Raw genomic sequence first — 72,089 nt, forward strand, 5'->3', positions numbered from 1 at the left:
GGCAGTAGACAGATTTAAAAAGAGAGAGAGGGGGGCACCTGGATGGCTCAGTCAGTTACGCATCCAACTTTGGCTCAGGTCATGACCTTGCAGTTCCTGAGTTCAAGCCCCGCATCAGGCTCTGTGCTGATAGCTCAGAGCCTCGAGCCTGCTTTGGATTGTATCTCCCTCTCTCTCCCCTTCCTCTGCTTGCACTCTGCCCTTCTCTCTCAAAAATAAATAAAAACATTTAAAGAGAGAAGGGGTGGGGGGAGTGAACCCATCCTTTTCTTTCCACAGTGAGGAAAAAACATATCTTTTTCTTCTTATAGATACTAAGTTTTCTGTTTTTATTTTCTTCTTCACCCAATAAGTCAACAGTATCATCTTTCTAACACTCTAACAGTCTGTACATGCTGCTGTAAAAGCAGTACATTGGCTTCTCCTGTTAACTTTCTGGCATGTTGGCCGGGGAAAGTAACACCTAATAATAACAGGACCAAAGTCTTGAGTCCCAATGTCTAGTCTGAGCTCTGCCTATCACTAACAAAATGATGACCAACTGAGGCCTGTTTTTTCACCCCAAACGCTTATCACAAAAGATTGTCAGGATGGTAAAAGAAAATAAGCCATATAAAATTTACAGAAACACTAGAAAATTCTTACTAGAAATTTCGTACTAACACTAGAAACTAAGTGTTAAATGAAACTGTGTTATTTCTTTCTCCATGTTTCATAGACACTAGGAATCATTTTAACAGATAATTTCTATCCTTCTCTTTTCCACTGCCTCCCCCAATTTTATAGAGATGTTTCACCAAAAAATAAAAACAAAAAACCTCTTTGTTCTCAGACAGCAGCAACTCACCATGGTTCAATGTTTGCAACTCTGTTTCTGACAGATTCTAAGCATGCAGAATACACTGATGGCTTCTTTCTTGCCAATCCAAAGTCCTCTTTAAAATTCTCCTCTTTCTTGACCTCTCTGTAGGGTTTGACACTGCTAAACCTGCTGTTATTCTTGAGATGTTTCATTCCTGTGGCTTCTATAATAGCGCTTCTTCCTTATATTTCCTACTATAGCTCAGGCTTCTCTTTCTTTTTTAACACCTCTTCTTATGCCTATCACCCAAGTCATGGGTTCTCTGTGGCTCGCTCAATCTCATCTCTTATCTATCTGACACAAATGGGTTCCTTTCCCCCTTTTGGGATTTTTAAAAAGATATGCACTATTTTTGCCTCCCCCCAACTTTATTGAGGTGTAATTAACAAATAAAATGGTTCATATGACAAGTGTACAATGAGATGACTTGATACACATTGCAAAATGGCTCCCACAATCAACTTAACACATCCATAACCTCACAATTACTTTGTTTTATTTTTGTGGTAAGAATGCTTAAGATTCAATCTCTTAAAAATTCCAAGTACACAATACAGTATTATTAACTAGTCACCATGCTATACTTTAGAACTTAAGAATTTATTCATCTTATAACTAAAAGTCTGTAGGCTTTGGTCTTCATCTCTCCATCCCGCCCACACACACCCCAAACCCTGACAAACAACATTCTATTCTTTGTTTCTATGAACTTACTTTGTTGTGGTGATGGTTATTGTTATGATACTATGCAGTGTTTGTTTATCTTTGTCCGGACAATTTTACTGAGCAAAATGCCTTTTAGGTTCATCCATGTTGTCTCAAATGACAAGACTTCCTTCATTTTTTAAGATAGATAGATAGATAGATAGATATGCATTTTTTTCACATATGACATATTTTTTCTATATTTTCTTTATCTTTTCACCCACTAACAGATACTTAGATTGTTCCCATCTCTTGGCTATTCTACAGCTCTTGGCTGCTGAGTGAACTTGGGAGTTCAGATTCCTATTTGAGACATTGGTTTCTCTTTCTTTGGATATATATCTGAAAACAGAAAAGCTGGATGATATGGTAGTTCTATTTTTAATTTTGAGGAACTTCCATAGTAGTTTTGCATGATGGCTGTACCAATTCAACATTTCTCCCAACAGTGTAAAAGGGTTCTGTTTTCTCCACATGCTTGCCAACATTCATTTGTTATCTCCCAAGTTTTTTATTTGTTTGGGTTTTTTAATTTTTTTAATTTAAATCTAAGTTAACATATAGTAGAATAATGATTTCAGGAATAGTATTTAGTGATTCATCACATTACATATAACAGCCAATGCTTATCTCAACAAGTGCCTTCCTTAATGCCCCATTTAGCTAGTCATCCTGATTAAGTGCGAATTGGTATCTCATCATAGTTTTGATTTGCATTTCCCGGATGTTCAGTAATGTTGAGCACCTTTTCATGTACTTGCTGGCCATTTGGACATCTTTGGAAAGATGTTTATTCAGGTTCTTTACCCACTTTTATGGATTTAATTTTTTTAAGTTTTACTTATTTTGAGAGACAGAGAGAACATGAGCAGGGAAGGGGCAGAGAGGGAAAGAGAGAGAATTCCAAGCAGGCGCCATGCCATCACCACAGAGCCCAATGTGGGGCTTGAATTCATGAACCATGATATCATGACCTGACCTGAAATCAAGAATTGGACGCTTAACTGACTGAGCCACCCAGATGCCCCTCCTTACCCACTTTTAGTTGAATTATTTATTTTTCAGTACTGAGTTGTATGTATTTCATATATATTTTTAGATATCACTCCCTCATCGTATATATGGTTTGCAAATAGGTTCTCCTACTCCAAAGGCCATCTTTCCATTTTGTTGACTTTTTACTTTGTTGTCATCCCACTTATTTTCTCTTATCACCTGTGCTTCTGATGTCATTTCCAAAAAGTCACTGTCAACACCAATATCAAGATTTTTCTATATATTTTCTCCTATAAGTTTTATAGCTTCAGGTACTATATTTAACTCTTTAATATATTTTGAGCTAATTTTTTCAGTGGCTTAAGGCAGGAGTCCAGTTTCATTCCTTTGCATACAGATATCCAATTTTCCCAATACCATTTATTGCAGATACTATCAATTCCCTGTGTTCTTTGCATCCCTGTCAAAGATCAGTTGACCATGTGTGCAGTTATTTCTGAGTGGTTGATTCTATTCTATTTGTCTATATGTACATTTCTATGCCAGTACCATACTAATTTTGATTCCTATTGCTTTGTAATATAGCTTGGAAAAAACAAAGTGTGATGCCTCCAGGTTTACTCTTCTTTCTCACGACTGCTTTGGCTATTCACATTACCTAACAGTCATCTCAAGTTCCTCTGCCTACTGGTCAGTCAACCGTAAGTGTTTTATAGACACCACAAACTCAGTATTCAAAAATTAAACTCGGGGCGCCTGGATGGCTCAGTCATTTAAGTATCTGACTTTGGCTCAAGTCATGATCTTATGGTTCATGAGTTCAAACCCTACATCGGGCTCTGGGCTGACAGCTCAGAGCCTGAGCCTGTCTTCAGATTCTGTGACTCCCTTTTTCTCTGTCTCTCCCCTATTCACACTATCTCTCAAAATTAAATAAACATTAAAAATTTAAAAAGATTAAACACATATTTTCCTGGTAACACTACTCATCAATCTTCTTTCAGACTAAATGTCTATGTTTTTTGTAGGGTTCTGTGAACATCTCATAAGCTTACATTCCATATCTTGATTTTGAATTTACCATTATTTCTAAAGCAAATATTCATTCACTGATCAATTTTTTAATGTTCTTTTAGATATTTTCTTCCTTGTTTTCTTTCCTGTCTTTTCCATGAGTCTGTACCATTTTGTCTATCCCAGCCTGTTTTCTTATTATATCATCTATTGTATCACTTTGTAAAATATGTTTTTAATTCATTTTCTTAAGGGTAAAAAAATCACTGAAACTTACTCCTGTTTCCTGTAGTTAAAAAAGAAAAAACTCAAATTATGCTCTTCTTCTTCCTCTTGAACGCTATGTCTATTTCCATTTGGGTTGCTGAAACTTTGAGTAGGCTCCATGTAGGAGGAAACTGTTACTCATTCTTGAATAAGAATTTATTCAGAGCTGGCATTTGCCCAAAACTGGTGTGGGTGGATTATCACTGACTCCCTTCATTGTTCACTGAAACTCATTGGGAGTTCTTCTCAGTTCTAAAGCAGAGACAATTTGAATTTCTGTTATATGCTGCAAAGGCAGTGTCCTATGGGGAATAAGGAATGTGTTCCCACCATGAATAGTTTTAGTATTAGACAGTCTCCTCTGGAAGTTTTTGTTTTCCCCTAATTTTGATTAAATTGCTTAGGCAAAAGGGTGGCCTTTCTTAGCCATTTTGGCCCAACTTCTATTCAAAAAATCTACGATGGCAAACCCAACTTCTTTTCTGATACTTCTCCTTGTGACATTAAGAACAATTCTGCCTGCTGAAGGATAAAGCTATTTTAGAGGGGTTCCCTAGGCCCTGCAGATCTGCTCATGCAGCCATAGTCAACCTTGGGCAAAACTCGGGTCCTGTAGATCTGGGGTCCTGTAGATCCACGAAGTTCTATTTATTTGGTGGCATTTAAATGTCACACTGTTTTTCAAAATTCCCTCCATCTGTAAAAACAGCTGGATACACAAATACAGACTTATATTGCTCTTTTCTGAGCATTCTCCAGGCTGTATGCCCATTCTCCAACCTGTGCACACTCTTACATAATGTAAGGGACTTCTATAAAGATGTTTAGTTCACTCTGTCTAACTTACTCTCTCCTCCAATAAACTGAGAGGTACAAGATATGTAAAAATGTGCTAAAATAGTAAAAGTGCCCTTGTGTACAGCAATTGCTACAATGGGCACTACACAATGAGAACTAGGCTGTCCCTATAAACAAACACAGCCAGCATCACTGAAAACAAATATGTGCAATCCATAGAATTTATCTACCTGATGAAAACCACAGAATGAAAAACTGTCATTTTTAATTCAATATCAGGTTACTTTCTAATGTTGATTTTAATAAAATCCCCAACAAGATCACAATCAACTAGAAACAAAATTATCTTGTTTCTCAGTGATTTTCCATGTTTTAAGAAATGTCTCACTCTTAATTATTGATAGCTCATGCATTAAAAGCTTTTTGTTTATATATTTCAAGATGGAAAATATGCAGGAATATTTCAGAAATAATAAGGTATGATTGCTGAGAGAGTGGGAGGGAACATGAATAAAAACACACTCAGAAACTTGTGTTAACAGATAGGGAGGAATTTAAGCATGACTATGGTTGCATGTAATCCATATAGTTAGTGGCTGGAAGTTGATGACATTCTAGATCAGAGAATCTCAAACTTGGTTGCAATACTAGAATTAAAATGAGCTTTAAAATCTACACCTGAGTTAGATATGCTAATTTATTGTTTCTGGAACATGGCAAAAGCTTTGGATTATTTTTTGATTTCCTCATGTTATTCTAATGTGCCACAGGGTTGAAAGCCACTCTTTTAGGAGGTATTAAAAGAAAGATGACTGAAAAAAATGGGGAAAAGAGATTGTGAGGAAGCTTTCAAATAAGCTCTGCAGAATACTAGAAAGTGAGTAGAAACTCAAAGAGATAACAGAAATCAGACAGCAGTGCAGGCTCAACTAACTGAGAAGGGGACTGGTTTTGTAGTTGTGTCCATCTATCCTATTTGAGTTTCCCAAAAGGCTCACCTACAATCTTGGAACTCAAACGGTCTTCTATGATCTCGCCTGGGAACTTGTTAAAAACACAGAAACTCAGGCCCACCTCAGATCTCTGGAATCAGACTTTGCATTTTAACAAGATCCCCAGGTATTTTGAGTCCAGATACAAAAATGATATATCTCACTGAGTTCCTCAAGTACCTTCTATCTTCTGAGAGAGTAAGACAAAAGGACAGGAATGTAGGGAATTCGGGGTGTTACCACAAGTGAATTGATCAACATTATGAACATGGGCTGTGTAGGTGCAGTAGTGCAGAAAGGAAAGGGCAGATGGTTAGAGAGAAGCTATCAGGATCAATGTGCCAGAGAGTTGAAATGGTTCAAGGTTAGTGAGGGCTGGAGGACTTGCACAGGTGTTCAGACTAACAGTAATGGGAGTTATTAAATCATTGGAACGTGGGAAGAGCTGGTTTCCACTTTAGGAGTCAGCTAAGGAAAACAGAGCTAAGAGACCAGATGGTTAGTCCTGACAAGTTCTTGGAGGACAGTGCACACTCAAGCTTGATAGTCTGGTAGCTTCAGTGTACAGCCCAACATTTTCCTTGGGTTTTAGAAATTTCATGTCTGTGGCAAGTACAAAAAAACATCTGGTACTTCCTGAAACATCTACTTCCTGAAAAGGAGGAAGTAGACTTCCATGGATGTGTGTGCATTCAAACATGTGAACATGTAGTATGTGTATATTGGACAGAAATAGTCAAAAGGAGGCTATGGGGAGGGGTGCCTGCATGGCTCAGTTGGTTAAGCGTCCGACTTCGGCTCAGGTCAGATCTCACAGGTCATGGATTCAAGCCCCGCATCAGGCTCTATGCTGACAGCTCAGAGCCTGGAGCCTGTTTCAGATTCTGTGTCTCCCTCTCTCTCTCTGCCCCTCCCCCATTCATGTTCTGTCTCTCTCTGTCTCAAAAATAAATAAACTATAAAAAAATTTTTAAAAAAAGGAGGCTATGGGGCAGAAGCAAATCTTTCATAGGCTAAAACTCTGTTTATATGGAAGCTAGCAATCTTAGCACATAGGTTTAAGGTACAGTCAGGTTTTTCTGGATCCACGTAATCTCAGTCACTGATGAGCCAAGGATTACTTCATGGCTCTTATCCCCAAAGCAGGGCTTTTTCACATGATTCATGAGATCATGATCTGAGTTGAAATCAAAAGTAGGATGCTTTGGGGCACCTGGTGGCTCAGTCCTCTGACTCTGGATTTCTGTTCAGGGTCATGATCTCATGGTGTGTGAGTTTGAGTCCCAAACCAGGTTGCTGCTGTCATCACAGAGACAACTTTGGATCCTCTGTCTCCTCTCTCTTTTTGCCCCTCCCCTGCTCACATTCTTTCTCTCACAAGTGAATAAACATTTGAAAAAAACCAGACACCTAACCGACTGAGCCACCCAGGTGCCCCCCCCCCTTTTTTAATATTTATTTTCAGAGAGAGAGAGAGAGAGAGAACTTACTGGAATTTAAGTAAAAACTTAAAAATAGATAAATAAATTACTAACTAAAAAAATATAAAAACACAGAAGGAAATAATCAAATATACAGACACACAGAGACATATATATTCATGCATGTGAAGATTGACAAGGAAAGAAAATCTGATTTACAGTCCTGCCTTGAATTTCTGAATGCTTCTCTTACTATGATAATGACCTATATATTTTTGAGGTTCTGTATCTAAATTCATCAAAACAATAGCCTTGTTCTTTATGATTACAAACAAAAGGGGGGGGGGGACTCATGATAGGCCAAGGGTGGTTTTCTTAGAAGGGGCAATTAGGTTTGGCTTATAATTGTAGTTGTTGGATCATTTTAACAACTCAATTGCAATACAATCCATGTACCATACAGTTCACCAGTTTAAAATGGCCCAACTCAATGGTTTTCAATATATTCAGAGAATTATGCAAACATCGCTACAATTTTAGAACATTTCTATAATTCCAAAAAGAAACCCCATGCCAATTAACACCCACTTCCCTTTTTTCAAACTCCACACCTACCCCTAAGCAATCTTTAATCTACTTTCTATCTTCACAGATTTGCCTATGCTGAACATTTCATATAAATAACATCATGTTATATGTGGTTTTTTCTTACCAGTTTCTTTCCCTTAGCATGTGCTTTCAAGGTTCATCAGTTTTTGTGTTCAAATTATATTCCACTATATGAACACATCACATTTGGTTTACCTCTGCCTCAACTGATGGACATTTGAGGTGTTTCCATTTGAGGGATATTATGAAGAGTGTTGGTATGAAAATTTATATACAAATTTTTGTTTAAGTATGTATTTTCAGTTCTCTTGGGTACATACCTAGGAGTGCAATTTCTAGGTCACATGGAAACTCTTTAACTTTTGAAAACTGCCAAACTCTTTTCCACAGCGACTGTACCGTTATTCTAGACTCTTGTAGCTTATTAAATGTAGTAATTAGAACTATCTTCTCCCATTCTAAGGGCTGTCATTCTCACTTCCTTGATGGTGTCCTTTGAGGCATATAGATTTTAATTTTTACAAATGCCCACTTCATTTTCTCACTGTCATTTGTACTTTGGTGTCATATTCAAGAAGCCACATCTGAACTCGGGGTCACAAAGATTTATTCTTATGTTTCATTGAAATTATTTTATAGTGTTAGCTCTTAAATTTAGTTCTATAATCCATTTTTAATTAATTTTTGCACATAGTATGTGGTAGAGATCAAAATTCATTCCCTCACATGTGGGTAATTCAGTTATCTTAGAACCATATCATGCTAATGGAAGTCAAAAGAAAGCTAGAGTAGCTATACTTATATCAGACAAACTGGACTTTAAAGTAAAGGTAGTAACAGGGGATGAAGAAGGGCATTATATAATAATTACAGGGTCCATCCATCAGGAAGAGCCAACAATTATAAATCTCTATGCACCAAATATGGGAGCACCTAAATATATAAAACAATTAATCACAACCAGAAACAATCCTATGGATAAGAATGTGCTAATAGCAGGGACCTTTAATATTCCACTTACAGCAATGGATAGATCAACTACACAGAAAATCACTAAAGAAACAATGGACTTGAATGACACATTGGACCAGATGGATTTGACAGAGATATTTAGAATTCTACATCCAGAAGCTATGGAATTCACTTCCTACTAAACTGCACATGGCACATTCTCCAAGATAGGTCACATACTGGGACATAAAGCAGCCCTCAATAAATATAAAGGGATTGAGATCATACCATGCACACTTTCAGATCACAGTGCTATGAAACTTGAAATCAATCACAGGAAGAAATCTGGAAAACCTCCAAAAACATGGAGGTTAAAGAACACCCTATGAAAGAAGAAATGGGCAAATCATGTAATTAGACAAGAAATTAAAAAATATATGGAAACAAATGAAAATGAAAATACAACAATTCAAACTCTACGGGAGGCAGCAAAGGCAGTCCTAAGAGGAAAGTACACTGCACATCAGGATTATTTCAAGAAATTAGAAAACATGTAAGTGCAAAATCTAATGGTGCACATAAAGGAACAAGAGGCAGAGCAACAAGAGCACCCCAAACCCAGCAGAAGAAGAGAAATAATAAAAATCAAGGCAGAAATAAACAATATAGAATCCAAAAAACCAGTTGAACAGATCAATGAAACCAAGAATTGGTTTTTTGAAAAAATAAACAAAATTGACAAACCTCTAGCCAGGCTTCTCAAAAAGAAAGAGAGAGCACCCAGATAGACAAAATCATGAATGAAAATGGACTTATTACAACCAACCCCTCAGAAATACAAGCAATTATCAGGGAATACTATGAAAAATTACATGCCAACAAATTGGACAACTAAGAAGAAATAGAAAAATTCCTAAACACACACTCACTACCAAAATTCACAAAGAAAGAAAAAGAAAATCTGAACAGACCCATAACTAGTGAAGAAATTGAATCAGTTATCAAAAATCTCCCAATACATAAGAGCCCTGGACCAGATGGGTTCTCTGGGAAATTTTACCAAACACTTAAAACAGAATTAATACCCATTCATCTCAAGCTATTCCAAAAAATAGAAATCAAAGGAAAACTTCTGGACTGATTTTATGAAACCAGCATCACTTTGTTTCCCAAAACAGTCAGAGACCCAGCAAAAAAGGAAAACTACAGACGAATATCCTTGATGAATACGGATGTAAAAATCCTCAACAAGATACTTGCAAATCTAATTCAACAGCATATAAAAAGAATTATGCACCAAGATCAAGTGACATTCATTCCTGGGTTACAGGGCTGGTTCAATATTTGCAAATGAACCAATGTGATACATCACATTAACAAAAGAAAAGAACCATATAATCCTGTCGATAGATGAATAAAAAGCACTTGACAAAATACAGCATCCCTTCTTAATAAAAACTGTTGAGAAAGGACAGAAGGAACTTACCGAAACATCATAAAAGCCATCTATGAGAAGCCCTCAGTTAACATCATCCTCAATGAGGAAAAACTAAGAGCTTTCCTCCTGAGATCAGGAACACGACAGGGATGTCCACTCTCACCACTGTTGTTTAACATAGTGCTGGAAGTCCTAGCATCAGCCATCAGACAAAAGGAAATAAAAGGCATCAGAACTGGCAAAGAAGAAGTCAAACTTTCACTTTTTGCAGCGACATGATGCTCTACATAGAAAACCCAACAGACTCCACCAGAAGCCTACTAGAACTGATCCATGAATTCAGCAAAGTTGCAGGGTACAAAATCAACGTACAGAAATTGGTTGCATTTTTAAACACCAATAATGAAGCAATGCAAAGAGAAATCAAGAAACTGATGCCATTCACAATTGCACAAAAACCACAAAATACCTAGGAATAAGCCTAACCAAAGATATAAGAGATCTGTATGATGAAAACTATAGAAAACTTATGAAAGAAACTGAAGAAGACACAAAGAAATGAAGAACTATTTCATGCACATGGATCAGAAGAATAAATATTGTTAAAATATCAATACTACCCAAAGCAATGTACACATTCAATGCAATCCCAATCAAAATTGCACCAGCATTCTTCTCAAAACTAGAACAAACTATCCTAAAATTTGTATGGAGCCACAAAAGACCCTGAATAGCCAAAGTAATATTGAAGAAGAAAACCAAAATGGGATGCATCACAATACTAGACTTTAGCCTTGACTACAAAGCTGTCATCATTGAGACAGTGTGGTATTGGCACAAAAACAGACACATAGACCAATGGAATAGAAGAGACAACTCAGAATTGGACCCACAAATTAAGGCCAACTAATCTTGACAAAGCAGGAAAGAGTATCCAATGGAAAAAAGACAGCCTCTTTAACAGATGGTGCTGGGAGAACTGGACAGCAACATGCAGAAGAATGAAACTAGGTCATTTTCTCACACCATACACAAAAATAAACTAAAAATGAATAAGGGACCTGAATGTAAGACAGGAAACCATCAAAGCCCTAGAGCAGAAAGCAGGAAATAACCTCCTAGACCTCAACCGCTGCAATTTCTTACCTGACACATCCCCCAAGGCAAGGGAATCAAGCGCAAAAATGAACTACTGGGACCTCATCAAGATAAAACTGTTTCCTTCTTCACGGCAAAGGAAACAATCCATAAAACTTATAGGCAACCGACGGAATGGGAAAAGATAGTTATAAATGACATAAGATAAAGGGCTAGTATCCAAAGTCTATAAGGAACTCACCAGAATGTATAACAAGCTCCACATCCAAAAAACAAATAATCCAGTAAAGAAATGGGCAGAAGACATGAACAGACACTTCTCCAAGGAGGACATCCAGATGGCCAACAGACACATGAAACAATGCTCAGCATCCCTCCTCATCAGGGAAATACAAATCAAAACCACACTGAGATACCACCTCACGCCAGTCAGAGTGGCTAAAATGAACAAATCAGGAGATTTTAGATGCTGGCGAGGATGTGGAGAAACAGGCACCCTCCTACACTCTTGGTGGGAATCTAAACTGGCTCAGCCCCTCTAGAAAACAGTGTGGAGGTTCCTCAAAAAATTAACAATAGAACTTCCCTATGACACAGCAATAGCACCGCTAGGAATTTACCCAAGGGATACAGGGGTGCTGATGCATAGGGGCACATGGACCCCAATGTTCATTGCAACACTCTCAACAATAGCCAAAATATTGAAAGGGCCTAAGTGTCCATCAACGGATGAATGGGTCAAGAAGATGCAGTTTATCTATACAATGGAATACTACATGGCAATGAGTAACAATGAAATCTGGCCGTGTGTAGCAACATGGATGGAACTTGAGAGTGTTGAGCGAAGTAAGTCAGACAGAGAAGGACAGATGCCACATGTTTGCACGTATAGGTGGATTAGAAGGAACTTAATGGAGGATCATGGGGGAGAAGAAGGGGAAAAATAGTTGGGGAGAGGAAGGGAGGCAAACCATGAGAGACTCTTGAATGCTCAGAACACACTGAGGGCTGATGGGGGTATGTGGGTAGGGGAAGGGAGGTGATGGCATGGAGGAGGGCACTTGTTGGGATGAGCACTGGGTGTCATATGGAAACCAACTTGACAATAAACTATTTAAGAAAATTAAATAAACAAACTCCACAAATTATACTCTCAATGTTCTGAAGGCCAGAAATCTAAAATAGGTGTTAGCTGGGTCACACCCTAGAGGTGCCAGAAAAAAATCAGTTTTTTAGCTGTACTGGCTTCTGGTAGCTGTAGGCATTGCCTCACAGGTCTGACAGGCAATTCTGTATGTTTCACTTACCATCATATGATAAGTTAATGGGCATCACTCCAATCACGCCCCTTGTGGTCACAGTGTACCTTCTTCTTTTTGTATCAAGTCTTCTTCTGCCTCACTCTTATAAGAACAATTACCACTTGTGCCTGGGTGGGTCAGTCGGTTAAGCAGCTGACTTCAGCTCAGGTCATGCTCTCAAGGTTCACAAGTTCCAGCCCTGCATTAGACTCTGTGCGGAAAGCCCAGAGCTTAGAGCCTGCTTCAGATTCTGTGTCACCTTCTCTCTCTTCTCCCCTCCCACACTCACACTCTCTCTCTCAAAAATAAAAATAAATTAAAAAAAAAAAGAACAATTGTCATTGAATTTTTAAGCCAACGTGGGTAGTTCAAGTCCAGGATGATCTCATCTCAACATCCTTACCATAATTACACATGGAAAGACCTCTTTTCCAAAGTTAATATTCAGAGATTCCAAGGATTAGGAAGAGGATATAACACTTGAGGGGAGCACAATTTAGTCCACCACAAGGAATATGGCCATCTTAACAATATTGCCTTCTAATCCATGAACACAATCATCTTGACATTTATTTAGGTCTTCTTTAATTTCTTTGAATAGTTTTATAGTTTTTAGTGCATAAAATTGCACTTTTGTGCAATTTATTCCCATTTGATGTTTGATGCTTTGAAAACTGGAATTATTTTATCTTGAGGTTGTTCATTTTTATACAATATCTATAAATACAAGTAATTTTGTAGATTGATCTTGTGCCTTAAAATGTTGCTGAACTCGCTTTCGCTGTAATATCTTTTCAGTAAATTCTACAGTATTTTCTACAGATAAGATTGTGTTGCCTGCAAACTGTGTCATCTACGAGACTAAAAATCAATTGTTTTATTTCTTTGATTCTAATATGGTTGCCTTTTACTATTTGTCTTGCCCTAGCTAACCTTAAGTACAATGTTGAATAAAAATGGGAAGAGCAGCTATCTTTGTTGTATTCCTGACCTTATAAATATTTGGTCTTTTTCACTGCTATAATATTCACTATAATATTAACTATGGATTTTTCAAAGATATACCCTATCAGGTTGGGAAGTTCCCTTCTATCCCTAGTTTCTTAAAGTTTTTGTTTGTTTTGTTTTGTTTTTTAATGAAACAGTGACTTTTTTCAAATGCTTTTTCTATATCTCTTATGATGATCATGTGATTTTTGTCTAGTATTGACAATGGTATGCTATATTGGTTGATTTTGGATGTTAACCCAATTTGTATTCCTGTGATATTATATAGTATAAATTGGTTATATTGTACAATCCTTTTTATATGTGACCAGGTTATATTATATAATTATTATATAATCCTTTTGATTATGTTGTATAATCTTTTATATGTGACTACATTCAGTTTGCTGGTATTTTGTTAAAACTGTATGCATCCATACAGCCACTGTTTGTATGTGTTCTTTCTAAAGAGCATTAATTACTTTGTCTCATACTTTTCATAAAGTCCTTTTAAAGAATTACCCTATTTGTAATTATTCATATAAATTTGCTTGAGATTTCTCAGCATTTCTCATGAACCTTAAGTGTAGAAGACATTTATCTCTTTCTCACTTCCAACTATGATTTAATCCATATCAGAAATCACATCATGACCATTCTTTTTCTTTATTCTTGTGCTGGTTCTTCAAATTTCATTACAACGGCCTTAAGATAAAAGTCTCCAACAAAGAAGTTCCTATCCCCTGGTATTTTGATACTGATTGCTGCTCTCAGAACTGAGTTCCATAGTTGATAGTGATTCTCAGCATGCATGAGGAAAACCAGAGCTAGCAGGATTGCTCCTTTCTCAACCCAGATCAGGGACCTTATAGCCTCTACAACTTAACACTGCACTGAGCTCACATACTTCTCTCCCTTATGAGCCATGCCTAGGGAATATACCGCATACCTCTTCATATAAAACTCATTGGATCAAGGACATAAACTCATATATAAAACATACAGATCATCTGCCATTACCTCTGTGACTTTAGGCAAGTCTGACTTCAATTTCCTGGAATTATTGTTAAATAAAAGTGTGCATGTATCTCAAGTGCCAAGCACTGTGCCAGACACTTAGTTACATGCAACAAATGCCACCCTATTGTTTTTCAAGGTGAGTGAGGATTCATGAAAAATATTTAGCAAAGTACTTAGAACATATGAAAGACTTGATAACTACCCAAAAGATTTTGATATTATTAAAGATATTAAATCTAAAATCTAGGGTTCAAATATTAACCTTATAACTTTGCTCTCTGTGTGAGGCTGACCAGGTCTCTGAGCTTTACTTTCTTCATATACAAATGGGGGATGTTAATGTCCATGTCCCAAGATTGTTGGGAAGACCAAATAAAAGTATGTTTAATGACAGCACTGTCATAAACTGTCACTTCCATACTGTAAATCCAGGTACCAATATTTTTATTGCCATAATTGATGCCATTGTACCTCCACAGAACCATTTAGTAAGTTTTCAATCAAAATCAACTGAATTTTAATATATTACTGAGTGGGTGTAGGATAATTGAGTTGTGTGAAAAATGTTCAGGTATCAATAATATCTGCTTTAATAGTAAAGTATTTGAAGGTCAAAATAATCTGTCATTGCAATAGCACCTAGGGGGAGAAAACATTTAGAAAGTTTCCAGGTGCTCTTGGATAATAATTTTATTATTATTATTTTTTAAATAGTCCCCACTCCTGGGATGGAGCCTACCACATGGCATGAACTCACAACCCTGAGATCAAGACCTGAGTCAAGACCAAGTGTCAGACGCGTAACTGACTGAGCCACCCAGGAGCCCTTGGACAGTAATTTCTAAACTCAGATTTTGTCTGGAGGAATCTATACAGCAGCTTAAAAAACAAATAAATGTATGGTGGAAGGCAAAGAGCCCCGACTGTTAGGGGAGAGGATAAAGACGGAGTAGATCAGGGTCAGATAAACAAAATCATTCTGGTTTCTATCCCTCTGCAAAATGAAACCTTCATTACGCTGTAGCAGGCAAAATGCCCAGCCTAACCCCTAACTAGCATCTTAACTTTTTCTGTAAACAGGAAATCCCAGGGAAGAGGTTCCGACCCATGGCTACCTAATAACTTCTCTATAGTAGAGCAGCAATGCTTTTCTGAAGCAACTTCTAAACAAATAACAAACACAGAATCAGCCCTGTGTGACCCCAAGCAAATCATTTAACCCCACTGAGCCTCATTTTTTCTATTAGCAAAATAATACTACCCCCTATCCACCTTTAAAGTGTTGTCAAGATAAAGGAGTTGATTCTCCAAAGCACAGGGAGTTCCTGAGATTAAACATGCTCTATGAACACAAAGTGCAATCACTTAATAATTTACAAGTTCTTGTGTTTCGGTTTTGATTTTGATACTGAGATCTGGAGTGCTTATTTTACAGAAGCTTTTTTTTTTTCCTATTCTATCTTTTCACTTATATAAGAAAGAGCTGCCTAAGTGAAAGGTCTTGCTACAACTTCAGAGTCAACAGCACACAAGATAGCATAGCTTGGAAAAACTCTCTGAAATATCTACCATAACTAGAAATTAAAAACTCTTTTTCATCCATTCAATAAAATCCATTGTTGAGCTTTGACTCTTTGCCAGAAAAAATGCACAGCCCTGAGAATTCGAAAGAGAATGACAGGTCATGCCTTAGGGACAGTCTGATTAGGAAAGAGATGCATAAACCAACAGTTAAAATTTAACATTGTTACAGCTGACTATTTTTAAGTTGTTATTGGAATGTGAGAGTGGAAGTGACTGATTGGTCCTTTGGTTTGTCTTGATTTAACTGATAAGAGTCACACGGACTAATTATAGCTGCTGGAGGATCCTTGAAGCGTTTAATGGCCAGCATCTGAGAAGTGGAAAAACTAAGAATACTAGCCCGGGAGTTAGAAGACTTAAGCCCCAGACCCATTTCCAGCATTATTTAGTACAGCGAGCCTTAATCTCATCACCTACAAACTGAATTGGTCTGCTAGATGATTGCTAAGGTTCCCTCCAGCTTCCACATCTATGAAACCATTCTAGTACTGTATTTCTTACAATTTATCTTTTCCTCCATCCCCTCCATCCTGTGTCTTTAAATTATTTGGAGAGAAATGTATTATTTATTTTCTTTTATTGTGGAAAACCAACACTATCATTAGGTCCTATGAGACGTTCACAGACCACTGTCTAGTAACTGAGATTTCAAACTGACCCTTTATAAAACCAGCAAAAACCTGCCCGCATTTATGCTTTCCTGCTTTCTGGAAGATGCCTCAGCCCTGCCAAGCATTTTTATAAGGTTACGAAACAGATTAGTGTACGTGGAATGACAGCGCCAACATTACAGTATGGAAATGAAGGCCCATAACAGAGTTTCCTGAAGGGAAATGGATGAACAAGTTGGCTAAACTGGCTACGTATGAAAAATTGATCAACACAGTACAAAATAATGAAGAGCCCTAGGATATTTCCACTCCTTCAGAAAAGAAAACTGATTATTTTTCATTTCAACATCGCGGTCGTTAACACTGACAATACTTAGGCCTCTATGACCCTGAAGAATTTTCCAAGTCAGGACTGCCTCACGAAACAGACCTCCCAGTGAAGTAGTTCAGACTTCCAGAAAAGGAATGGACAAGAAACAAACTGCCTGCTGGGCTGAGAACTGTCAAAACCTCACACACACAAAAATGGGTATTTTAAACAAGCCGTTATTTGAGGGTGGCAAGGGAAAGGGGGCATACTTGGGTTCCTCCCTACCCTGAACTTCAGCTCTGGATTTGGAGGGAGTTAAAGGCAGCTGTATTTAGAAGAATGGTTTAATCAAAGCCTATATTTCCACGAGCTCATGTCACTCTCTCTTTGCAGCCAGCTTAGCTTTCTAGCAAGCCGGGAACAGTCCTGGCACAGTCTATATGCTGCTCTTCCGAGGTCTCCTTTAAAGCCCACCTCCAGTGCCTGAGGAGGCTGGTAACCCCAAGCCCCAGACAACTTCACAAACCATCAGATAAGGGCACTCCACTCCCATGGGACTCTTTCCCTCTTACCACGGGATCACTGTGTTGCTTCTGATTTTCCTTTCAAAGGTTTTTAATTGACATTTCAAGTAACATCAGACTCAAACTTGGTTTGTCAGCATGGATGTGCTTTGCCTCTCCTTTTAAAAGAAAAGCTTAAAGCTCAGTAATTAAAATGCTGATTAACTTTTAAATACTGAAGTGTTTTATTCAGGGTTTGAGAGCTTCGTGCTTCAAGCTGTGATTCTTTATATGGGTCTGAGGGGTGTTTCTTCTTATTTTCAAATGTGGAGTCTTAAGAAAAAGGGCAAGTGAAGCTCAATTGAATGCACCAGGGATGTTAGGAACCCAAATGGATCCCAAGAAGGAGTGTTAGTTCTGTGGAGCATAAACCTTTGCAAATGCCAATGACTGGGAGAGATTGGAGCACTGACCTTCAGGGATGGTGAGGGGGAGAAGGGTATAAGGATGAGAGTAAAGCAGTAGGAAAGAGCCAAGTCACAAGAATGAGTTTGTTTTAATCCCAAGAGTAATCCAAAGACAGCCAATGTTTTTAAGAAGGGGTCCACTGTGATGTTTTTTTAAGAATATTTTAAAATTGTGAACCCATCAAGTTTATATGTGCATATGACAGCTAGCTCACTGAATGCTTATTATGTGCCAGATAATAATCTAAGGGCTTTACTTAGTACCCTGAGAGATGTTATGATTGCTAAACCCTCTTTATGGGAGCTGAGGACAGAAAGTTAAGTGACTTGCCCAGGGTAACACACCTTGGAAGTGGCAGAGCTGTGATTTGTACCCAAGCAGTCTGAAGGAAGCACTTGTGCTTTTTAGCCACTACGGTATATAATATTTTCTTATTTCAAAAAATTTTTAATGTTTATTTCTGAGAGAGAAAGACACAGAGTAAAAGCGGGGGAAGGACAGAGGGAAGAGAAGGAGACACAGAATCTGAAGCAGGCTCCAGAGTCTGAGCTGTCGGCACAGAGCCCAATGTGGGGCTCAAACTCACAAAACATGAGATCATTACCTGAGCCGAAGTCAGACGCTTAACCGACTGAGCCACCCAGGTGCTCCAACTATGGTATATAACATTAAAACAAGAACCAGGCACTCTGAAGTTACTGATAGTACTCCCACGGTGTGTTCAAAAGAATTCATATAGAATTTACTCTACTCTTTAGTCTTCTAGCTGGACATTAAGTATGATTAATTCTGGATCTCCCGCTATATTCTATTTTCCCAGTAAATAAGAGATTTCAGGTATTCAGGCTAAGTGTGCTCTGGTGCCTTACATGAATTTTCCTCAGGAACCACCTCAAGATATTGATGTGATAATAACAACAAGTAACATACATAAGGCCAAAAACCTTTTACCCTCAAGTCCCCTTTAGCTTTTCTGCTTTAATTGACACACAGATACTTCCCAAAGTCACTTCTTTCTTTTTAGCTGTTATATTCTTTCTTGGAGATGGAAGACATGTCTACCTGAATCCTTAAAGTCACAAGTCAGTCAGATCAAATTTCTTTCCTTCTCCCTCAATCCCACTTGCTACTCCACCTGAAGTCATCGAGTGACAATCTGGAGACCCCTTGCCTAGTGACTCCCACTTTTCTATGGGCAGGAGATCCTGGTCTTTCCTCCTCACTCCACTTAGATTCCATGACTCATCATCATAACCAGGCTCTTTTGTAAATACATGTAAGGCCCCCTCTTTCCGTCACTCTGGACTAGAAAGCCCCCAACTAAACTCAACCCTTTACTTTCTCAGCCCGATTCTTAAACAGAGAAGAGCTTCAGCACTCTAAATTTGTAATGACCAACTTCAACTGCACTTTCAATTCCACTTCTGCCCCTAGTGTCTGCCCTAACCCCATGTAAACTATTTAGAAAAATTTAAAGACACCTGAGCCCTACCCCAGACCAATTAAACCAACCTCTAGACTTTAGACAAGTTTAACGTGCCTTGAAGTGCTTGGATGACTCTAATGTGCAGCCAACGTTAAATATCACTCTAGGTCGCTGCTGCTGTTTCAGATTTCTATGAGACTCAAATAGAAGCCATTAGGTAAGAATTTCTTCACTTTTTTTTTACAGCAGATCCACAAAAGCCTACCAATTCTATCTCCATATTCTATCACAAATCTGTCTACATCTCACCATCTCCACTGCACTAACCCTGGTCCAAGCCACTATCATTCTATACCTGATTTCTGGAGCTTCTCATTGCTTTCCTAATTTTATTCCCCACAAGCCATTCTCCAACCAGCATCTATAGTATTTTTATTTTATTTTTTAGAAAGAGAGACAGAGCATGAACAGGGGAAGGGCAGAGGGAGAGGGAGACACAGAATCTGAAGCAGACTACAGGCTCCAAGCTGTCAGCACAGAGCCTGATGGGAGGCTCCAACCCACAAACTATGAGATCATGACCTGAGGCAAAGTCAGACGCTTAAAGACTGAGCCACCCAGGCGCCCCATATAGTAATTTTTTAATGTTAAAAACATTCTATGACTTCCCTAAGAATTAATCCAAGCTCTTTGCCAAGTCCTTCAATATCTATGTGATCTATCCTGTTTAACTACAAAATTTCATGGTCTCTTCTCTCCCAGTACAATTAAACACAAGCCTCCTTCATTCCACAAATTAGGAGCCTCTGCCAGCTGTTGCTTATGGGACAACCTCTAGCCTACCTTCATCCCCACCTGTACCTTTAACTTGACTAACTCCTACTCACATTCAGGCTTTCTATCTAAATCTCTCTTTCATGGAAAGAACTTCTCTGTTTCCCAGCAAAATTCGGTCCCCTCTTATTTTCCTTTCTCCTAACACTCCAAGTTTTCCTTCTGTATATGTCTCATTTTTTTAACTGAATATATTTCCAGTTTGTGTTTAGAAATTTAATGAATAGGAACTCTATGGGGTCAAGAATCACACCGAATAAGTTTCCACTACATATAAAATACCTAGCTTGGTGTTTGTCACACGATAGAAAAGCAGTATCTGCCTGCTAATCATGTACTATATTAAAATGAAAAAAATAATTTTAAATCACTTCGTTTGTTTTCTAAGAATCTTGGGAATTACTTCCTAACAATTTTTTAAAATTAATTATTCAATATGTCATTTCCAAAACCTTCTCCCATTCCATAGGTTGCCTTTTAGTTTTGTTGATTGTTTCCTTTGCTGTGCAGAAGCTTCTTATCTTGATGAGGTCCCAATAGTTCATTTTTGCCGTTTTCCCCTTGCCTCCAGAGACATGTGTGGTAAGAAGTTGCTGCAGCCAAGGTCAAAGCAGCTGCTGCCTGTTTTCTAGGATTTTGACGATTTCCTGTCTTAAACTTAGGCCTTTTATCCACTTTGAATTTATTTTGTGTATGGGTTAAGAAAGTGGTCTAGTTTCAGTCTTCTGTATGTCATCATCCAGTTTTTCCAACACCACTTGTTAAAGGGATATCTTTTTTCCATTGGACATTCTTTCCTGCTTTGCTGAAAATGAGTCGATCATATAGTTGTGGGCCTATTTCTGGATTCTCTTTTCTGCTCCATTGATCTATGTGTCTATTTTTGTGCCAGCACCACACTGCACTGACTCTTGATCTTGGCTTAGATCATGATCTAATGTTTCATGAGTTTGAGCTCCGTATTGGGCTCTGCATGGACAGTGAGGAGCCTGCTTGGGATACTCTCTCTCCCCCTGCTCTCTCTGCCCCTCCCTCCCTCTCTCAAAAATAAATAAACATTTTAAAAACACAATGATATATCCCCTCATACCTGTCAGAATAGCTAAAATGACCAACTCAGGGATCAGAGGTTGGTAAGGATGCAGAGACAAGGGAAACCCTCTTGCACTGTCGGTGGGAATGCCAACTGGTGCAGCCACTCTGGGAAACAGTATCAAGGCTCCTCAAAAAGTTAAAAACAGAACTACCCTACAATCCAGCAATTGCACTACTAGGTATTTATCCAAAGGATACAAAAGTACTGACTTGAAGGGCTACATGCACCCCAATATTTATAGCAAGTACTATCAACAATAATCAAATTATGGAAAAAGCCCAAATATTTTTCAAGTAATGTATGGATAAAGAAGATATGGAATGGAATAGAATGCTACTCAGCCATCAAAAACAATGAATTCTTACCATTTGCAACAACATGGATAGAACCAGAATGTATTATGCTAAGTGAAACAAGTCAGAGAAAGACAAATACCATATGATTTTACTCATGTGTTGAATTTAAGAAACAAAATTGATGACCACAGGGGTGTAGAAAAAAAAAGAGGGAGGGGCATCTGGGTGGCTCAGTGGGTTAAGTATCTGACTCTTGGTTTCAGCTCAGGTCATGATCTCAGGTTCATGAGTTGAAGCCCCAACTCAGGCTCTGAGCTAATAGTGCAGAGCCTGCTTGGGATTCTCTCTCTCTCCCTCTCTCTGCCCTTTCCCTGCTCATTCTGTCTCTCTCAAGATAAATAAATAAACAAAAAAATTTTTTTAAAGAGAGAGAGGCAAACCAGCTGAAGAGATTATTAACTATAGAGAATAAACTGAGAATTGTTGCAGCGGAGGTAGGTGGGGAGATGGGCCAAATGGGTAATGGGCATGAAGGAGGGCACTTGTGATGAGCACTGGGTTTTACATATAAGTGATGAATCACTAAATTCTACTCCTGAAACCAATACTACACTATATGTGAACTGACTTGAATTTAAATAAAATCTTGGAAAAATAAAATAAATCCGAAGCAGTAATTTCTTTTTGTAATACTGACATTGTCAAATAATACTAGAAGCACTTCAGATTTGAGTATACTACGTATCAGGTCCTATGTAGAGCATCCTTTCTCCCAGCAATTCATGCATAATCCTGAGGCCCAGATGATAATCTACTCAGCAATTACAAGACCTCCAGGATTAAACACACATCAATGTACATTTCCACCTAACATAAAAATTATCTTTCTCTGTTATTTCTTACTTTGTCACTTTGATGAAATTAAATAGTTAAGCACTAATTCAATTTTATTCATCAATTAAAAGGACCATCCTCAGAATACACAATTCCTTTTATTGAATGTATCTTTTGTTTTATTTACTCTTATCTGTGTATTTCATTCTATCTTATTTTGTTTGATTTTTCATTAATTTTAAAGCTGAATGTTGATATCATTATAGTCACTCTGCTTTTCAACTAGAAAAATGAAGACCATATATATAATCCTCTAAATCAGAAACCTGCACACTCTAGTCTACAGGCCAAATCTAGCCATGTTCTTTGCCCTTAAGACTAAAAATGGTCTTTACATTTTTAAAGGGTTATAAGTACAAAATAAAAAACAATATGTGACAGAGAACATATGTAGTTCACAAACTCCAAAATATTTATTCTCTGGACCTCATGGAAAAACACCTAATCCTGATTAAAAGAATGTTCTAGGTGTCCCCTATATTTTTTGCTATATCGTATTTTTATTATCACTTAATTGTAAATGTTTCTACTTCCTATTATAGTTTTATAATTTCATTTTGATCTATAAATTACTTAGAGGTACTTTTTCAATATCCTTATAAGTGTCATTTGGTGTTTTGTTGCACTATTGATGCTAACAATTTCTTTCGGCAAATATTTGATAGAATCCCAGACTTGCTTTATGGCTTACACATGGTCAACATTTTTACATCTTTACCTATGTGTGCTTGAAAAGAATCTTTATATTTTAAATGTTGGTTGTGTATTCTATTCACATCTATTAGCTCTAGTTATTTAATCAGTTTGCTCAAGTCATCTACATCCTTATTGACATTTTGTTGGTTTATCTAGTAACCACTAAAAAAGGTGAGCTAATATCTCCCATAACACTGGTAAGTTTATCAATTTGTCCTTGGACTTCTAATTACTTTTGCTTTATGTATCTTGAAACTATATTATCAATTGCATATAAGTTTAAAACTTCTCTACCTCTTGGTGACTTGACTCTGATTAATATAGATGGCATACTTATTATTAATAGCAATGCTTTTTGATGTCAAAATAATCTTTGATATTAGTATACTTATAGTAATACTCATCTAATTAGTATATTTCTGGTTCATCTTTTTATATTACTTTCAACCTTACCAAATCACTATAAATAGAAGTTAATTGAACTATTATAAGTGTATGTAGATCTTTCAACCGGGAAGGGTACTTATTTAAAATTATTTTGGTTACTGATATATTTGGATTCCTTTCTATCATCTTATTTCACACCCTGTTTTCCTACCGTTTCTGCTTGATTTTTATTTCAAACTTAGTTTTAACTCTCATTTGATTTTTTTTTCTGGCAGAAAGGAAATAATACACTCAAATTACCATAGAGATATTCAAATGTATATTTGACCAAATTCTATGGGTAATCAATTTATTTGCCATTCTCCCAAACAAAGACACCACAGTGCTTAAACAGCAATTATTTACTTTATATGACACAAATTATCAATTTAATTTGTCTTGCTTATATTCCTTCAAATTAGACAATCTTAATGTCATAAATGTTCATTCTTTGCTTAATCTAAAGGTTTGTCATGTCTTCCTGCTCAAGTATTCTTTTTTAATTAAGTAATTAATTAATAAATTTTTATTTATTTTGAGAGAGAACTAGAGAGCAAGAGGGGAAGAGCAGAGAAAGAGAAGGAAACAGAGAATCCCAAGTAGGCTCCACGCTATCAGCACAAAGTCTGATGCGAGGTTCTAACTCACAAACCACAAAATCATGACCTGAGCTGAAACCAAGAGTTGGGCGCTTAACCAACTGAGCCATGCAGGTGCCCCTCAAGTATTCTTCATATAGTCAATGCTCACTATTTGCAGATTCTGCATTTGTGAATTTGCCTACTTAATAAAATCCATAACCCCCAAAATTAGCCATTGTGGCACTTTTGTAGTCATTTGCATACATATGCATGCCAAGAGCAACAAAAAAATTTGAGTCATTTTATGCACACACTCCCAGATGAAGTTGAACAAGATGACACTACTTTCCTCATTTATCATTCTAAAACAAGTGTCCTTTGTGGTCTATTTAGTGCTATGTTTTGTTTTGTTTTGTTTTGTTTTTGGTGATTTCACTGTTGAAGTAGCCCCAAGCACAGTGCTGAGGTTCTGCCTAGTGTTCTTAAGTACAAAGAAGCTGTGGTGTCCCTTCCAAAGAAAATGTGTGTGCTAGATAAGCTTTGCTCAGGCATGAGTTATAGTGTCATCGGCCACGAGTTCAATATTAGTCAATCAACAATATATATTAAATAAGTTATCTTTAAATATAAACACTCATAAAACTTAAATACTGATTGGCTGTCAAAAACATCATCACCAGAGGTTCACAGAATCATGACTCTACTTTCACTAGGAGAAACAGTTCATTATTTGCTAATTCAGAGTTCACAGCAACTTAATAGAACATAGCTGCAGAACATTATAAGAATCAATTTATTATTATGACTTTCCTTCCCCTGGAACACATTCTTTAGAAATATCTTAATAAAGGTCTATTGGTTGTAAATACATTTAGTTTTCATTTAAGTATATCAATTTTATCTTTATTCTTGAAGGATAATTTTACTAAGTGTAGAATATCAAATCAATAATTACTTTTTTAAGCATATTGGTAATGTTTTTCCATTGTTTTCTGTCTTCCCTTATTACTACTAAGAAATCAGTTACAAGGCTAATCAATTGTTTCTTCATAAGTTATCTCTTTTTTTCCCCCTGATTACCCTTGGACATCTCTTTGTTTTGCTGTTCTGAAATCTGTTAAGCTTTTGATTGGTGCTTTTCATCGGTTCTGGAAAGTGTGCACTGATTTTTTTTTTCTCCTTTGAATATTGTATCTCCCCCCTTCTCCCTTTCTGGAACATTTAAGCAATGTATTTTAGATCTTCGCAATCTGCCTTCCACATCTTTCTCTAACATCTCTGTTTTTTCTTTCTTTCTGTGCTTACCTGCAAATATTGTTTCCTATTAGTCTTCAAACCACTAATAGTTTCTTCATTGGTGCCATCCTGAATTCCAGCCATCCATTTAGTTTCTAAGTTCAATTATTATGTATAGTATTTTCTTTTCTTAATTTTACTTATTGTTGAAAAGAAAGAGAGAGAGAGAGAGAGAGAGAGAGACAGCACACAGGCAGGGGAGGGGCAGAGAGAGAAATGGAGTCACAGAATCCAAAGCAGGCTCCAGGCTCTGAGCGGTCTGCACAGAGCTCTACACGGAGCTCAAACTCACTAACTGTGAGATCATGACCTGAACTCAAAGTTGGACACTTAACTGACTGAATCATCCAGGTACCCCTATGTAAAATATTTTCTAATATTGAAGTTTTATTTGATTCTATTTTAAAAACTGTCTTGTCAATTTTTATACATTTGCATTTTGTGCTTTCAGGTTTCTGGGGGCACATATGACCTGAGACCAATTGCATCTGAATTTTCACTTAAATTCACAAGGTATGAATCCTTACCTTAGGCTAGAAATGCTCTGGAGTTATATTTTCTTTTTTCATTCTACTCCAAGCCAAGAATGATACAGACACAATTCCTTCCAAACCCCCTGCAAGGCAACTATCTCTGTAGTTCACCACTAGCTTACCATCTCAAGGATCCCAATTTATGCAAGGTGAAAAGGATGATTCTAAATACATTAGAATAGAAAAAGATTCTCAATGATAGACAGACATCCTCAGGATATACATTAGATTCCGTACTTTCAGTATTCTTCATAGTTTTCTGAATTCAAAACTACTTATTTTCATGTTCCCCCAAATACATTTAAAATTCTTTAAAATATTTCATTTTACACAGCTCTTCTGCCATACAGCCAAACAGGGAAATCTAAAATTGTTTCTAAGAATTTTCAGAATACTTTTATTATGATTACAATAAAAAATTAATGTTTAATTGATTAATTCTTATGCTTTTATATTAGCTGTCTTCTCAAACTAATAAAATAAAAAATAAAAAGTAGGTAGTTAGATACATAATATGTATTTCAACCTAATCCCAACACATTATTACATATAGGGCAATGTTGCTGCAGTTAAGAAATAGTGATGCTAAAAAAATATAATGATACATGTTATGGACTGAATTGTGTCCCCACCCCAACCAAGTATGCTGAAGTCCTACCCTCTACTAGGACTATTCTTGGAGATAGGCCTTCAAGAAGGTAACTGAGGTTAAATGAGATCATTAGGGTGGGTCTCCAAAAAATAAATAAATAAGCATTTTTAAAAAAGATTAATAAACTTTACAAACCACTCATAAGATTCAGCAAGAATAACAATGAAAATACAAATTACAACTTAAAGAAGACAAAGGGAATGACAGACATCAAAAGGAAAGCAAACAGATATTAATAATTTTATACCAATAAATTTGAAAATTTGGATAAAATAGGACAAATTCCTTTAAAAATACAACTTAGTAAAACAGACCAAAGATAAAACAGAACATCAAAATATACAACTATCTAGCTGAATCCATTATTTAAAACCTTCCCAAAAATATAACTCCAGGCCCACATACCTTTATCCATGAATTCTTCCTAATAAATCTAACATAAACCCTTTTATATTATAGAGGGGAAAGAAAAAAAATTGTCCCAACAGTTTGGAAGGAGCAAGCATAATCACAGAAGCTGATGAGGACCAAAGAAACTAGAATTACAAACCAATCTCTCTCAAGAACACATTTGTAAAACTCCTACACAAGATATTATTAAATATAACTCAGCAATACCTAATAAGGATCATACAATGTGACCAACTGAAATTTATACCAAGGTTTGGAATTACAATGTTTGCAATGTGATTTTTTCTAAAATCTTAAAAGATCTTTAAAAATCTTGTAACCAACTTAAAGTAAACGTTATTGATAAAAACCAAACAAATTAAAATACTATGGCATAAAAGCATTTCTGAAATACTCTCAAAGTATATTTGTACAAATGTCTTGAGCCAAAACTTATCCTAACAAATAATCTCAAATTCAGGTCTAACTTGACTCTGCAATTCCATTTTTGATCAAGAAGCTAAAGTAACTAATATTCCCCGGAAGTAGTATTCTATGCTTTCTCTTTTCTTATAAATGCATCTTTTCTTATAAATCCAGTGATTCACAGATCATCCTATAAATAAAATTTATAAATTTCCAGTCAATTACAACATTATTTTAGGCTACTGCACACAAAAAAAGATGTTTGCATTTTCACATTACCTGAAATTACATCTAATTTTTGTCCAGTGTCGGTAAATAATCAAGATATCATCAACTTTTTATTGTACAGCCAGAGTTTCATATCTCTCAAAGTGGTAACACCAAATTTCAACCTGTTACCATCAGGTAGCTTAACTATTTCTCTCATTAGAAATATGCTGAGTTTATATTTCAAGCAAATATGGTATGAAATTAATTTAGCTATATGCTGAATTTCATTACTTTCTAAAAGGACTGCTTCTCTAATAAAGGAAACTTCATTTCTCTCGAGTTAATTAATTGAATGATATATAATCAAATTTTAACATAGTCACTGAAATTTTCCAGGGGCTTATTTCAAATATGAGTCTTCAAAATCTTATTCAAAGTCATAAATTATAGTTAAGATCAATTTAATACTACATTCCATTAAGATTTTGAATGAACTATTACTTGCAACTTTGCAACTAACCAACTGAGGGTTTTATGACTACATATACTGTTGTTAATCAAGTTTTATTTTCTTTATTGGTCATAATAAAGTATTAAGACTGCCTCTTAAAATGTTCATAAACCTAACTTATATTTTTACCTGAAATATTTGTTCAATCATCTTGGGAAGGTCACAGATACTGTAAATATATTTAAGCTTAATATTTTTCTAGTTACCTCAAAACATTAAAAGCTTAAAGTTAGGGTAATGTATTAAGTAGAGAAATACAATGTGTATAATTAAGACACTACATTAATTTTATTTTTTTAAAGTTTGTTTATTTTTGAGAGAATGAGACACACACACACACACACCATAACAAGGGGATGATTACAGAGAGAGGAAGACATAGAATCTGAAGCAGACTCCAGGCTCTGAGCTGGCATCGCAGAGCCCAACATCGGGCTCAAACTCCCAAGCTGTGAAATCATGACCTGGGTCACAGACTGACACTTAACTCACTAGGCCACCCAGTCACCCCAATACTATATTAAATTTTTAATGTTTATTTATTTTGAAAGAGAGAGAGAGAGCATGCAAACATGAGTACGGAAGGCCAGAGAGAGAGGGAAAGAATCCCAAGGAGACTGCACTGTCAGCGCAGAGACTGATGCAGGGCTCAATCTTATAAACCATGAGATCACAAGCTGAGCAGAAATCAAGTCATATGCATAACTGACTGAGCCACCCAGGTACCCCAAAATACTATATTCCTGAATACCAATAAAAAAAACTTGGGTAAATTATCTAACACCAACTACAGTGAATTCTTTACCTAGTTAATTATGCTCTATGCAGAAAAAATAAATTAAGAGATATTTATTTGAAGAGATAAATAATTGAAGAATAATTCCTTCAATAGTTTTTGGAGAGCATGAATTTATCCATATGGATGTTGCCATCATAATAGAAGAGGTCAGAGGATATGATAAAAAAAAAGAAGACCCATATTAGATGTCAAATCCTTCAAAGAAGAAGGTGGATTACCTGGCAGTTCAGAAAAAAACAGCAACCAGAGAGGCACTGGGTTGACAATCGGGTAACAAATACATGAAAGCAGAAAAGTGTAAACATGACCACAAGAGCAAAGAGAATATCAAAAGCAGAACCTAATTCAGTGTCTAACAAAGATTACATACTCATTAAATTTAATGTTTGTTGAAGAAATGTTTGTTGAACAAGCAAATTAAAAAATAAATAGATAAAAGTTTTAACACCACTTCTGCTTCCTGGTATATCTGAGCATGGGAGAGTAAAATTATATTCAAGAAAAGAAAAATATAAAAAGTCAAGAAAGAAGAAGGGGGGGAATGGAGTAAGTCTGTAAAAAAGAGTTTGATGTTTATTAAGTCAGGAAAATAAGAGCACATTCTAAAAAGAGGGATGTTTAAGAACGAGAGACAGAGGAGGCACCTGGGTGTCCCAGTCAGTTAAGCATCTGTCTTCAGCTCAGGTCATGATCTCACAGTCCATGGGTTCAAGCCCTGCATCAGGCTCTATGCTGACAGCTCAGATCCTGGAGCCTGCTTCAGATTCTGTGTCTCCCTTTCTCTCTGTCCCTCCTCTGTTCACATTTTGTCTGTCTTTCTGTCCGTCTCTCTCTCTCTCAAAAATAAATAAATAAATAAATGAGCATTAAAAAATTTAAGAATGAGAGAGGGGATGTAGAACTGCAGGAAAGGAGACAGATCATCAGTGCCTAGAATAGTGACACATTTATAATTGGTGCTCAAAATGCATACTAATAGGATTAATGGAATCCAAGAAGAAGTGACTATGGAAGCAAAAGTATATCACTCTTTGGGAAAATATTTTGTCCTACATAAATCCTCAACACCCTTCTAAAATACTTATTTGTTTTACAGTCTAACTTCTCAAGTAGACTGTACATTTTGCAATTTAAAAAAAAACCCACCAGCTATGGTGTGTGGTACATGTATGAATAGAAAGACAGAACGAATGAAAGGAAAAAGGAAAAAAAAAGACAGGGGGAGGAAAATGATAGAGAGGAAGAGAAGGAAATGGATAAATGGGGGGATGAAGTTTAAAAATAAAATCACACACACTATTCCTTAAATTTCATTCCATGAGGCAAATTTCCCAAAACAAAAAAGATGCAAAAACTCTCAACAGAATATTAGCAAACTGAATTCAGCAATATATTAAAAGGCTCATACACCATGATCAAGTAGGATTTATTCCAGGAATACGAAGATGGTTAAACATCTGCAAATTAATTGTGATAGAACATTAACAAAATGGTAACTAAAAATCATTCAATCATCTCTATAGATACATAAAAAGCATCTGACAAAATCCAACACCCATTCATAATAAAAACTCTTAACTGGGCACAGAGGGAGTATACCTCAAAAATAAAGTCCATAAATGACAAACCCACAACTAACTAACATCATACTCCATGCATGATCAGGAACAAGAAAAGAATGATTACTTTTGCCACTTTTATTGGAAGTCCTACCCAGAGCAATCACTCAAGAAAAAGAACTAAAAGGCATCCAAACTGAAAGAGAAGTAAAACTGTCTATATTTGAGCAAAGATATTCTATGCCCACAGGCTAGAAAAATTAATACTGTTAAGATGTCCATACTCTTCACATTGACCTACTGATTCAATCCAATGTTTATCAAAATTTCAATGGCATTTTTCACAGAAATAGGAAAAGCAATAGAAAATTTATGTAAAACCAAAAAAGATTCCCAACAGCCTAAGCAATTATGAGGAAGAAAAAGTTAGAAGCATTATACTTCCTATTTCAAACACACTACAAGCCTATAGTAATCAAAAGAGTATGGTATCAGCATAAAAACAGACACACATCACTGGAACAAAATTAAGAACTAAGAAATACACCCATGCATATGTGGTCACAATTTATGACAAAAAAAGTCAAAAATATAAAATGGGGACATGAAAGTCTTTGCAATAAATGGTACCTGGATAATTACATACAAAAGAATGAAAATGGACCACTCTTATACCACACACAAAAATCAAATCAAAGTGGATTAGAAATATGAATGTAAGGTCTTAAACCAGAAAACACTAGGAGAAAACAAGCCGCATTGATGGCAGACTTGGCAATGATTTTTAGGGTTTGGTACCAAAAGCAAAGGCAATAAACGCAAAAATAAACAAGTGGGATTAAATCAAGCTAAAAAGCTCTGCAAAGGAAAGGAACCATCAACAAAACAAAAAGGCAGCCTACAGAATGGGGGGAAATGTGTGCAAACCACATATGTGATAAAGAGCTAATAGTCAAAATATATAAAGAATTCACAAACTCAATAGCAAAAACAACAAAAATCTGATTCAAACCCGGTCAGAGGATCTGAATAGACATTTTTCCAAAGAAGGCATACAGATGACCAACAGTACATGACAAGGGGCTCAACATCACTTACAAAGGAAATGCAAGCAAAATCACAATGAAGTATCACCTCATACCTGTTGAAATGGCTATTATCAAAAAGAAATAGTAAGTGTTGCGTATAGGAGGATTAGGTGGAACTTAACTGAGGAACAAGGGGGAGAAGAAGGGCGGAAGTGGTGGGGGAAAGGAAGAGAGGCAAACCATGAGAGACTCTTGAATGCTGACAAAAACTGAGGACTGATGGATGTGGGGGGAGGGGGGATGGGCATGGAGGAGGACACTTGTGGGGATGAGCACTGAGTGTTATGTGGAAACTAATTTGACAATAAACTATTTGTAAAAAAAAAAAAATGAACTACAAAAATTAAAAAAAAAAAAGAAATAGTAAGTGTTGGCAAGATATGTGGAAAAGGCAACACTTGTGCACTGTTGGTGGCCATGTAAATTGACTCAGCCACAACTGAAAACAGTACGAGTGCTCCTCAAAAAATCAAAAATAGAACTACCATATGATCCACTAATCCTACCTCAGGGTATATGTCTGACAGATACAATCTCATAGCGATATCTGCACCCCCATATTGCTGCAGCATTGTTTACAAAAACTAAGGCATGTAAACAACCTAGGTGTCCATCAAAGTTTGAATGGATAATATATTATACATATAATGGAATATTATGTGACCAGGAAAAAAGAAAGGAAATGCTGTCATTTGCAACAACACAGACAGGCCTTGAGGGCATTATGCTAGGGGAAATAAGTCAGATAGAGTAGGACCAATACTACACGATCTCGCTTTTAGGTAAAATCTGAAAAAAAAAATGTCATTGAAACAGAACAGATTGGTGGTCACCAAAGATAAGAGTTGGGGGTAAGTGAAATGGGTAAAGATAGCTAAAAGGCACAAACTTCCAGTTATAATAAATTCTGGGACTGTAACATACAGCATGGTCACTATAGTTAACAACACTGTATTATATATTTGAAGGTTGCTCATAAGTAGCTCTTAAATGTTTTCATCACGAGAAAAAAGAACTATGTGAAATGATGGATGTTAACTAAATTAATTATGGTAATTATCACATACATAAAATCATAATATGCATATATACATGTATAAAATCAGTATGTTGTACACCCTAAACTAACATAGCATTATATGTCAACTGTATCTCAATAAACCTGGAAGTAAAAAATAAACAATTGAGCACTTCAATCACTGTCCAGGTTTTGGCAAAATACAGTCCCACTATCTCAATTATAAAAAAATGCCAAGTGCAATAAGCAGGTTTCCAAATTTCTGAATCAGTATGATTTTAAATTTGGTCCCATTTTTATCATAAATATATTTCTCCCTGACAAATTTGGTATCTCAGTTAAAGTTCAGAAAATTATGATGTAATTTAAGACCAAGAATTTTATTAATTTTACTTATCCCCTATGACCTCTAAAGTTATCTTGTGTTAGATTTGAGACCATTTTCACTTCTAAAACAAGAGACCTTTTCAACATGCCTAAGAACTAAACTTTTGCTGAAACTCCTGTACTTCCAGGCGGTTTAGTAATCTGCAGAGACTTATTATTAGTCTTTCCTTATTAGCCATTTGTTCTACTAGGCAGACCAGTCACCATCAATTACCAATTTCCTATGACAGCTCTCACTTGCCGATCATCTCTGAGCCCTTAAATATTTTTTTTAATTGTGAAAGTAATGAAAACCTTACTGTTTAAAAAAAAATAAGAGTATCCAAAGAATACAAGTATATACACAAATCCCTTTGACTACAACTTTGAGTCTTTAAAGTCTCATTCTTCTTAATTTAACTAAAGACATAAATGCATATATCCTAATGTCTTTCGTGCTAATGGACAGTATGGCTTTTCTCCCTAGAGTTTTCTAAGGACTTTTGAACTCAATTTAAAGACTTTGGGGAGGGGTGCCTGTCTGGCTGTCGGTTAAGTATCCAGCTTCAGCTCAGGTCATGATCTTGCGGTTCGTGGGTTCAAGCCCTGCTTCAGGCTCTGTGCTGACAGCTCACAGCCTGGAGCCTGCTTCAGATTCTGTGTCTCCATCCCTCTCTGCCCCTCCCCTGCTTGTGCACACTCTATCTCCCTCTCCCTCCCTCCCTCTCTCTCTAAAATAAAATAAGCATGAAAAAAATAATAATAAATAAAAAATAAAGACTTTGGGAGAAAAAAAAAGACTTTGAAAAGAAATTCCAGAAAATTGAACATCTATCTTCTATCTATCTTCTATCTATCCATATATTTTTTTATGATTACAAAGTTACTTATTCAGTGGCTATTTTATTTGGGACTGTGTGTAATACCCTAAAGATACCAAAGTGAATAAAAGACACATCGCCTGTCCTTAAGAGCTACTACCTAGCATAAGAGGTAGATATAGAATGGTAACTTATCTGACCCATACAATTATCTCAGTCAAATTCATATTTGCCAGATTTGCCTCATTTCTCTTGTTCCTATTTTATTTTGCTAGAAACATCTAAGTGTGAATGCTGAGAGGGAGGCAGCCCAAGGAACACTATCCCATGATTCTTCAGACCTAGAGCCAAAAAAAAAAAACCAAAAAAAAACCACATTTCTCATTTTATATGGCACGGAATTCCAATTTTTTGAGGTATCTTGCTGCAACTCAAGTGCCTCCATTCTGAAATACATCAATCATTAAATAATAGTAACGGAATGAATCTTGGAGATTATCTAGTGTATTTGTCCATTGCAAAAAATTGCTTCTCCAACATAAATAGCATATTTGTGTATCTCCAGGGATAAGGAATCTACAAACTTATGAGGAAATCAGTTCCATTGTCAAATGGATCTGTGTTTCCAATTTGAATGGGAATACACTTCCCTAGGACTTCTGTTCGTTTTTCCAATTTATATTATTTGAATCCATATAAAACAAATCTACTTCCCTTCTATTAATTTTCTTCAGACTCTTAAACACGTCCAGGAAGCCACACTAGATGCATATGTTCATGCTTTGGCATAGTAAACGCTTATTGAGCAAATATTACTGGCAACTTGGGTTAAAAGATGTATGAATGGCAAACAAGTCTTGAAAGTTAATGACAGAGGTATCTCCCGTGGAGCTATTTATTTATGGTTCAAAAGGTAATAGGCCCAGGGATCAGCGGCGTTTCTTCCAGAGATGATTTATATTGTTTACGTTACAGAACAAAGCTCTGTCTCATCCTCCTCCCTCCTTTCCTCTGTCTCTGTCACTTCTTCTCTCTCCTCCCAGAGGTGAGGAGTAACAGCTGTGCCAACCCCTAAATAAACTGTGAGATTCATAATTCTGGAGTTCCTGTCCCTGCTGTATGTGTATGTGCAGATGAGATCTTTCCTCATTATGTCCGCCCATAGGGGTTTTGGAGGTAGGGAACTGATTAAAATGTTCGTGGGTAATTAAGAGTCTGTCTCTGAGCCAGAAACCTCTTATTTCCTGTCAAAATACAATAAATAAATAGGGATACGACAATTTAGCAAAAGCAGCTATTATTAAGACTTTTCTTCTTCAGGTTGAACATCTTGAGACTCCTCAAGCCTCAAGCTAATTATCAATCCTCTTAGCACATTAATAACAGTTCTCCATTAGCATGCCAGTTGGCCAATGTCTTCCATAAAATAGGTCCTTAAAATAAAATAACCAAAATATAAAAAATGACATGTCTTTCCTTTTAATCCACATGTTTCTATTAGTATATGGAAAAGTGTCTTTCTCTGTGTCTCTGGGTTGATGAGGCATGACATTAGTCTTCCTTAGACTACTTACATTAACTTGAAAACCTAGCCTCAGCTTTCTACAAGTCCGACTGTATATGTCTCCTATTATGTTCCTTAGCAGATTCTTTCGAATCTTGCCTGTAGACTACTGGAAGACGTCCATAGCGTTTTGAGTCACCGCAGTGCCTCAGGAGAGAGAAAGGAGGCCCTAACATCTGCTTTCAAGTAGTCTTCAAATATGATCACATGAAAGAAACTGAAATACAAAGTCAATATTTAAACAAAGTTATATATTTCTGCAAAGTGGACTCCTTAGGCAATAGTGAATGTTATGAGGGGAAGGGCGATTACTTAAGAACACTGGTCTTTATTTAACAGAACGACAATACAGCCAAAGTAAAAGTTGGCCTAAAATCTCAGCGTTTGGGGCTTGTGGTTTTGAATTTGGATTCTTGAAGTCTCACAATTTGGTTAGAGTCAAAATGTTTGGCCAGCTATGACATGTAATAATCGTTCTTAAGCATACGCTTTTACTCATTTGATGTGAATATTTTTGTGCCTCCTAAAACACTTTAGGGTATGTCCTGGTCTGACACATCAGGTGCTTCTCTAACACATTTACAGCTCTGAAAGAGACAATTTGCTCAACAGTCATGGATTGTCAACAGTAAACAGAAACGTGAAGAAGTAAAAAGCCATTTTAAACATATACCTCTTATTAGAAAAATCTACCCACTAATGACATGATCTTTTGCTTATATGACCAGTGTGACTCTCTTATCTTCTTTCAAAAGATATTCAGTATATGCTATAAACAACCTAGCCTATAAAGTGTCAGGAATATAAATATTTTTTAAAGAGCAGTTACAATCCTGTGACTCATGTTTTTAACAATGATTTTTAACCCCTGTCCAAATCAATGTGAAATTTGAAGGTTATTGATTCTCCTCCATTAATAATGATCACCAAGGATTAAGTTATATAATTATGATAAAATAAAACACAAAGGATCACTTATTTTGTTGTTACCAAAGATACAGACACTCGAGGTGATGTTCTGTGTTCCACATCCTCAAATTTCTCACACTCTATAGTCAATTTCATTCTCAAAAGAGGGAACAATTTTATCTATAACTGGTTATATTCCTCTTAGGTATGCCTGTATTCATCATTTGTATTCTGGTGTTCTCCCTTAGAAGTGTGCATTTGGGACGGGGCAGCTTTCAAAAAGAGAAACTCTGTGTCTGAACAGTGCGTCCCCTTTAATGCCAAGGTTGACAAGGTCCAAGAGCACTGGAAGGGAGTCCAATGCTCTTGGACCTTCTCACTGAAACTGGCAACAGTCCACACTTTGAATGCCCGCAGTTCCCAGTGAGCCTGAGACTGTCAGCTAATTTCAGCTACAAAATGACTCCTACCGTGGTTTCTTCCATTAATTATGCTTAAGAGCCAGTTGATTGTCGGCAAGGTGTTAAAAATAATTTTCCCCCGAAAGGGTTCCAGGTTGTATTAAAGCCCCTTTGCACTTCATTGTCACTGAAAGGCCGTGATACTCACTCCGGTGAGGCACTCAGCAGCAGGTCACGTCTCCTGTCTTCTGACGCAGCTGATCCATGCACTCAAGTGACAATGCTGGGTGACAATCTCAGCCTTTCGAAGAACCATCCTGCTCCATGTCTTTTTATTTTTCAAGATGAGGCTCTATAGAGGGAAAATATTGGGGGAAATCATTATCATCGTCGTCATCGTCATCATCACTCATCAATCTCTGAAAATCAGGCCACTTGTGGTTTCCTGAGATTACTCTCCCTCAACAACAAGCCAACAAAAATAAACAAGACAAACAAAAATAAAACAGTGGCTTAGCCTTCACATCAGCACTTTTAATACAGCCCAAATTAGTTTAGCTATAGCTCAAAAAACACTTCACTGTTTCAGGTTGTTAACCACAGTGTCTTATAAAATGAAGCATGTTTATTGTCATTTCACAAAAGTCATTTCTTCCTTCATGAATTTGGCAACGAAGAATTTCAAAGATACCAACGCGGGATTGTTATCGCGCCCCAGCCAAAGCTGTCAGGCCTCATTACCTCCAAGACAAAAATTACAGACTAATGTATTAAATGCTTGGATAGAAACACAGCGCGCACCGTCTTCGTTGAGCGGTAATGGGAGGGCACCAGCAGCCCGCACGCTGAACTACAGCCGGCTCCCCTCCCCCTTCGCATCGCGCGCACAGAAGCGCAGAGATGATAAACACGCCCGTCAAAATCGAATTGCTGGATTTATTGTCACCAGGACCAGGCAGCACCGCTGTTCCTGTGAAGGCAGTGCATTCATTTTAACAAACCCCGTTTCAAGGGGTCTGTGGTGAAGAAAACACACTGCTTATCTGGCTGAGTATTAGCATAGCAGCCCCCGGGCCCAATTTATCTCTTTTTAGAAGGGAACTCAAGTCAACTTGAGGGGTTTGTTCTGATTCTCAAAAACAAATTGATCTCGGTGATTACATGATGATGTCATCCTGGCTGGAGGGGATTGATTTTTTTTTTCTTTAGTATTTTTCATTTTCCAGTCACTTTTTAAAAATTCACTTTTGTTTCTCCACAAGGTTCATACTTCCAGACTTTACAGATAAGTCCTTGAACACATTCTGCATCCCTAAAACAGACTAGTGAGGTCACATTTTAAAGTCCATCACACTGACAGTGACTGTGAACTTCCTCTCCTCCTGCTTTTCATCTACTGTACACACCTGGCAAAAAACAAAAACAAAACAAAAAAAAAAAACCACAACTCCAAATTAGCTCTTCCTGCCTGAATTTAAGCTGTGAACTCCAGGCTTATCTTCCTAAAGCTTTAGTGTTTATGGTGGACACCTGCAAGATCTCGGCCGGCAGTAAGAAAGCCACAGGACTTAAATACACAACAAATATGTTGGCCTGCCCATGATGCAGAGAGAATATGAGCCTCATCCTGAACTAAAAGGAGTCATTCTCTTGCCCTGACCAGGCAGATGTATAAGCATGCCCCCCACTTTTTCTAATCTGGAAATTTCAAAAATTGTCAAAGTATGGAAAACTTGCAGGGAACTCATTTGGGAAAATAAGGCAAAATAAGAAAACATGAAGCTTGGAGTGAGACTGACCTAGCCGGGCATCATTATTCTAGTACTTACCAGCTAGGTGACATTGGGCGAGCTTCCTAACCTCAGTTTTCCTTTCTGTAAAATGGAGCAATTAATGCCTCTTCATAGGCCTTGGGAACAGTAAGAACTATCATGTATGAAATTCGCTTAAAATAGAGCATGGCATACTGGAAAAATTCATTGGTGGTTAGAGGTTATTATTATTTGTGAATCATTATCTTAATTCATCTATCAAATATTTTCATTTGCCAAAATGTTATGAGCTTTATAATCATGGCATAAAAATCTAGGCTATTTTAGCAATGTTTACTCGGTTATTGCCTCTCCCCCTCCACAACCCTCCCCCCCCATCCCTTTTAATGTTGATCAATGACATTTAACGTCTACTCAGCTGTGAACAGCTTCCAAGTCTTCACTCTGAGACTATGGGTGAGTATGTGACATTGATACACATGGACATAGTTTGACTTTTTTTTTTAAATATTTTTATTTATTTCTAGGAGAGAGAGAGAGACAGCGTGAGCAGGGGAGGGTCAGAGAAAGAGGGAGATACAGACTCTGAAATAGACTCCAGGCTCCGAGCTGGCAGTCAGCACAGAGCCCGACGCGGGGCTCGAACCCATGAACCGCGAGATCATGACCTAAGCGAAAGTCGGACGCTTAACCGACTAAGCCACCCAGGCGCCCCGGACATAGTTTCACTCTTAAGTCCACACCCTATTTCCCCCTACCCCATGGCTCTACCAGAGAAAACCAAACATTTATCAGAAATCAAATACTTTATTGCCGCTCATGTTTTAGTTCAATCTTTCACTTCTACTGTCCTAACATAGTATAAATAAGTGGCTTTGGCATATAATTTAACCTAAAACATTCTCTTAATTGAGTACCTATGATGACCAATGCAGCATATATTAGGTGCTAGAATAGATCAAAACATAGCTTCTTCCTTCCAGGAGGGCGAAATAAAATGATACGCAAATGGCTAAAATAGAAGGTGAAACAGCCCAAGTGCCATGTGAGAAAAATAAAAATCCTAAGGAAATTCCATGTATTAAGGGGACCAGAAACCGCTTCTATGAAGTAGTATTTAGCATAAGCCTTTATGTATGCTCAGGCTTTCTTTAAATTGGAAAAAAATGAGGTGGCCTGGGGGAAGAATAATTACAAAAGGAAGGACAACAATTCAGGTAGAGGAAAATGTATGTATAGGGAATAATAGCTGCAGATCATATTGTAGAGGACCTCTAATGCTGTGGTAAAAATTGGTCCTCAAATTGTAAGCAATGGTTAAACACTCAAAGTGTTTGAACAAGGAAATAATATGATTTTTAAAAACTGCTTTAAAGGGACGAACCTAGTAGCAATGTGAAGGTAATAGGATAATGACGAACAAAGAGATTCGGGGCTATCACTAGAATCCAATTTTAGGAAATAGTTAGCAAAGGCCCAAACCATAAGCCCCTGGGTGATACAATGTAGTTCATCTGGTAAAATACCTATTACAAAACTTTGGGGATGCCTGGGTGGCTCAGTTGGTTAAGCGTCCGACTTCGACTCAGGTCATGATCTCAAGGTTTGTGGGTTCGAGCCCCCCGTTGGGCTCTGTTCTGGCAGCTCAGAGCCTGGAGCCTGTTTCAGATTCTGCGGCTCCCTCTCTCTCAGACCCTCCCCCACTCACGCTGTCTCTGTCTCAGAAATAAAACATTAAAAATAAAAATTTTTTAAAGCTTTGCTCAGTTGGGTACTTGACAATTTTGAAGGGGGTGGATGCATTCATATTAAATACCCAGAACATCTCTATTTTCATGAATGGCAACTTCTTATCTCGTTCTCTCGCCCATATATTCATGGAAAAGCCTAAGATGGCAACTCTGTCTTAACTGTCCCCTCAGCGTGCCACTAGGAACATTGGGAACACTTTCCTGCACTATAGAAGGAGCAGTGACCAAAGAGCGGACCCGTAACTGACGCCATTCCCAGAGTACTGTTTCCCAAGATGCCACGGCAGGCCACGTAAAGCCACAGGCAGCCATGAAATGTGACTCCTTTTCTCCATTCCTCAAACAGTAACTAAAATTTTCTACTTTTATAAAGCATTCTTTTCTCCAATGGAACCAAAATGTTCTTTTAATCATTCTTTCAATAGCCCTCTGAAGGAAAATGTACAAGAATTATCATTCTGTCTTTACAGATGAGGAAAACAGAGCCAGGGAGATTGAGTGCCTCGCCTGAGGCCCCGCAGCAAGTCGATTTTAGAACCAAGAACAGTGATCTTCACTGTGTCTCCAGTGCCATGGTATAATACCGTATTGCTGTATGTTCCTTGTAAGCCCTGCGAATGGCAGCCAGTATTATAATGATGCCCGCATTCCAGATACTGATAAATGTGTACCAATATTATGAATGCCACAGATGAACTAGGCTGAGAGGAAGATCATTGAGTTTAGTCCCATATCTCCCTCTTTTTCATATAGTTATCTTATTTAAAAATTGTTGGTGTAGTCTCTACTTAGCCTTTAAGTTTTTACTTTTTTAATCCAGTTTGTCACCAAAGCTGAAGTCTAAACAATATAAGATTTGGCCTAATGGGATAGTGTGTTTCTCAGCAACACATAATTTATTTTTTCTTACCCTTGAGGCTCTCACAATAAAGGACACAAAAATGTTGTAAGCTCCAGTTATGTCATTTAATGCATTCAGTACTTATATTAGTTAGATACGATCCAGGCTATAAGTAACAGAAAATCCAACTACCAAAAACTTAAACCATAAAGATAATTACAATTTATTTAGTAGGAAGTGTGGAAGTTAGATGATCTCTGAAATGAGTCAGCAACATAATGCTGTCATCAAATGCCCAGGCTCCTGTACTGTTGTGTTTTCAATAATGATTCTTCTTCTTACCTCATGGTGATGAGAAGGCTGCTGTAGATCATGCAACAAATCCTTGTAAGAAGGGAAAAAAGAAATGGGAAGTGGCAGTACCAGCAAACAACCACTAGGTGCTTCTTTTATCAGGAAACAAGAGTCTTTACCAGAAGCTTTCTAGAAGAATTTCATTTATATCTTATTGACCAAGATTATGAGGCTACCTTAGCTTAAAGACAAACTGGAAAGAGATTATCTTGGCTTTACAAGCAAAAGAAAGAATGGAAAATAAGCATCAGAACCAAGTGTCATGGCCACAACTCTCATGTCAATCAGTGGAGATTGATAAAACACAGTATATATGTTCTTCACTTAATTGGCTTTCATAAGCCTTTGGGTAAGGTACAGTAATAATTGGAAAGAAATCAGAGAAATGAAGGAAATAGAGTAATAAATGGGTAAATGTTAAAAGGAAATGATGTAGCAAGAAGAGAAAACTTTCATATGATTGGATACATTAAAAGGTGTCTTTTACAAGAAAAAATCCCTAAAATCATGCAGAGAAATGGGGCATGTAATTCAGCTTATCTGAGCTCACATGTGGAGTCCTTAATTTTTTACTCCTCCTTCAAATAATAACGTCATGGCCAGGATTGTTTTATAAAGATAGTTTCACATGGCATTACTTATACCTTTGAGCAAAATAACTCTTAATTTTCCAATCATTCTGTAAAACACTGGAAACAGAATTGCTCACTGAACTTTCTTGTTGCCAGTGTCTGCTTCAAGTATACCTAAGAGATTCTGGATGTCTCTGCATGATTGGGGCCACAGCAGATAATTAAGTTTCCTGCCCACACACCTTGGGAGTCAGAAATTTTCCCCTGGGTGGCCCTCGCTAGAGAAATGACCATCAGGATTCAACAAAACTCTAATTGGCAAATATGCAAGGTAAAGCAAGAAAACAGTTTAAATGACACCTCAGAGCTGATAATGTAACAATTTCTGATTTCTACCACCACTCTGCCATATGTATTTTAAATAATTTTCCTTTTCAGCTATGCCCTGAGGCAAACTGATCCAGAGTGGCACCAAGTCATAAATTTAACAAATAAAATACCATTGTCCATTGTGATATCTTAATGCCAGGCACAGGAAAGGCTCTTTCTCCTTATATTCCTAAGCTCCAGTAAGTACTAAGTGTCCTCATTGGTAAAGAGAGAAGGTGGGCTGAACTGCTGGTCCTCTACACTGATGATATTTGCTCCCTTGAAAATAACACAATCATCAGCAACATAGTAACAAGTGTCTATGGAACATTTATAATGGGTCAGCCCCTGTGCTAAGCACTTCATGTATTTCTTCATTTGTTCCTCACATTTACTCTATGAGGAAGACCCCATTAATCCATTCTATAAAGAAACTGAGGATCAGAGATATTAAGTAACATATTTAGGATAACACAGCTTAAGTCATTTGTCACAGGGCCAGCATGAGGACCTAAGCCATGCAGTTCATACCAATACTCCAAAACAAAGCTTTCTCTTTGTAGTTTGGCATTCTGAGACTACTAGAATCTCTCAGTCCAGGAAAAAAAAGTGTTTCTAATATGAGTATGTTTCAGACAGTATAGGGATTGCCATAGCGCAAATTCTTAATCAATGGTAATTAAATTGAAATGCACTCTTTTTTTTAAATATTTTCTGAGAGACAGCATGTGAGTGGGGGAGGAGCAGAGAGAGAGGAAGACACAGAGTCTGAAGCAGGTGCCAGGCTCTGAGCTGTCAGCCCAGAACGTGATGCGGGTCTTGAACCCACAAACTGTGAGATCATGACCTGAGCCGAAGTCAGACGCTTAACTGACTGAGCCACCCAGGTGCCCCTGAAATACACTCTTTAGGGGCACCTGGGTGACTCATTCGGTTAAGCATCCAACTTTGGTCCAGGTCACGATCTCGTGGTTCATGAGTTCAAGCCCGCGTCCGGCTCTGTGCTAACAAAACAAAACCTGCTTCGGATCCTCTGTCTTTCTCTCTCTTTCTCTCTCTCTCAAAAATAAAGAAACATTTAAAAAAACTGAAATGCACTCTTTAGCTGCCTAGGTATCTTTATTTATCGAGAAGCACTGCCTTATTAAAATAAAAGTAAATACAACAGAATGGAGACACAGGGCATTTCAAGTTCTTGCCACCAGAAGCCTTTATATGCCATCTGCCATGAGACACATTCTCTAACAATGCAGACCCAGTGGTTACAGGCAACCCAGAGGAGTCCAACAGGTCATAGCCTAATTGCCTTCTAAGTTTTTATAACACCAAGAAAAGGCTTGACCCTCCCAAGCAAGCTGGCAGGAAAATATGTCTTGTTAAAACCTTCTGACCTTGAAGCACTCATCTCAAAAAGCTTCTTCCACCTATAGGCAGATACGTTCATCCATCATTCTGAGTGTGAAAGAAGAGTCTACTGAGATATGTTTCACTAAAAGAATTATAGATTTAAAAAAAAACCCAGAACACTTGGGTGCATTGGCAGCCCATTTCTCATTTCCAGAGGAATCTCATGGGAAAAGCCATGGGAAATGCCACAGTGAGAGTATTTCCAGGGTTGAACTTCCCAACTATCTACACAGCTCAGGGATATCTGGCTTCTAAGAATATGGGGGTCAGTACCAAACAGCAATTAATATTTGTTTACAAAATAGCATAAAAGTTTCAGCAAATAACGACTCAACGTTACTCAAATAATACTGTTTTTAAAGTACCTAATCATTATTTTTATAGGACTTGGTACCTCTTTTTCTACATCTTTAAAAAATTCTTTTAAAAAAATGCTGTGTCCTGAATACCTCCTCCACCTCCACCCGGTGGTGGGGGACGCCCCCCCTCACCCTCCCCACAAGCATTCACACATCAAGATGTCTGTTGTAGTTACAAGAGCAAATCTTGGTTGGAAGTCCTACCTCACCTATTACCTAGGATATGATCTCTTGCCAGTCACCGTTCACCCAATTTACGGTTTCCTCTTGTGTAAAATTGAGGTAACAGTACCATGTACATTCGATGGTCACTATTTACAGTAAATACATTCTGTAAATAGCCACAAACATCAAATGAGCAAATACTTAACAATTGTTCTTAGCAAAATGCAATGTTCGGTTGCTGCGACCCTCTGGTCATATTTCCATCAGCCAATAAATATTTACCTTTGTTATATGTGTTTCTGTATTAAGGCAGCTTTCTAAATATATATATTGATGATTTATGAACATTGAACTTATGGCCAGCAGCACCATAACTCATGCCGAGAAGCCTTCCTAATAATCCACATTTTTGTTCTCTATATAAGGTCCATCACAACCTTCTTGCCGTTAAGAATGTTAGACAGCACTTGAGTCTTAAACTTCACTGCCATATTAAAGGACAAAGTCACCAAAAAAAAATTAATAAAGTACAGAAATGTGGAAGAAGTGGCATGAAACTCAGTAAACCATGAAAGGGACATGTTTTCCTATGAGAACTGAAACAAGAAGGCAAGACACAGCTTCGTACAGCTTCAACAGGGAACATCCACATGGGGCAACTCAAATTTCACACCCTGTATGTCTGCCTTGAAGGGGCTGAGGGTGTTGGTTTGGGGGTTGCAGACAAATTTTAGCAAAGTAGGCAAATGTGCAAATACAGAATTGGCTAATAGTAAGGATATACTTGGGAATATTAAAAATGAAATTCTGATTTTCTTATATATGATTCTTTACATTAAACAGAAGTCCTGGAACTTATTTGTCATTAACATGCCAAAGGTGTGTAGATCTGTTCTAACTTTTGCATGACCTCGGGTGTCAGAAGATGAAGCGAGGACAGTGCTGCAACAGAGATTCATGAAGGTGCTGATTTGCAAGAGCCCAAGGAGCGAAAGCAAGAACCGAAAGGCTGCTTCTGAACTGTTTATGCCACACCACTTCTAAATGTCTTCCATTCATTCATTCATTCATTCAGCTAACAATTTAATATCACAGGAACTTGGCCAGGCAGCAGGTACACAAAGAGGAATGCAATATAGCCACTCCGGGGCAGGAGCCTTCTCAGTGTCTTGCGGAATTGTACATAGACCAGACTTTTGCAGCTCTGTGTGCTTGTGTAGGAAATGGCAATACAAGCTCGTATTTGCTTCCATGTGTATCTTCTTAGACTAGACTGTACTTCCCAGACGATCACACTGGGAAAGTGGGGTGAAATTTTAAAGCAAAACAACGACAACGCCCCCCATTCCCTGAGGGTTGGTAAAAGGCTATAATGCATGTGAGAGCAAGATGGAAATTGTCAAAGAAGATATTCATGTTAACCTATTATTATTATTATTGATGAGGAGAACAAAGCTATATTGTTAGCATAAGTCACCAGCCTGGTAAGGTAGTTGTTTGTTTTCCCTGAATGAATGACTATTTTGAAGAAGCACCACAGATTGATTTTTAGAAGGCTAATGTTTTTTAAGACATGCTGAAAACTGCTGGTATGTGCTCTCCCCTGTGGTTTAAGGATTTTCAGACCATCAATATAACTATATAACAAAGCATTCATCATGCCTCTCCTAGCAGAATGGAAGCTGAAATTCAATGCTGGTACAAATAATTTATATTCCGGGAATTGAAATTTTAATGTATAAAATTAAGAAACAGCAACACAAGTTCATTTGTAGATGATCTGAGCCTGAACGTACTGCACCGAAAGTGATTCACATCTTCTCAAACTCCCCTTGTCAATGATGGTAGCTCCATCAATCATTCCCTTCAGTATGTGACAGAAAAGAGCTTTAAATCCTATCTTAAAGTAGGTTTTTCATCATCCTTTTCTTAACTATTTAATTCTCAGAAGTTGGATACTGTGCATATTTTTATTCTCATTTTTATTGTGCTCTATTTTAATGGCTTCTAGGATGTTCATTGCAACCTGTCATCAATTTCATCTTTTCTGTTTGGTCATATTAAAAAAGTGGATTGTTAAGAGAGGAAATAATTGTGCCATTTCTTCTTTGTTAATAGAGAGCTAGAGTACATATAGGGTCTTTGCTCAGTAAGGCAATAGCATTTCCCAATTCCACTTCGATAAATATTAAAATTCCAAGTGGAAGAACTCAATATCAGTAATCATGTGACTATAACTTTATCATGGCATTACCATCAGCACAAACCTTCACCTACACATTTTTTTACTAATTGACTAATACTTCATGAATCATCATTCTTTAAGATCCCCTGTTCCTTCAACCATCCACCAAAACTAGCTTATTAGATTTTCATGCAAGAACAGTACCCAAGTGCTCTTTTAGTTTTCTTTAGATCTCTTCCACACATTTCAATGAGCTGTTGCTCTCTATTATGTAAGGTGTTACTCTTCATTGTTGCTGAATATGAAGTAGAGAGATCACAAGAGAAAAGACTTACTTAAGGAAATAGGTTTCAGAAATAGAATGATGACCTAGTAAATAACACTCTGGGTACAGCTGTACCTATCAAAAAAGAATTATCAATTTTTCTCAATTTTCATAAAACCAGAGGGGTCAGGGAGTGGATGAGATGTGAGAGTGGTCAGTTATTACCTTAGGATATGGAGGAAAAATGATCTTGAAAATTTTTAAACAAAAATCATCATCTAAGCAGTCTGTGATAAATATCAAATTGCTGCATAAATCTGAAATGAGCTCTTAACAGTTTTGTCTTAAAATATCATTAAATGGGGTCCCTGGGTAGTTCAGTCAGCTGAGCATCTGACTCTTGGTTTTGGCTCAGGTCATGATTCTACTGTCGTGGGATAGAGCCCCCTATCAGGCTTCCACACTGAGCATGGAGTCTGCCTTTGATTCTCTCTCTCTCCTCTCTCTCTCTCTCTCCCCCCCCACTCCCTCATGATCTTTCTCTAAATAAATGTTTTAAAATATATTATTAGAGTCTCTCCCCGACCCCTGAAGTTGGTTCTGAGTATTTACGGTTTTATTTCTGAGAGAGAGAATGAGAGAGAGAGAGCGTGTGCAAACAAGGGAGGGAGGGCAGAGAGAGAGAGAGAGCGAGCGAGACACAGAATCCTAAACAGGTTCCAGGTTCTGCACTATCAGCACAGAGCCCAACGCAGGGCTCAAACTCACTACCTGCAAGTTCAGGACCTGGGCTGAAATTGGAGGCTTAACTGACTGAGCCACCCAGGCTCCCTGATTTACTATTTTAAATTGACTCCTAGGTTTGTTTGTTTGTTTACATGCATAACTACGGAAAGACATTTGCATGAGACAAGGTTGATGTGTTTTTTATGGGATGCCTATACTGAAAAATAAGGTGATGTAGCAGCCTGAGGATTTTGAGACCTGGGAAATGGTCACGTAGTTATCAGATGCACCTGCCTCATCCTGCAACATGCTCCCCAAGAGGAAAGGCCAGTCATCCATTCAGTGTTTAAGCAGAACTGAGGGTCTGCTATTTGTAGGCAATGGGCTGACACAGTGCTGGCAATGGGAAACAAGTTGGTCACATTACCCAATTCAAATGAAAATTCAAGTGGGGTTTCATTCTGTGCTCAATGATTAATACTGCTACATACTATCTCATGTTGTAATTAAAGAATGGAAAGTAAAATCACATTTTGAGTGCTGACTCTGTGTTGGTACCATACCAGAAATGTTTTTGTTTTGTTTTTCCTGTGTGGTGGTGGTGTTGTTTTTACAAAAGATCTCATTTAATTCTCATTGAACTCTGAAAGGAACTTCATCCAATTTTTACCGATGAAAAAGCTAAGTCTCAAAGAGCCTAAACACATTTCACCATACCACGTGATTTGGAAGCAGTAGAGGTAGAAACAAAATCCAGTATAATCTGCTGTATTGCATACCACTCTTCTTTAGTCTTTGGAGTTATGAAGTCTTTTCTGTCTTCAGGAATCCACTATACCAACCCAGAGGCCCTTAAGGAAACAATACCCCATGTTCCTATCAAGGAGGAGATGCCTTCATTTCTAGTCAGTGCTTCAGAAAAAATCTACTGTCACCTGTACACCAGAATACAGCATTATAGCTGGAGAACAGATAAGAGCCTAGAGTGAAGGAAAGAGGGAAAAGGAATTTAAAGTTCTACTTCCAGTCTAAGGGCCAGCCTAGTCTATATAATTCTTCTTCCTCGGTATTTTGTTACAGTGGATTTACCAGAAACAGTTACATTCTTGAACTACATAAACCTACAAAATCCCTGGGAGAAAAACAGGGTTTCTCCCTTTTGAGACATCGATATATACAACTCCCAAAGTCCCTGGGAAGTAATAGGCGATCTTACTTCTCACATGCTTGTATCTCTTTTGTTTCATTGATTACAAATAGCTTTGAGTATAGACTCCCCAATGTGTTTTCCAAGTGTTTTTCTTCTGCATAAAACATGAAATTGTCAAGCGTGGAGGACTACACAGTTCACTGCAGCCACCAGAAGTCATTGATTCCTGAATTTATTTTTTCCAGATTTCAAATCTATTTTTCATGCTGCTTGTCATATAGGGTTGACATGTGTCACAAGATGCTGCTACATATTGAAGTGATGCATAACCATCAGGCAAAATTTTCAAAGAATAATGCATTTTAAATGCCTCTCTATTGACTCTAATGTACTCAGACAACTGCCAAAAATCAACATCTAGGGAGTAAAATAAATAAAAGCTATTTCTCAATTAGACCCCTAAAAGCTAATAAACAAAAATCAAAAAGACCATCCCCAGTTTTATTATTTTGCTAACTTTAAATGCATAGAATTAACAATGTTTATGAAAATGCCATTGAAAGGTTAGTTGATAATAACCTTTCAAGTCTCTTCTTCATACTTAGAGTGTTGGATTTCAGTCCCCCAGGATTCTCACTTAATTGTGGCACTGATTTTCTCTGAGCTACAAAGATCCTTTCGTTTATTAAGGATCAATTTTTCTCATCTTTTAAATCCTGTCTCTTCTCTGGAAATTACTATGAGCAAAAGGAAATGAGGACTATAAGATGAAAGTCATTTTTATCCTATAGCATGATATTTATTCAAGGATTCCTGTAATAAGGTGAATATATATATTCTACATTTATAGATAAAGCAGTATTACTGAGTTATGTCAATAGAATAACACTGGTACAAGGTATGTGGTGGGCTTGCTGTACCTGATGGCCCATGGTCTAGGCAGGAAATCTAGACAGATCAAAGATCAAGAGAACTAAGTCCCCATCTCTGCTTCACTATGACATGTTTAAAGCAAAAATAAAGATTCATCAAGGCACACTACCTTCTCTAACACATACAAATGAACACACATATATTACCTGGACACATGTTCTATACAGAAGCAGATATAAAATGCTGGCACAGTCTTCTCATTGGTCCAATTTCTTTGTACAGAGTGGACACAGTGAAATGAGGCTAAAATGAGATAAATAGTAATATGGTGAAAATAATAGAGCATTCCTTCTAACCAACTGTTAGATGCTATTTTTTCTATATTAATAGTGTTCCTACTTGATACTTGGCTTTGAGTTTTTCAGAAAGAAAGCTATGTAATTCATTCATTTCACATGGCTTACGTGGCTGTCTATTCGGTGCCCATTCATCTCTTCTGTGTCTCAACTCTTGCCACTTGTTCTCATTATTTCTGCTGCACAATTACTAATCTCTTAAGTTGAACTACAGGAAATTGCCAATATTAAACTTTTTAGGCTATAAAAACAGTAATTCCATGTTTCAGCCCATAACTCTGGTTTACTGGTCTTACCACGTTCTCTCTCTCTGGACTCCAGCCCTCATTCCAGTTAGCTCTTCCTCACTTGCTTCCTCATACCCAGCCCCTTCCTACCTTTACTTGGCGAATTCGGACTCATCTTTTAGGTGTCTGCCTGTAGTCCTCTTTTGGTAGCAAACTTTTCACTGAAAAGAAATATCTGTGCTCCTCCTAATCAGAAAATATATAGGATCCAACCTTTGCTGTTCTCTCCAACAGCTATCTACGGCATCCATTCTTTGAAACATAGCCCCATTGAATTCTTTTATCTGCTTTATTATTCTGTTTCTGACAATTTATGCCACACTAGAAATACTTGCATAGATTGGGGATTTATTCATTCTTCATGGTAATTAAAACTTATTTTGATGGCATTCACCTTCCTCAGCCAAATAAGCAATCACAAATAGCTGCTGCAAATGTGTTATTCTCTGAGTTGCATAAATTCCCCAATCTCTACACGTTTCTTTCAACTGCCTTTACATACAGACAATAGTTTCTATTATAGTCACAGAGAACGCTATGCTTTCACCTGATTAGTCATCAGTACAATTCCAGGTGCTGCCAGTGGCTAATCTGATTCTTACCGATATGGATTGAATATCTATTCTGACACAAGGATGCTTCAGGGAAAGAGCTCTACAAGACGCTATTATATACCTAAATATTACTCCTACTGTAGCCTGAACTTCAATGTTATGAAACTTGCCAAACTCAGCAAAAATCTATTGCTTATTTTTATGAGGATGTTTCTAACATATTCTCAGTAGATCAACAATAGGATAGACTCAAGTTTTTATTTTCACTTTCAGGAAAAAGGATCACCATAGGAGTATAGCAAGAAGAAGAAAAAGACAATCAAAAGGTTTTTCCTCTAAGAAAATACACCTTGACACATCCTTTGCTCTAATTATTACCAAATGAGAACTATACCATGAAGCAAAGACACAGGGCAATACTTAAATTAAGACAATAAAGCCATTTGCACTGCCAACATGGCGATCATATTTGGTTATTTAAGGTAAATTTTGAAGAATGTTTATAGCAAAAAAAAAAAGCCACTAAACTTAGTACAGTTACAAAGTTAAAGTTAAAAAAATTAAAATTAAAAATTAAGAAATAAAGAGCCCAGAAAAAAATACAATAAAGTCATATCTATATAAAAATATAATCTTTTCCTGAAATATGTTCATAGACCTATCAAAAGAATAAATGAATTCTGGGACTACAAGTTTCACATCAAAGTCAACCTGACTAAACAATCTATTGAGTGAAATATATTTATTTCATTTAATGACTGTGCAACAATATCCTAACCACCATTTTCCTGAACACCAAGAACACAAACTCAATGAACCAAAGTTGGCACACAGAAGCTTTCAGTCTAATACAGGCTAAGAATAAACAAACGAAAAGGAAAATGTATCTAACAAGCACCGTGTTTCATGACCCTATCTGTCACGACACACGGCGAGAGTTCCCAAGAGTATATTTCTGTAGGACCTTAGCCCATCACACAAATTCATAAGATGGTCTTTTTTTAATTATTTTTTAAAATGTTTTATTTATTTCTGAGAGAGAGAGACCACGTGAGAAGGGGAGGGTCAGAGAGAAAGGGAGACACAGAATCTGAAACAGGCTCCAGGCTCTGAGCTAGCTGTCAGCACAGAGCCTGACGTGGGGCTCGTACCCACGAACTGTGAGATCATGACCTGAGCTGAAGTCAGACGCTTTACCAACTGAGCCACCCAGGCACACCCAGACAGTCTTAATACATCTCGTCACACTGAGCTGCTTCCACCAACCAACATGTTCCACCAACAGGCAAATACTTAACAGAACCACCTTAGCTCCATTTGGCCACACCAGAGAGTTTGGATATTTGCCAGTTTTTTGTTGTTTAATTGTTTTTGATTAATTAGCCACAGAGACTTACCAAGGTGGACAAATATTACTAAGATTTATGCTCATAATCATTTTTCCATGCCTCTACTTTCCAAAGGGTCACAGGAGTTTCCTTTTGGTCAAACACCAACACCTCCCACACACACTCAAAGAGTTTAAAATTAAAAGGGCTTTCATGAGGTGGCAAATAATAACAGTAATGATCAAAATCACTTGACTATCCAGAAAAGATCATTAAAATGAATTATTGTACTAGAACACAACAAAAGAAAGCAGCAGGCAGAGAAAAATGAATAGGGAATTTTAGGTATATATTTTAACAAAAGACAGGATTGATTTTTTTTTTTTTTCTTGGAACTAAAGCTTTTGAGATGAACTTAATTTTCACATAGAAAAATTATTTTTTTCTATGGCTGAGAAAAAGAATTTTTAATTCAGGGGGGATCTTTTCTTTGTCAGGTGGCCTTTAAACTTGTTGAGCTGAACTTATCAATGGGGTCAATTCCACTGCATTTTTTAGGTAGATATGGATAGTTTTTTCAATTTAAAGTGAACACCTACCTTTAACACCAAGAGCCACCAATAACATAGGTGAAAAAAATTTCACCTTTGCTCAAAAGGTGAAAAAAAATTCTTAATCTTATACACCTTGAGTTTGAAAACCTACTTATATCCACTACTGCATATTTTTAGGGCTGGGGATGTGTATGTATCTTTTTTTTTCTAAGAAATAAAAATATGTAAAGTCATTGGTACCTAGAGAAGATACAAAGTTATTGCCCACAGTGCTAAAATAAAAGTTCACATGCCAGATGATCCTGATTGATGTGTGCTAAAATGCTATGTTTTGAGACTTTAGGACATGGACTTCCTCTCCTGACCAAGATGGAGTCACAGGAACCATATTCACTTTCCTGACTAAAACAACTAATAATCTAGGGGCGCCTGGATGGCTCAGCCAGTTGAGTGTCTGGTTTCGGCTCAGGTCATGGTCTCACAGTTTGTGGGTTTGAGCCACGTGTCGTGCTCTGTGCTGACAGCTAGCTCAGAGCCTGGAGACTGCCTCACATTCTGCGTCTCCCTCTCTCTCTCTCTGACCCTCCCCTGCTCATGCTCTGCCTCTCTCTGTCTCAAAAATAAATAAATTATTAAAAATTAAAAATAAATAAATAAAACTAATAATCTAGAATATTTAAAAGAATACTTATTACATATTGGACACTAGGCAGTGCAGAACTGTGATTCCTGAGAAACAAACTGTGTCCCATGATTGCCTCAACATATTTCCTCAAAAAAGTTTCTGAACTGCAGCAGATGGAGACCACATAGAGCCCAGCCATTTCACTGAATGGGGGAGAAACTGGGAGTCAGTTTTGAAGGGCAGAGAACTAGAAAAGTCAGAGCTGAATATAGAGAAAACTCCCAACGCAGGAGGGCTCCCAATTTTGTCTTAGACTGATTAACTCATGCATGTGAGGAAACTATGTGAGGCCAGGATAAGAACCACACGCACAGATTAGGGGGAGCTATCCTCAGTGTTTACACACAGCTGGAAATAATCTGTACTGCCACCAGCCAAAGTGACAAAAGGTCTTGTCATCCACAAGATATGAGGTACAGTACTCATGATGAGTGACAGAGTGCCTCATTAGTGGAGAAAAGTCTAGATTAGACTAAACAGAGATGTGCCCCTCCCCCCGACAAATCTGAAAAGATCCAAAGGGATCAAAAACTGAACTGAGTCTTTGAACAAAGCTCATGAATATTTATAGTAATACAAAAATATCTACCACCCAACCAGGTAAAATTCAATTTTGATATCCAAGGGTATCAAATCAAAAATTAACAGGCATGCAAAGAAGCAGGAAAGTGAAACCTGTAACAAGAAGAAAAATGAATTGATAGAAACAGACCCAGAAATCCCATGGATGATAGAATCTATAGACAAGAACATTCAACCAGCTTTTCAAACTATATTACAGATGTTCCAGAAGATAGAAGGAGATTGAACATGTAAAATGCAGACACACATTCAAATCAAACTTCTAGTAATAAAGGCTATAGTTTCTGAAAGGAAAAATACATAGGATGGGATTAGCAGCAGATTAAACACTGAAGATTATTTAACCTTCAAACATAGAAATAGACACTAATGAAGATGAAATACAAATAGAAAAGTATAGGAAAAAAGGGAATAGTGTGTATCTGTGAGCTGAGAGACAACTTCAGGAAGTCTACTATACATGCAGTTAGAGCCTACAAAGGAGAAGATCAAGAGAAGTTGAAGAGAAAAAAATATTTAAGAAATAATAGCCAAGGGGCACCTGGGTGGCTCAGTCTGTTAAATGTCCCACTTTGGCTCAAGTCATGATCTCATGGTTTGTGGGTTCAAGCCTCATGTTGGGCTCTGTGCTGACAGCTCAGAACCAGAAGCCTGCTTCTAATTCTGTGTCTCATTCTCTCTCTGTCCCTGTCTCTGTCTCTGTGAGCTGGAGCAAACATCTTCTGGCATTGGGAAAGGACAAAAGCATCACAGAGACCTTGATCCTGACCTCATAGAGCCAGTAACTTGAAGCCAGAACCTCCCGACCTCTTGTTATCTAAGAGAACTGGTATGTTCCTCATGCATCAGCAGTATCACTGGAGAGCTTATTAGAAATGCAGAACCTCCAGGGACAGCTGGGTGGCTCAGTAGGTTAACATCCGACTCCGTTTTGGCTAATCTTGCCATTTGTGAATGTGAGGCCCAACTCAGGCTCTGTGCTGACAGTGTAGAACCTGCTGGGGATTCTCTCTCTGCCCCTCCCTTTTTCATGCTTGCTTGTCCTTTCTCTCAAAATAAATTAAAAGAAAACAAATGCAGGAGCTCAGGCCTCACCCTAAACCTGTGGACTCTGAAACAGCATGTTGAGAAGATTCCCCAGGTGAGTGATAGGCACATCAGAGTACGAGAGTCCTGCTCCACAAAAGCAGAACTTCCTGTTTAAATTGTCAGGTATTATGTTAACTGGAGCTGAAATTATTTAAATACTATGTTGTATGCATTGTATTCCCAATAAAAAATAAAACTACTTGAAATGATAAAGATGGTATAACAATAGAAAAATACTTACATAACCTTTTTATTTTATTTTATTTTATTTTAATTATTTTAATTATTTTTGAGAGAACGATAGAGACAGCATGAGCAGGGGAAGGTCAGAGAGAGAGGGAGACACAGAATCTGAAACAGGCTCCAAGTTATGAGCTGTCAGCACAGAGCCCGACGCAGGGCTTGAACCCACAAACCATGACATCATGACCTGAGCCGAAGCGGGACTCTTAACCGACTGAGCCACCCAGGTGCCCCTTACATAAGCTTTTTAAAAAAGATGTTTAGGTGCTATTTATTTCCCTTCAGCACAGGTACCAAAGAGCAAAAACTGTAGCTGCAAATGAAGTTGCTATTCCTTTCAGAATGAAAAAAAAATGCAAATAAATTCCAAAGGCTTTCAAAGTCTCAAATGAACTCCAAATGCCACCCTGTGTTAAGGTCATGGCTGAACATTAAAAAGGCTCCAATAATGAGATGATATAGATGTACAGCTATAATCAATTTTTTTTAATTTTGCCAAATAGTTCTTGTTTATTCTAGATTTGAATTTCACTAAATGTAAGCTCTGTAATAGTTTTATCAAGGTAAACTTTTTGTATATACAGTTCCCCACCCCCCACACACACACACCAGTTTAAACCCTAGATGCCGTTTTAAAGTACAGACTGAAATCACCTGCGTTAGTAGAAACAAACCCCTACCACTAGCATTTTCCATTTCTGCTGGCTGCTCAATTGAACTGCTTATGTATCCTGGCTCTGCTATAAAGAAATTTTGGGCCCAAATCCCAGGATTGATTCCACTGCAATAGGATTGTCAGCTACAGAATTCTGTAAAAGTTTCCTTCCTTCTACATTTATTTAACTCAAAGATTTGAAGTCTCGGTCACCTAAAGTCTTACAGTAACAAAAATTTCACAGGATAACTAAGAGAAGCAGAAAGAGGTGACTGAATCAATTTTGTCCCCATATGCTGAACATATTCACAGAATAGAAAATATATCTATTTGATAACCCAAAAAGCAATACAGTGTATTCTATAAATATATTTTGTAAATGCGCATGCAAGGTTGAAGCAGAACAAGGCTTGGGGAAATAACTTATGCATGTAATCTGCATCAAACAGGTAACAGCATCACCGCCATTGAGATTTCATAACCACATTTTATATAAAGAGAGGAAAAGGATATTAAAGTAACTACACCTTGGTTTCACACTGATACTGAAAATATGAGAATGATTAGAACTTCATAAAAATTCCATGAAACTGTGCATTGAAAAAGTGTGTTCTTTTGGTTTTTAATTTCTGACTACCTTCAGTGCCCACTTTTAATGGCTATTTTTCAATAGGTGAAGTCTGAAGGATATCATTCATCTGCCAGCACTCTGTTTTTCTCTATTTTCCATGTGTATGTATCTGTGCCTCCTACTTGACTAAGAGCTCCAACCCTAGGCTTGTGCCCGGCTCCTAGAAAGCACTCCATTTTTGTTTCCTATTTAGTTCTGTGTTGGGCTCACTCTGCTGCTACCACTCATAAAAGTAGTTGTTCTGATGTGCTTAGAGTGTTCCATTTTATTCACGGATGCCCTAGAATTGTCTTGCTTGCCTCTAAGAGACTGGTTTTAAAGATGGAAATCAGAATTGAAATGATAAGGTTGCCATGGGGCTAGGTGGGGTTAAAATCAAAGAATTTGGGGGGCGCCTGGGTGGCTTAGTCGGTTAAGCGTCCGACTTTCGCTTAGGCCATGGTCTCGCGGTTCGTGGGTTCGAGCCCTGCGTCGGGCTCTGTGCTGACTGCCAGCTCAGAGCCTGGAGCCTATTTCAGAGTCTGTGTCTCCCTCTCTCTCTGACCCTCCCCTGCTCACGCTGTCTCTCTCTCTCTCTCCTAGAAATAAAAAAATATTTTTAAAAAATCTAAGAATTTGGATTCCTGTCTGCCAATAATCAGTGGACAGACTTTGGTAAGTCTTCTCATGGTACAGCACCTCCCTAAGGAATGTGGTGAGAACCTCAGGCCAAGGGAAGGCAACCTGTCTATGCGCATGGGAGACATTCCTCGTGACTCATGAGGCCACCCAATCAGACTATATGTTACCATATATGGGAGACAAAGGAGCAAAAAGTATACAAAATGCCACATACCCCTGCATTCGAGGCTCAGCCTTTTTGGGTATGAATGCACTGAGCCCATGCAACAAGGACAAATAAAGTTGCTTTCTGCATAAAAAAGCCTCAGTGTCCTGTCTGTGTGAGAATCCTGCTACATCCTAACCTCTCCGGGCTTTGTGTTCTCTGAAAATGAGGGTTTTGCCCTACATTTAGTGATCTTCCGGGTCCCTCTCATCTTCAACCTTTTGAGCCCTCTACTTTTCCAGTCTTCCAATCTGCCCTCAACAGCCTCGTTGGACAGGACTAACAAAATAACCTTAGTGGTGATAGGGAAAAGTCTGTTGTAAGATGGCTGACAGGACTGATAAGGGAATTCCAGTCCCTTCCAGAACACTCCCCTTCTGGGTTTTCCTTCCTACCCCACTTGCTGTGCGAACAGACTATAAATTGTCACCTTTGCTTTTGTTCAGGACTCAGACTTCAGGGCTCCTCTGAGCCCACCAGTGTAAAATTAACCTCCTCCCTTCGATGATCTCCAAGTGCCACGTGGTTCTTCCACCCGGTGATCCAAACCAGAATCTATAACTTTGGTTCCCTGACCGGGAAACCCAACTGCACTGGCCTGTTGTTGCCACCCATTTGGGGAAATGGCAAGGCGGTGACAGGATGAGGAATTGCGAAGGAGAAGGTGCACCCTGCCTGAATTTCAGCAGCCTCAAACTTGGTCACCTCGGTCGGGCCCTGCTCCCCCGTTCCTGCTGAACTTGAGGAGACTTGGCAAGTGAGGCCCTGGAACCGACGTCATTAACTGGTAAGCCCTGGGCCCTAAATCTGTCCAGTCCTTCCCACCCATAGTGGTGGAAGGGGGAGCTGGTCATCCCCCAGAGACCTCAAAGGTCTCACAGGTAGAAATTCTGTGGGACGAAATGTAATAACCTCTGGTGTGTAGGAGTATGAATGTGCAACTCGGTCTGGCTTGCCTGCCAAGCTCGATTCTGTGGCTCCACGGGTGGGCACCCTTAAGGTCCCCAGAAACCTTCGGAGTCTGAGTGGGTCCATCTGCGATTCTGTGGTGAACAGCATACAGTGGTAGCACTGGAATAGTTTCCAATGGTAAGTCACAAAGCTGAGGCTAAGCATCACCTAAGTTCGTTCGGGACATGGCCAGATAGGCATCTGACTGGTCTCATTAGAGGAGTTACCCCTACCCCTTTGTCTTTGTGACATGGCCTCATACGAACGTTATAGGGTTGGGACAGAGCAAACCCACAGTTCTTGAAACTATGGTCGAGAACTTTGAGAAGGGGTTTTCCGGGGACTATGGAATTAAGATCACCCCTGGCAAGTTAAGGACCTTACATGAGTTAGAATGGCCCACTTTTGCTGTAGGATGGCCCTCGGAGGGAACCTTGGGTGTCCCAACTGTCCACTACATCTGGCATGTTGTCACCAGAGACCCAGATTACCCTGGTCAGCTCCTGTATATCGATTTCTGGGAAGAGATTTCCCAAACCCTTCCCCCTTGGGTACGATTTACCTGCAACAAACAGAGACAGGCTAGGGTTTTAGTCGCCTCAACAAAGCAGCCCAAGGAAGGTCAACAGATGTCCCAACCTCCACAAATTCTCACCGGTGATCCAGAGAAAGAACCACTCTTGTCCCTGCCGGATGAACCCCCTGGTTCCCAATACTCCGCCACGTTTGGCCTCCCCAGCACCTCCAGACTTGGCAGATCCTCTCTCCCCCATACCAGTGACCAGACTGTGCCCTTAGCCAGGCACAGGTGCTCTCCAGATGCCGGTCCACAGCCGCTGGTTCCAAGAGACTCTCCTCTGGGGGATTGGAGCTGGGTCTACGAGGCCCATGAATATGCCCAGCAGCAATGGGAAGCCCCCGGGTGTTATTATGAGAGGCTATGTGAGGCTTACACCCTGTTTGACCCCGAGACACAAGACAGCCATGACAAAAAGACAGGGAAGGTCCGGCCTTCATAAGAGGGGAGGCCCAGAACCTCCTTAGCAAGGGGTCAATGAGCATACTGCCAGGAGAAAAGACATTAAAAGAATAAATGTCCCAGCCAGGCAAAGTCCCAGAAACCCAGCCAATATGCACAAGAACCCTGCAAAAAAAAGACCTCATAGGCCTAGCAGGAATAGATTCAGATTGAGGGGAACCAGGCTCACTTCTTCCTGGTCCCCATGGGCCCACAGTCAAAATAAAAGTAGGAGGCCTAACTATGACTTTTATGTGAACTCAGAGGTCACACGGTACAGCATGAGTTCCTCCACCTACCTGAGTGCCTTATCCCTCCCCTCGGCCTGGATATACTCTCAAAGCTGGGGGCCCAAGTAACCTTTGAGCCAATGGGACACACCAGCCCCCAGTTGGATCCAAATGGAGGCTATTCTGTGCCCAGGCCCAACCAAAAGGCCCACCTAAATTCAGAACTGCCTTCTCCACTGTGTGGGCCAAGGACAACCCCCCACCCCTGGACTTGCCCATGACTGGGCCGCTGCCATTGTAAAGTTAACCCCAAGGGCTCAACTGCAGAGATAGTGGCAATAGCACCTCCCACAAGAGGTATCGACCAGTTCAAGCCTTGTACCTGGTGGTCCCAAACCCATACACTCTCCTCAGCCAGATCCCAGGCTCTGCCAGCTGGTTTACCAGCCTAGATTTAAAGGATGCCTTCTTCTGTCTCTGCTTGGACTCCCAGAGCCAACCCTTGTTTGCCTTTGAATGGACCGAACCAGACATAGGGCATCAAAAAAGAAACAAACAAAAAAAACCAAAAAGCAAAAAACAAACAAACAAACAAACAAACAAAAACAGAAAAACCTCTCCTGCCCTCTTCGGAGAGGCACTGGCTGAAAATCTCACCGGCTTTCCAAGGGAGGCCACACATGGCACCCTTCTCTTGTATGTGGATGACTCCTCCTTGCCAGCGGTCCCCGAGAGAATTGTACAGAGGGCACAAGGACCCTCCTACAACTTCTGTCAGACTCAGGGTATCCAGCCTCATGAAAAAGAAAAAAGGGCACAGATCTGCCAACAGCAAGGCTGATACGTAGGCTTCCTCCTCACTCAAGGAAAGAGATTACTAGGGCCAGATTGAGAACCCCCTGTCTGCACAGAAGAGGTGAAGCTGCCTTCTAGAGATAAAGGCCACCTTGGGGCAGGCACCAGCCCTTGGCCTGCTGAATACAGAAAAACCTCTTAATCTCTTTGTGGGTGAGAGGAAAAGGTTGCCCTCGGGGTTCTCACACAGACCGTTGGCCCTTGGCAACGGCCAGTAGCATACTGGTCCAAGTGGCTGGACCCAGTGGCAGCAGGATGGCCACCGTGCCTTGGGGCACTAGCGGCCACAGTTCTGCTCATTAAGGAGGGAGATAAACTCACCCTAGGACAAGAACGAAATGTCAAGGTCCCTCATGCTGTACTGTCTCTCATTCCTCTCCAACTCTCAGCTAGCACAATATCAGGGACTCCTCTGCGAGAATCCACGGGTCACTCTTAAAACACTGTGGACACTGAACGCTGCAACTTCCCTACCTCCTGAGGACGGGAAACCAGATCATGACTGTTCTGAGGTGACCGACAGGGTATTCGCAAGCTGCCCATATCTGTGTGACCAGGCCCTACAGAACCTAGACCTCACCCTGTTCAGTGATGATAAATACTAAAGCTCCTCAAGCCTGTCTGGCTTCCAAAGACGTTACGGTTCTGCACTGCAAAGGACACCAGAAGGGAGACAACCCTACAGCATGAGGACATTGTCTAGCAGACAAAGGAGCCAAGATAGCAGCTAATGAGGAGGTAGACATAGCTCCCTCCCTTATCTGTGCTATGTCCCTCACCAGGAGTTCAAAGAAGAAGCTGTCCCCCAGTTCGGCTTACCAGCCACACCCAACAGCAATAACAGGCCTGAGTTCCTGGCGGACTGCTTACAGGCCTCAAAGCTGAGGGAAAGTCTAGCAGATGAATCACACCCTCAAGGGAAGTTCTGTCAGGAAACTGACCTCCCAGGGCCGATTGTCCCTGGTCCTCCTGCATGTCCACTGCACACCAGAAACTCAAGGTTTCTCCCCTTTTGAGAGGATTCTCCCAATCTCTTTAGGATCCCCCATATACTCCCTCTCAGCAAGGGACTTGGTCTAGGTCAAAGACTGGAAAAAGACCATCTCAAATCACAGTGGACTGAGCCTCAGTCAGGTGTCTCTCCACAGTTTCACCACTCCAGAGTTAAGAGGGCCAATCTTGAGGAGCCCCACAATTTGGAAGACTAACCCAAGTTGGATCTTCAGCCCTGTTCCAACCACACCCCAGAAGCTGGCTGGTCTATACACGGCAGAAGCTTGAGGAATCACCAGGCCAATAAGATAATTAGACTGTCCTTACTCCTTGTCACCAGATTGGCAGAGGTTGTCCCCGAAACCTGGGGAAACAGCAAGAGGTTCCTGTTTGCACTCACCTTCCTCTTATGGATAGGATGTTCTGTTGGTATTGATTACCTCTAATCTGGGCCCCATTTGTAAGAGCAGGACACCTTCTGTGGAAGAATCTGAGGGGCTTAAAAACCTAAACGTGGTGTAACTTCTTCCGGCCTGCTAGTTTGGATGCCAGTAAGAAGGTTCCGGTTAAATAAGCAGTGTTGCTACCCCTCCTGACAGGGTCAGGAATAACCACAGGGATAGGGACTGGCATAGGAGGCAGAGGCTCTTCTATGGGACTAACCCGTGGCTGACTCCCTACTATCCCTACAGAGCCGAGTAAGTTCCCTGGCAGGAAATGCCATCCAGAAGAGACGGGCACTTGACCTCCTTACTGCCAAGAAAAGGGACACCAGCATCTTGCCCAAAGAAAATGCTGTTATTCTGTAAACCAGTCAGGAATACTCACAACCAAAGTCAGGGAACTAAAAGAAAAGAACCAGTCCATAACAAATAAAGATGATGCCCTCTAATACAGGCAAGATCTGTTTAAAGGGGCATCAAAGGGGGTAATGGCAGGGAAAAATCTGTTACAAGATGGCTGTTACAAGACAGGACGATAGGGGAATTCCAGTCCCTGCCTGAAGACTCCCATTCCAGGTTTTCCTTCCTACCCCACTTGCCGCGTGAACAGACTATAAATTGTTACCTCTGCTTAAGCTCTGGGCTCAGAAGAATGATCTCTGAGCCCACCAGTGTAAAATAAACTTCCTCCCTTCCAAGATCTCCGAGTGCCACTTGGTTCTTCCACCAAGTGATCCTGACCAGATTCCCTAACGATGGGATCACTCAGAGTTCGTGGCTCATAAAATTCAAAAGGCCAATTGCAAAAGGTCTTTCTAACCTGATTTTTAAACTATGGGTTATAGGTAGAAGCCCAAGTACAACTTTTAATGGGTCGGCACTAAATTGTCCTCCCTTTAAGTGGTGCTCCAATTCAGAAACGAGTTTCTCCTCCAAGATTAATTACCACTGTCTGACACTATTACCCATTGAAATGTTCTATAAGACCACAATACCAAGAGTTTCAAAAAGTGTCACACACCAGCAATTCCTATCACTGAAAACATGAATATGACAATTGAATATAGAGGGGGGGAGGGGAGCTGCCCCCAGGTGGTTTTTTCGGGGCCTAGCTTGCGCCTCAACAGGGGATGATGAAAGCTGACACTGACCTTGGCAGGACTACCCAGGACATCTTTCTATTAGGTTAAGGTTTCCTTTAAAATGCTTTGGAACAGAGGAAATAGAGAGGAATTCTGTTGTCAACAACCAAATGTGCTGCTTAGTGTCACCTTTTCAGTTCCATGACACACACATTTGCATAGCAATTGCTAGAGAAAATCTTTCTTTTCCCTTCTAATTGGATTGAATTGCTCCTAGATCTTTCTTCTAGTCCCCAAAAGCGATAATGAGGGGGTGGAATATCTTAAGCTAAAAGGTAGAATTATTTAAAGCACTCACTTTGGATTCCAAAACCAGATAGGTGTTTCCTCTCTCTGTCTCTCCTTCCTCCATTCCTCCCTCCTTCTCTTTTCTTCTTTAATGAGTTTCCTGGGGTATATTTTTCCTTACGGATATCCAATAACTGTTTTCACATTGTCTTTGGCTGTGTGATTGTTCCTGTATGGCACTGAGCTGTGCTAATGTACAGGTCAGTAGGAGCCCCTACATTAGGAGAACCTTGAGTAGTTTTTTAAGCCTTCTGACTCCTATTTCCTGGGCTACACGATCCTGGGTGTGGAGAGAAAAAACCTTCTTTGAGGAAAAATCTGTTCTTGGGAATTTGAGGAATCCTTTCTCAGGGCTCTTCACACAGCTTTCATGAGGCAGCAGAAGGCAAGCTGAGGGCAAAACACAAGCTAGCGTGTGCACACGCATACACCCACCCTCGGATGGGATGTGTGTGATATTCCTCAGGCACTCCTGGCTGCCCAAGAACAAAGGAAAGGAAACAAAACAAATGGTTAATTGATAGAGATCACAATCTCGCAGGACGAGAGTCTCCACCAGTTTGCAAATATCTTAGTAAATTACAAGAAAAAGGCAATTTATCAATAGCCTTATCTCCAGAAACCCATAGACTCAGTTTCCTGGATCCCCAGCATCACCCTCCCCTCCGGAGTGATGTGGGGAACAGAGGCGGGAATAAAATGGCAGGAAACCTTAAATTTCCTTATAATCTGCAGCCCATTGGCAAATACTTGAGGTAAATACAGGGTACACCATTTCTAGAGGAAAAACCACCTTAGCTTGACAGTAGCAATGCCTCGGGTATTTTAGGAGTCCTCTTTAGCATATCAAAGGCCCTCTGGAGGCCTCCCTTTTGCCTTTACCTCCCCCAGCTCCATAGTATATAACCAGTCACTCTTCACAACCACAGGGCAGTTCTTTCTGCCCAAGGGTCCTGTCCCCGTGCTTTAATAAAATCATCTTTTTCCACCAATGATGCCTTCCAGAATTCTCTTTGCCATCAGCTCCGAACCCCTATCACTCCAAAACCCCATCAGCTGTATAGAACTCTTCTACCTTTTCCCTCTTCCTTTTCCTCTCCCCCTTTACTCCTTCTCCCACCCCCTCTGAGAATGCCACAAAGAGATGATCTCAAGTACAAATACGGATATATGCAAAATAATAGGGTCTAGCTGCAAACCAAAGGAGAACATCTCTTAGCAGGAAAAGAGTAAGATCTTAAAGGGGAACGTTAGAGGACATTCAAAGGAAATATGAAGAAAATCATTGTAGACAGGGACCAGAATTTTATATTCTTCATCACTCTCACAACAAATAAAAGTACCATCCACAAAGCAGGAGTGCAATAAAGAAACAAAACATAGCAATAAAGAAAGGTCAAAAAGAGTCTAATTTGACAGAGGATTCTTAAATGGGAGGAGGCAACTCTTCATTTAATTCCAATGTGCTTCTTGTTCCCATTTTAATGAAAGACAATGGTCGGGGGACGAGGGGTGTTGCAGAGGATGCTTTGAGTAACCTGAAGGGGTACAGCACATTTATAAATGTCTAGTTTACATGATGGCCACTGCTCTTTTAACTATTTGAGAGAATGTCAAGGAATAAATCAGAGAAAACTTGACTTTCCAAAGCTCTATTATGACATAGGGGCCATGGGCCACTCACTCACGATAAGCCACTTCAGCATAAAAGGTTATTTTGAGTTAAAGAACCATCAAAACCCAGTAGATTGAGGAAAAGATCTTTATCTCCCCCCCTCAACTGCCTAAAAAGAATTTAGATGGAGAAGATACTCCAGCAAGGAGCTGTCACCATAGAGAGCTACATTATGACATGAACCAGAAACGGTCAACAGGGAGGAGCCAGGAAGACCTGTCTGGTCAAAGTCTTCTATATCCCATTGTTTCCAGAGTGGCTCAGTGAATATTTGTGTACCAAACATTTACTCTCGTTCATTCCTCTTGAGGATAGCATTCCTGCTCTTTGAAGACCCAGATCCCTGTTCCCCTCTCCTCGCTTCAGAGTATCATAGTACCTCATTTTGCCTGTTTTTGGAATTTCCAGGTCTGTCTGAATTCTTTACACATATGCTATGATTTTTCTCCTGTTCATCTGTCTCAAGTCAATTTGGTTCTTGGTTCAGCTACAAGGACCTCAAAGGGGACAGGGATTCTAGCTCCATGACAATTTCATTATAGATCATATTAATAAATACATCTTTTTTCTCAGATTTAGAAAGGAACACATGTGCCTCCATTCATTTAATTTCTCAATTATCCATTTTACCATAAAGTATCAGTAAGTTAAATACTTTTAAATAGAACCAAATTAACACTTCCCTTCACTTGAAGTTTTCAATGTACTATTTCATGAGAAACTTTATACTTTCACTCAAGGCTGCTATTAGAACAATAGGTGAGATAACATCATTCCAGGGCAAGGAACTAGATAGCCTCTACTTTCCTTGAAAGAATCGTTAAAAAGAGCAATTTCTTCAAAAGTATAATCTATTCATTGAGCCTCTTCTACTCATTCTTAAGAAAAATTACTTTTTAATACAGAATACATTTATTTTGAGCATATACATCTTCTATATACTCTCATTAAAATCAAACATGAATAGTATCCAATGCCTACTAAAATTAAACACACGCATTTAGGTGTAGGCCTCCCCATATGCACACCAGCACAGGACAAGCCATATGCGGTCAGGCTCTCTATCAACTAGGTCATTCTTCCGAAACTACTGGCCAGGACAGATTTGTTGCCATTGACTATACTGCTGGGATGGAATTAGTAAATATTATGCACCAAAACTTCAGAATTTTGGAGCCCAAGTTCACTAATTTCATGTACAACTGATGTAGTTTTGGGATGGTGGGGGTCTGAAGCTGATGGGCAAGAAAGAATTCTTGAGATGTCTTTGGTGCAGAAAGATGATTTTATTAAAGCACCGGGACAGAACTCTTGGGCAGGAAGAGCTGCCCTGAGGTTGTAGAGTGACTGGTTATATACTGCGGAGTTGGGGGAGATAAAGGCAAAAAGGAGGCCTCCAGAAGAACTTTGATATGCTAAAGAGGACTCCTAAAATTCCAGGGGCCTTGCTATTTTCTAGCTAAGGTTGTTTTCCCTCTGGTAAAACATTAACATTACCATAGTGGGGGGTTCCTGGAGAAATGGTATACTCTATATTTACCTCAAGTATCTGTCAACGAACTACAGGTTATAAAGAAAGTTAATTTTACCTGCCATTTCCTTCTTGCCTTTGTTCCCCACATCACCATGCAGGGGAGGATGATGCCTGGGCTCCAGTAAACTGAGTCTACAGGTCTCTGGAGATTAGGCTATGGATAAGATTGCCTTTCTCTTATAATTTACTAAGATATTTACAAACTGTTGGCCCGCAGGTCTGTGATCTCCATCAGTTAACCACTTGTCTTCTTTCCTTTCCTTTGTTCTTGGGCAGTCAGGACTCCCTGAGGGATAGGACACATATCCTACCTGGGGATGGGGGTAGGAGTGTGTGTGCAGGCTTGTACTTGGCCCCTCGGGCTGCCTTATGTTCCTTCATCACAACAAGGCTTGTTCCCCCCCCTTCCTTCATATATATGGAAGGAAATATATGATATAATTTCTATCATATATATTATCGATTCCCACTATATCCCAACCTCCTTGTATTTTTTATTATAAAGATATTAATTATGTATTATATATACTTATTAGATCTTCTATTAGTTTTCTTCTACTAGATCCCAACCTCCTCCTTGTGAAGATTTTTTTTACTGACTCTTCTCCTTGCAGTATTTGAAACGTGTTCATAGTAGGTGATTAATAAATAATCATTTGTTTATTTGGTGTATGTGCCAAGCTGCAATTAGGTTTAAGGTAATCTCCTATACTGTAATTGTTGCAGGAATTGTTTACCACAATACTCAAGATTGGTTGTCTTGCCCCTATGAAGAATGAAGAGGTGGATACAAAATGATCAGCAGGCAAGTTTATTAGAGTAGATCAGAAAGTGACAATAGTAGGAAAGCTCTCTTTACAGAGCGGGAACACTTGAAAGTGCATGCCCAAGACTACAGGCAAGTGTCCTCGTTTTATAAGGTTCTGGTTGTGCCCCATCTTCCCTTTCCCTTTGTTCCTTCTCAGGTCCTATGCTTACTGGCTTGACAGCTCTAGGTGCTGGGCTGATTGGCTCAACTCCATTGTATGAGGAGTCAGACCAGTCATACTGCCCCTCTTTGACATAAATTTTATGGCTTACTTTTTTTTTTCTTTTTAGCTAGGTATTTTGGTTGTCAAATTCCTGAGGGGGAGGATGTGGTGTCTGTTACATTCATAAGAGGAACCTTGTGCCTGAGGGGGGTTTGCTGTGGTCAGACACACCCAGCATTGTTCCAAAATAGATGGTTTTACCCCACCCAGAGACCTAGGTCCTAACCTCTCCTCTCTGCTTATTTTATCCTATCTTTTCCTATCATATAATCAGAAAATAAGGATGACAAAACCTCATTACTATATGGGCTTTTAATAGCACGTGTAGAAGTTTAGATTTAATGCAGTAAGAGTAAAACTTAACTGTTCAATGTTAATTTTGTAATTTTAATTTGAAATTTAATTTTCTGTTTTAATTCACTTTTTTTAGTTTCCTTTATAGTTTCAAGTTTTTATTTAAATTCCAGTTAGTTTCCATATAGTATAATAGTTTCAAGAGTAGAATTTACTCTTGAAAGGATCCTATTGGATCCTATTGGGCCTTGAATAATGATACTTGGTATCAAATACACTTTGTCAAAGATGTTTCCTGCAATAGACCATAGATGTCATTTTCCTTTTAAAATAGTTTCAGAAAATTGTGACAATAAAAGAGGCTCCCCACAATTATTTCCTTGTCCCAGGAATTAATCACCACTCTAAATTCCTGAAACTGACAACATCCAGCCAATAAGGTTAACAAGAGGTCACTACCAGCCAATAGATGTTTGAGTTGCTTCTGTCTCAACTCCCCCCATACACAAGCCTACCTTCACCACAATGTAGCAGGAGGCCAAGCAGAGCAAATGTTAAGTCCTGCCTGCAGCATCCTAGTTAAGGAGCATCAGTTTCTCCACCAAAAACAAATTCCCACGGAATGTAAAATGACCAAAAATGAAAGTATCAAAGACAATCAAGCTTTGAAGAAGGAATTCAGATAGAACTTTCTGAGATAAGATTTTTTACTCTGGATTCTATTTGTTTTTATTCATTACTTAGAAGAAAGCTTCAAAGAGAAAAGGAGGAGATATACGTGGCATATGTGTACCTAGGAAAGAAGTTTCTTTTTAGTAACATACTGTTTCTTATGAAAACCAGTATGTCAGGAAAACACAATGTTAGGGAATGTTGTATAAGAAAGAATTTGCCTGATGTTCATCTTGAGTTCCTGGAAGGGAGCATCTAAGCCTTTGAAATTTACAGTTTCACTTTTGGGTATGAGACCTCACCCTGCATGTCTCTTCATTGACTAGTCCTGATCTGTCTCCTTTATAATAAAATTGTAATCATAATTATAGCACTTGGAGCTCTGAGTCATTCTAGCAAATTATAGGACCCGAGGGGATAGTGGAGGACCCTGAATTTATAGCCTGGGACCCCTGGAGCTTAGCGCTGGTGTCTGAAATGAGGCGAGTTTTGTGGATGACTGTGACCTCAGCCTGCAAGGTCCACGCTAACTCCAAGGAGTTAGTGCCAGAAGGGTAATAGCTAATTCAGGGGGAAAAAATATTAGGAGCTAAATTATCAATTCCCATTCATGATTTAATTCAGCTTTTTAAAATCATCCAGTTAGAAACATTTTAACTGGAGCATTTATTCCAGTACCATGTGCCATGTTACAGTGTATTATTCATGTAACTTTATCTTTTTATCTGCTCCTGCCTCCCCATAAAATGGAATAAATAACTCAATCTGGATCATAGTAATTTTGTAATAAGATATGATCATAACTGCAACTGTGAGCACTGGTCATTTATGGTAATGATAATAAATTGTCAGTGTGACCTAAGCCACAGAAAATAAAGAACTTTAACTCATAATTCTTGATCTTCTCACTCCTCTATTGAAAAGTATCAATCCTCTACTTACTTTGAAATCCTTTTCAGTGGTCCCATGATTATATTTTAATTTACTCTGCAAACCTAGTCTCCATTATAAAGTTAATTGAAACTAAGTTCTGCATATGAAAGCAAATGTCAGCATTTCCAGATCTTCTTTAGGTCAGTACCTACATGCATTATTTGCATGGCCAAAAAATTGGGGTGATTCATAAATTGTTAAATTCCTCATTGACAATTCAGTAAATGAATACAGTGTCTTTCTCCATCATTTAGTAATGATCTAAGTTAGCAATCACCCAATCTACACTACAATTTCATTCCATTTTCATTATAAGTAAACATCTTAACTAACTTTTCATTTAATATAATTTACCAACAATGACTAATCAGTATATCACACAAATTTCTCTTGATATAATTCCTCGTAAGATAATTCAATTTCTAATATAATTATTATTCAATTTTTCTTCCTGCAATAAATTTTTAACCTGTCACCTCACTCTAATTCTGCCAATGTGCATGCACACGTGTGCACATGCCTGTGCACACACATGCACATTAGTTCTCTAACCATCTACTTTCTATAGCCCTTGAAACAATGAGGGTGTGGGGGAGCTAAAGAAATCTTTTAGTTACTAATGTGGCAAAATCCCCTACTTTTAACACCAGGGTCCCTACAGCAACAACAACAAATACAGTAACAACAAAGGTCTGCCTTAAAATCCAAATACTTCATTTTTAAATGTAATCAGTAATTCTGGTAAGATCACTGTCACTTACCAAGGATTCCTGATGACTGACTTGCTCTTTATTGGCATTCCCTAGGGTACCCTGATTCTCAAGGAAGTGGCCTTCAAATAATAGCTAATGGCTTTCAAAAACTTTTCCACCAAATATTTGAGCCATAGTACCTTGTTCACCAAACTCCTCTGACTCAATAGCTCTTACATACAAACTTCTTTCTTTTCCATCTCAGTGGCAATTAACCATAAGTCTATCTTGAAACTTTATGGACACATTCTAGTATGAAAAAAGCAAGGACTTGAAGACAGAGGCAGGTTGTACAGTATGTATAAGAGCAGGGAGCAACCCACACAGACACAAGCCAGCTTTTGGAGAATCTGATGGCAAGAAAGCTTAAGAAATTGAAACATCAAGGTGGGAGACAAGATGGGAGACCTCAAGCCCAGGCAACAGCATATTTTTTCTTTTAAACCTCACTTTAAAAATAATTGTGATCACTAGTCAAGAGGAGGAAATAAGCATAAGTACATAAGAAACTGAAATGATATTTTGACCTTTCTCTTATTTATATGCTGAAAATATTAGCCAACTCCCATAACATAATGTAAAGCACCACCTATAGGAATTGAGAGCCTTATGTGACTTTGACTCTAAAGGTCTCAGAGTGAACTAATTATACAGCGCTTTGCAAATGCTCAGCTAAAGTAAAATAAGTATCAGACATCTCAAAACACTAAATTAATTTGCATAGTGGAAATATCAAAAATTTTACCTTTAGTATTATATAAACCATGTAGTATGAAAGCCCATATCAAACCACATAAAAGCCCATAATACTGAGAAACTCCAGTTATTTGGATTGATTTAGAGGTAATTCAGATTTAGAAAAAAACCGAGATTATAAACTACCATTTTAAAACTAGAGAGTTACAATAAATACTGGGGAGAAGAAATGCTATCTCTTCCAGGTCCCTGGAAGGCCTGTTATAATAAGTCACAGCACGAAGTTAGGGGACAGTCCCAAAACCACCCTGACTTCTGACACCAATTGAAATTTCAGGGTTCCCCAAATCACCCTCAGGTTTAATAGTTTTCTAGAAGGACTCAAGTAAGTCACTGAAAGCTGTTATGCCCATAGGTATGGTTTATAATGTGAAAGGATACAGATTAAAATCAGCCAAGAGAACACATGGAACAGAGCCCAGAAAAGACACACACACACACACACACACACACACACACACACACACAGCTTCCAGGTATCTTCTTCCACTGAAGTTGGGGTAATGCTCTTTTCTCCCACCAATGATGTGTGATAATATGCATGGAGAATGGCCAATTCAGGGAAGCTCACCTGAGCTTGGGTGTGCAGAGTTTTTATTAGGGTTCAAGGAGGTAAACATAGTTGATGGCACATGTGGCAGATGTGTAGTCTCTGGAGAGAGCTGATATTGTGTGGCCTCAAGCCCCCACCACAACTAATACTGTTAGACTATCCGGTGTGGATCCAGGAGTCCAAGTAAACAAGGGTAGTCTCATTAGGCAGAGCATTCTAAGGACTCAGCAATCAGTTCTTTGCTGAGGGCAACGGCCAAAACTTTCTTGGGGTAAGGTTTATTTTTTACTACACAGTGAGGAATATTTTGAGGGAGGGTGTCCAGGCGTTAATTTTGCCTTTAAAGTTTCAGATGAAATTTAAATTGTCACTTACTTATTTTTTAAAAAGCATCCTTCAATTATATGTACCTGCTATAAATGAAGAATTTATCAAGATATCATGTTATCTTATTTTTTATATAGTATAAATTAGTGACACCCATTATCAAGGAAGTTTTTATTTTAAAATGGGATTAGCGTATTTATAATTCTAAACATATCATCAAACAGTGTATCTCTTTCCTATGGAGATAATATAATGACTGAGTAGTGAAGAAGCAGAAGCTATAGTTTTATACTTTTTCACCAAACAAGGAAAGATACATTGTGGAGAATGTATAGC

The sequence above is a fragment of the Hyaena hyaena genome, unplaced genomic scaffold, assembly GCF_003009895.1.
Source record: "Hyaena hyaena isolate Hyena2069 unplaced genomic scaffold, ASM300989v1 scaffold_203, whole genome shotgun sequence".
Lineage (NCBI taxonomy): Eukaryota > Metazoa > Chordata > Mammalia > Carnivora > Hyaenidae > Hyaena > Hyaena hyaena.